This window comes from Salminus brasiliensis, chromosome 5 (genome assembly GCF_030463535.1).
Source record: "Salminus brasiliensis chromosome 5, fSalBra1.hap2, whole genome shotgun sequence".
NCBI lineage: Eukaryota > Metazoa > Chordata > Actinopteri > Characiformes > Bryconidae > Salminus > Salminus brasiliensis.
In genome coordinates, this window is record NC_132882.1 from 20,919,111 (window position 1) to 20,991,199 (window position 72,089).

At 40.7% G+C, this 72,089-nt stretch overlaps 2 protein-coding genes across 2 annotated transcripts; one reads left to right on the top strand and one right to left on the bottom strand.

Moving 5' to 3' along the window:
• Nucleotides 1-6,470: 6,470 nt before the first annotated feature.
• On the bottom strand, nt 6,471-43,311 carry fhl3a (four and a half LIM domains 3a). The gene is made up of 6 exons (XM_072678829.1): nt 43,144-43,311; nt 14,464-14,636; nt 11,743-11,917; nt 10,179-10,348; nt 8,609-8,795; nt 6,471-8,497 (listed from the first exon to the last, which is right to left on the bottom strand). The coding sequence occupies exons 2-6, from the start codon at nt 14,617-14,619 to the stop codon at nt 8,346-8,348; spliced, it is 840 nt and encodes a 279-aa protein (XP_072534930.1). The 5' UTR covers nt 14,620-14,636; nt 43,144-43,311; the 3' UTR covers nt 6,471-8,345.
• Nucleotides 43,312-50,634: 7,323 nt separating this feature from the next.
• Nucleotides 50,635-55,266, top strand: utp11 (UTP11 small subunit processome component). Its single transcript, XM_072678831.1, has 8 exons — nt 50,635-50,784; nt 51,214-51,275; nt 51,564-51,666; nt 52,138-52,251; nt 52,388-52,481; nt 52,779-52,909; nt 54,598-54,708; nt 54,831-55,266. Exons 1-8 carry the CDS (start codon nt 50,725-50,727, stop codon nt 54,912-54,914), a joined length of 759 nt encoding a protein of 252 aa, XP_072534932.1. The 5' UTR covers nt 50,635-50,724; the 3' UTR covers nt 54,915-55,266.
• The last annotated feature ends 16,823 nt before the right edge of the window (nt 55,267-72,089 follow it).

Below are 72,089 nucleotides of genomic sequence, written 5' to 3' on the forward strand. Positions count from 1 at the left end.
TCATTTACCTCCCTGTTGTTGATGAGATGCCTTGGAGCTCATCCACCTCAAGGTTGGACGTGTTGTGCATTCTGGGATTCTTTTCTGCTCATAAATAAAGTGCTTATCTGAGTAACTATAACCTTTCTGTTAGCACAAACCAGTCTAGCCATTCTTTATTGAGCTTTGTCATCTTTCTGTGTGTATGTACAGGTTCCCATATACAGTAAAGCCATTAGTTGCAGTGTTCAATGCTTTTCACTTTTCAGTAGAGCATGCATGAAGGAGTTACCATGAATAATAGACACTACAGCAGTTGAGTGTTAAATATCTATTTTTCTTTTGTATTAATTATGAACAACAACTAAAATGTGTAACAGTTTTAACACTGAAGGTATAACACTAACAGCAGTGTGACTTTTAAGAGTAGGACCATATGCTCCATAGCTGTTTTACCATGATTTCTTTTGGCGGTCATTTAACACTGCAGTTTTTGACTGTGTGTACCACATTTTACTGTGTGCAAAGTTTCTTGGACAGTGCCACCAGTCCCTCAAACTCAATGAGTGAGAAAGCAAAGCACATGTACCAAAAGAACAAAGCAAAATATTTACACAGCACGCTGAGGACAAGTGAACAAAAATTGCAGCTATAAAAGAAAGACTTTCTGTTGATATTGGGTGTCTGACAGTAATGACAAGTACAAACAAAGTAATGAGTTCAGAGTCCTATTGTTTCCCACCACCACTTCACTGATCACTTCACTGTTTAAGAATGCAGAGCTTTGTTTCCCCTTCCATGCAGCATTGTCATGGGAACTCACGGACTGGAAGCACTGAATCAAGTGACTGATAATCAGTCATGTTTTGTTTCAGTCATGTCTAGTGATTTCTGCTTCTCTCTGAATATGTGTGAGAAAACTGTGATTCCTTCAGTGTTTACCTCAGGAAGCTGACCTGCCACTCAAGAACAAGATAAAAAGAGGACAAAGCTTTCTCATGTCCCACTTCTCACCCAGATCAGTTTGATTTGGCAAAGGCAAACAAGGTCTTAAGAACATGGTCAGGTGAATGGCACATAATTGGAGTTTATATGAATCTGATATAAAAGTGCTGCTTTTTCAGACTGCACTTAAAACAAATGAGCTGTAGGTTACTGCAAAGATCGGAGTTCAACCTAACCTGACTCAGACTACCTTGTGACTTGATTTGTTACTTTATTGGGGCTTAAAGTTACATTTCAGCCTGAGTCATATATGAACAAAAATACAGGTTATTTTTTTGAAGCCATCAGGTTTTCAGGTAAAAGGTTAGTGAAAGCTTGTCTTGCTGACCTGGCAGTTTTACACAGTCAGTTACTAAAATGCCATTATCTTCAGCTCACTGCAGTGTCGGTTTCACAATGGCACCAGATAATAAACCTTTTATTAAAACCTTCAGTCTGGTGTTCCACATGCAGAAGTGGAAAAAGTATACAGATATTATATTGAAGTGAAAGTATGAGTCAAAATCGTATTCAGTTGAAAGGGGAAGTGAAGAGGCAAAAATACACTTGAGTAAAAGTTTATATTTATATATAAGTATTTATACATACTTAAGTATATGTATGTTTAAAAGAAATTTGAACAGAAACTAAATTTAGTGGTGTGAGATGTGGTGGTGTGTGATATGGTTACTCATGGGTACCAAGATGGATTAGCAAAATGCAACACTGATGTGCATTTGATTGAATGAACACTTTTAGAATTGATTTAGAAAGGGATTCATTGATAAAAGAAAATGTTCAGTAAAAAGAACAGTTTAAGCAGTGGTCTGATTGATTGGCTGAATGGGGTGAGTTAAGCTTTGGAATAGAGCTGAAACCTGCAGGAAGGAAGCTCTCCAGGTGGAAAGTTGGAGACCACTGCCTAAACATATTTTTAAACATAAACATAATTTTAACTTGGAAAACGTATTGTAACAATGTTCAAGTATTCAATTTCAATAATACTTAAATAAACAAGTTGAGTAATGAAGTGTGTGCGGTGTGATATAAATGCAGCATTGGAAACTGAAATAACTACTTTGAAATGTATGGATTATCCTTTAGTACAGATAGCATGTATGCTGGAGAGCAAGCTGTTAATGTAATGCCATTAGTTGGAAACAGCCACTTAGCAACATGTCTTCCTTTAAGTCACACACAGCAGCTAAATTGTTTCTGTTTGCTAAGTGAAAAATGCATTGGGCTAAACTTTATTAAAAAACTCAATTCACATGTGCAGATTTTAGTACAAAACACACACACAGCCCTAAACAATTTCTTTGTAGTAGGGGTTACTCTTAAACAGTTTTGCAGGCTTAGTAAAAAAAAAGATCTATGCTGCATCTCAGGACAGGAATACCAGGGAACGCTTTGTGTGCTTTCTACAGGTTTAACACTAATTAAGGCCCCAGCTACAACAGACTAAGTGAATCAAAATAACTGTTACACAATAAAGTTAAGCTCTTAAACGAAAACAAACCAATGTTTTTTTTTTATCACGTATAAGGTCTATATCAAGTATAAGGTCAATACAGTTTTAGTGAAGTTTACATCCTAAAATGAAACAAATACACTTGCGATGCTTCTAGAAACAACAGACAATTTAATAGTTTCCTTATTAAAAAGTTCTTAACTAAGTCTTAGCAAAAGGTAAAAACTAATGACGAGACTTGCAACTCATAAACTTAAGAGTTACCTAGAATTTGCATCTGCAGTAATTTTACTATCTTTTTGTTACAGTAACACTGGTTTAGTAACTTATACTAGTCTAATACTGCTTTCACCATCACCACTCCCTCAGCTACCCAGCTAGAAATGCTTGACTAGTAACAAACAAGAACATTCTGAACGTTATGATCTGTCAGGTTTCCTGGAAGTTTCTAGAACGTTTTTAAACCTTTTTCCATGTATTTGTTTACTCTTATAGTTGAATATGAGCTTTTGTTCTTTTGATTATCAGTTAAAAAAATATTCAATTCTATGTTTAATAAATTCTCCTTAAGTTTGGAAAACATTTTATTTACACATTCATTAAACATTATTAACCAACGTGATTATGTATCAGATTTATTCATGTATTTATTATATTTATTTACTGTATTTTTAGTAATGGGAATGTTACTTTAGATGTTTTCATAATTTAGGAAATATTCTAATAACGGTGTGATGCAAAACATTATTAGTTTACACCTTTTCAGAATGTTCCTAGAACATTACTTCCGGCTATCCTTCCTGGAACTAAAAACATTGCTGGATGTTCCTATAACGTTCTCTGCTAGCTGGGGAAAAACTTGTTTGATGGACTTTTAGGCAATTGCTGCTGGATTTTACTGATTATTCTTTCTTATTATACTTCTGTGCTGCTTTTGTGTTTTTGGCATTGCTGTAAGCGGACGTACTCTGAGTTAGCAGTGTAATGTCTCTGCTTTCAGAACATCCAGCAAAAGAAAGTTAGCCTAGCACAGTTGGAAAGCACATTAGAGAAACAGCCTGCTGTCTGACTGAACACTGTGCTGTGCTATGTGGTCACGTAATAAATCTCTCTAATCTAGTGAACATGAAATAAATCAGTGTCACAAGAATGTAATCACATCAGGCAAGAACGGCAACATACCACACAATACGCCACACACAAGTGTCGCAACACACTTTATGGTGAAATACATGCACGGGTGAATGGGTTTCTGGTCGAGGGTCCCATGCGTACACACACTTGAAAGTTATGTCTGACCTGTCAGAAGAAGAATAAGAGGTGTGTGTGTGTATGTTTCCTCTCATGGGAGCTTTTGGGCCTTTGAGGGGCCACAGCCTGACACACACACACACACCTTTTTCAGTCTGCTGAGCTTTCATGGGCGTGGCTGCTTTTGTACCAGAACAATTACGCACTTTTGTATTTTGCAATATTTTAAACATTTTTATATTTAACCATCATGTGATGCCTGTGAACCATTTGGTGCTGAGCAGTCAAACTTTTGATGACACACACACACACACACACACACACACACACACACACACACACACACACGCTCACAGTCTGCTCTAGAGAAGCTTCTCTCCTACACTACTTTGGGTCTACTATGGATTTTCCTTAGTGATGATTCAGCTCCCACTCATATGATCCTCACCAACCTCCTCCTCTTCCTCACAAGCTCAGTCTTTTTCCCATAAACCTCAATGCAATGTGTATGAGTGTGCAACTGACCCCCAGTGGATGTGCCATGGACCAGCTCCAGATGCTTCAAACCCCCCCAACCCCCCCCCCCCCCCCCCCCACACACACACACACCCTTCTTCTATTAAATCCTCTCCCACATGCTTCTGCTACTTCCACCAGAAGGCTGTGTAACCCCCCCCCCTCCTCCTGCTTCTTTTCCATTTCCTTTTTTGGTGAAAACGCCGAAAGAAAGAAGTGGAGGAAGACATCCACCAACGCTGAGACGAGTTAGCGGATCTGGCTGTGTGTTTGTTATGAACTTCTATGTCTCATCAAGGTGATGAAACAGCATACTCAGCAGTCACACAGATCTACATGCACACACACACACTGATTATAAACTGATGAAAAGATATATATTGACTTTACAATAGAAACCTGATACACCACAATGGACTTCCTCTAATTTATAACTGTATTTTTCCACTCTTATAGTTTTACAGTAGGTAATGTGTTTTGAAATACACTATTGTAATAAATAAACTTTTCATGCAGTACTCTTAACCAACATGCAGCTTAGCACAGCATTTAACTTCACATCGAAAATGCACTAAAACCAACAAAGCATTTCTGACACGCCTCAGAATCAACATTATTTTTAGAATACTAATATCCTATAGCATATAACTGTCTCTATTGTCCAGGGAAGGCTTTCTGGATTTTATAGCATTGCTTTATTTGATTATTCAAAGATCAATCAAGAGTGTAAGCGAGCTCAGGATGTTGGATGATCACCACCTCACCTCATCCCCAACTTATCCCAAAGGTTTTTGAAGGAGTGGCATCATTCCAGAGAAGTTCCACAGCTCAATGTTGTGTGTGTGTGTGTGTGGGGGGGGGGGGGGGGGGTGGGGGGAGGGGGGGAGGGGGTACATGTAGGTACATGCTTATCTGCTCCAGAGACTCTCCATTGGCATTATTATATTGGCAATACTTCTCTACAGAAACTAGACAAGCTGTGTGTGTGTGTACCTTTTTACTGTACAAAATATCATGTAGTATGTACTGAGGAATGTAGTATGTATCACAGGAATGATGCGGAAATGCTAAAATATGCTTCAATGTGCTTTACTTTCTGCTATATTTTTGAAGCAACCATGATAATTCTAACAATGCAAAGAAAAAATACAAATCCAAGTATTCGTAAGTAAGTAAGAGGTATTCGCAACTTTCCGCCACCCCGTCTCCTACCTTTAACTTTTGCCATTTGTCTCAGTCCTAGCTGCACTTATAAGAGGGGAGTCTGGCCTTTTACCACAAAACCACCTCAGAGTTCTCCCTCATCTCTTAGAGTCTCCTACCATATAATCATATGCTAGTGGCATGGTCTGAACTCGTATTAACAAATAATTGAACTGCCTTATGGTAATTGTGTTGATGTAATATTATATGAGGAAATGTTGTAAACTTGAATCCAGTACGTTCAGTGCATCACTTTTATTAGTGCAATACTATTCAACCCTGTTTTCTGCAATAGGTCACAAGTTTCCATTCACATTACCCCTTATGTCACCCTTGAACAATATACCTAAGTAAGAATCACTTGGTATGTCTGATCCAACGTGGTAATTATCAAACATCAAACAATAATCAAACAATCAAATCAAACATCCTCAAAATGCAGACCTTACCTGTTGGTATGCTTGAAAATACTGACAATAAATGAAACTATTGAGCTTGGCAGGTTTGGTTCATTTTTTTTTTCACCTGACCAAAATAGTATAACTGAGCAACAGGGTTGTAGTGGAACGCTTTGTCTGTGAAGTACAGATACAACAAAGAACCATCTTTAAGAGGTGTTTTTTGTATTTGAAGAACTATTTCACCAGTGAAAAAACCACTGATGCATTCAAAGGGTTATTTGAGTTGTCATGGGGGTCTATACAGAACCTTTGAACCCTCTATAAGAACCCTTAAAGAACCACCTTTTTTAGACTGTAATAGCAGTTATAAATGCAACATCTTTATTAGTTTAAAAACAAATGTGAGCAAAAGAGGTCATCAGAATGTGCAAAAAAGCAGAAGATATGCAATTGCAATTAACATTATTGGTAACCCTGGTAAAACATTTATTGCTGTTTGTTCTATGAATGAAAATTAATTAACAAAGGGGTTTCCTTTGTCTGAAACAAAATCAGAAAATAAAAACACTCAGAGAATACTCCACTGAGAAAACAATATTCATTCATAAAATATTTATTAACAAATAATATCAACAAACATTTGAATGTATCTGAATAAGCATCATTACCGCACTTCCAATAGTAATGTCTGTAAGACAGTTATCAAAAAAAAAAAATAAAAAAAATAAAAATAAAAAAGCATTAGCTAACTCTGACTAGCCAGCATCAAAGCTCAAAGTGAATACATATACTTATGACATATTCCAAAGGTGAAATTAGTAATAATATCATCAGGCATAGAAAAATAATCATTAGAGCCTGAATAGGAAATGATAAAAAAATTGAGAACAGCATGCATACCATCCTGCCAACATTTTCATTTAAACATATGTTTCTGTGGGACTCGCCCGGTCATTCACTCTTAGCAAATATGGCTCAAAGAAAATAAAAAGAAATGCAAAGCTCATAAAAGACTACAGTAAAAAAAGCTATGCCTGCTGAGCAGTGAGGAAGTGTGTTAGACAAATGAAAAGGGAATCAGCAAGCAGATACACCCCAGTGCTACAAGGTTATTTGAAGAACCATATAAGAACCACTTTTGGATCCAAAAACATCGGATGTGAGGTTTTACCAATGTAAAGTTCTTCACACTCACTCTTTTACATACATGTGTTTTTTAGGAACCAAAAGTGGTTCTTCTATGGCATCATTCAAAAAATACTTTGTCGCACCTTGATTATTGAGTGTAAGGAAAATGGCAGTGGCGCTGCTCTGTTTATTTACAGTATGTGCATGTTGTGTCGATTAATTTCTTTGACTACTGCCTGTGCACAAGATGTCATTTCGAGCCATAGTGCAAATGCATGAACGTTTTCTGGAAAACACAACAACTTCATTTTTCCATGTTTTAGTTCTTTTTCTTTGTTATACAAACAAGTAATTCGAAAACTCCACTCCACAGAGTATGAAATGTCTTTTGGATTGCTAAGTTACAATATGCTCAGTAACAAAACAGTGAAACATACAAATAAACACCGCATCAAAAGTGCTCACACACTACAGCGTTCAATCACTCAACTTTTTTCATATTTATACTCAAATCACCAGTCATATTATCACTTCCTGTGGCCTCTACCAAATATTCCAAAACGTTATTTTGCATTGGACATAAGTAAAGTGATGAATCTCATAACTATTTGTTAGGATAAGCCCTTTGTAGTATTTGATGCTCATGGATCCGTTTTGGTGTTTTACCAATCGTGTGGCAGAAATGCAGAACAAGACAAAAACAAGGAACGGGTGGAACTTTCTCTTCATTGAATTAAAGATGTTAAAACGTATTGCTAGGTCTAATATTTAAAGTTTCAGGGATGAGACTCATGTTGTTCATCTAAAGTGTGGCTTCAGCAGTGCAGTACTGCTTTTACCGTCTGTGAAGTGCCGCCACAATGTCGCTGAATAGAACAAAACCCAATGGGCTTCTTTTTAGCTCACAAAAGCTAGCAATGCACCAGCCAACTAAGGAATCTATGAGGTCATGAAGACAGAGTCTGACACTTTGAAATGTTCTTTGGCTGGTGCTATAAAACAGGGAAGTGGTTATAAATAAATCTAGGAAAGGAAATTGGCAAAAGTTAATACAAAATGCTAAAAAACACCCAGAGGGTGAGCAATAGTCTAGCTCATAAGGCACAAGTCTGCATAGATTTATTTCTTCCAAGCCTGGTCTTGCATAGACTTCAAATAGCGAACTGCCCCCTTTTCTACACAAACAAACATATCAGGGAACTTTGCATGATATCGCACATGCCTCCAATATGTCGTAAATGTTGTATATCTGAGTCCTTCTGGAGTATCAAATGCGAGTAGGACAGCTTGTATATACAGCAGTGTTTACTGAGCAGGATCAGTATGTGTGGAAGCTCTGGGTCTGTAAGTGTGGAGGCATGCAGGCACGTGTTTGTGTGTGTATATGCATGTGTGGAGTGTGGATGGAGGCTCTATAGATTGCTGTTGCAGTCACGACAAAGGATCTCATCTTTCTCAGGGAAGAATCCAGCCCCGACAAGCGACACCGAGCATCTGGTGCAGGTGAAGCATGTCTGGTGCCACTGCCGTTCCTCGAACGAAATGTACTTCCCTCCACCAAAACCTGAAACACACACACACACACACACACACATATATATATATATAAGCATGAGTCAAGGACTGGCATTAACCTGAATCATTCCATATGCAGCTGTAGTCTACTCCACTCTACCTGTGATTGGTTTGCTACACGCCTCACACTTCTTGGCGTAGAGGTTGCCAAAGCACTTGAGGCAGTATGGACTATCATCTCGGGAGGTGAAGTGCTGGCCGGCTAGCTGGACCTTACAGCCTGTACACAAAAAGCACTCCTTATGCCAAGGCTCGTCACGGTAGGTCACTCCACCTTTGGCCAAGACCTGAAACAGAGACTGTGTCACTAACAAACACATGCACTGTGAACTTGTCCACCACAGCTTTATAATGACTACATGTGACTCTTATAACCCTTTAATAGCAGGACAAAAACAGCATGTTTTGCCTGCTGTCTACTCTGTCTCTGTCTGGTGGTGGGTGTAGCATAGTGGATAACAACACATGATTCCCCAGGGCAAACTTGTGTTTGATTCCTGGCCAGATAAGCACACTATGCTACACCAATAAGACAAGACTCTGAACACTACATTCACTAATCTGTACAACAGGATTCAAATGTTTATAAGTCAGTATATTTAGTTCTATATATTTAGTATATTATGGCTACAGAATGATTACCTGAGTCTCACTACAAGCATTTCAATGCATAAATGTTGCACAAATGACAAATAAACCCTGACTTGACATAGTAACAGAAAACACAATGCAGAAACACAAAGAAACATCCAGTCTTGCATTCTAATACTTTTCACTATGCCCCACGTCTACATAACTATTGTGGTGGCAGATATTAATGAGTTTAACCTCTTAAACCGTAGATTAATGATGCAGTTAGTAATCCTAGAGCAAAAGCTATTGAACAGCCATTTAGCTTAACCGATTCCCACAGGGTTCTATTTCATGGCCCATAAAACCGATGTAAATTATGACAGTAGTGAGGTAAGAGCTTACATACAGAGTTTAAATGGTTTAAGGAGTTAAGAAGAGATCTGAATGTTAAGTCGGACCTACTTCACACGTACCACAGTGTGGTAACACTATGAAAACTAATAAAAATGGTATGAATTCCGGCAAAACAGTACATAAAGTACATATAAAGTACAATATATGACCACTATAACACTATAAGATATTAGCAAACATTAAAGCTATTTTTTTATGTCAATGTAAGCTTGCTGTAATAGTGCAAACACTGTTTGAATAGCCAATGTTGGCAAGCGGTAGCAGTCACGCTGCTGTGCTGCTTTATGTCACGCAGAGGTAAGTATGTGTGAAGCTCGCTAATTTAGCACAAAACCTTAAAAGCAAGGTAGGAAACAGTTTTAACATGAAATGTCAACTACAGAAAAGAGGCCTTTAGAAAGAAGCACTACAAATAATATCTTAGGTAAAAGTGAGACAAATGTCTCCTTTTGTATCTTAAGTAGCTTTTGGCAACTGTGATAAAGTGTGTGCCGGAGCAAATTTGAAACTGGCATTTTATATCAAGTGGTGACAAACAGCAAGGACACTGACAGACAGCAGGAAACAGGAATGGCGTCACGGCTACGGCTTTGAGGAGGAATTTGGCTTCTGACTGATTAGGAACACATGGGGGGAACTAGAAGCTAGAAGCCAGGGTTCTGTGTTAAAGACCTGCCACTGACCTGTTTGCATCGAGTGCAGCGTGGGGCAAACTTGTTCTCATAGCACGGCACACAGTAGTGATCATCTTTATCTGGGATAAAGGACTTGGAGCCGATAGGCTGCTCACAGCTGTTACAAATGAAACAACCTTCGTGCCATGTGGAGCCACCATACTCTAGCTTCCTTGTGCCTGGGGGGGGAACAGAGAGAGAGAGTCAGAGACTGTATGAGAGGGAGAGAGAGAGACAGTGACACTGACCCTGAGAAGGAGTTGACACTTAGATGTGCCTAGCTAATTCAAGTGCCCATTACAGTAAACAGTTAGCATAAAACAGCATCATGACCTAGGCCACATCAATCATATATATGAATAAAAATAATTTATAACAACATGCAGCAAGCTTTTTAAGTGATTATCTGACATCATTAAGGTCAACAAGTGTCCTTCAAAGTCCAATAAATGTTCACAAGTTCTACAGATCAAAAGGTCAGCTGAGATCCTCCTCAGGGAGGCCACATTAAAAGGATCAGCGCAGCTTTACTCTGCAACTGGGAGATAGAGATATAATCCTCTGGCCTTTTTGAAGAAATAGTCTGTTACAGCTAGAGGATCTCTTTTAAGTTGGGGACTCCAAGGGGAGACTACAGAAGAAGCCACTTATGCAGTGTAGACAACTTGGGGGTTGAAATTCAAGTAAAAAAAAGGAGCATACTTTTGTATGCAAAGTGTGTACAAGTGAAATTCTGTAGAACTGAGACAGCGAGGTATTGTTTTTGACTTGTCGACTCTACTTCATGATCAGAGGTCCTGACCACTAACTATGTGTTTTTCTCCAAAGTGAAAGCCTGACTGTGAAACGAATGAGACAAAGCCTTGCTCTGTTGGATCAGAGTGAGCTCTTCTGCGTTCACATTGTGGATTATTTCAGTAGAAATATTTAACGCTGAATGACCCGTTTTGTGAGATGCAAAAAACCCCCAACTATTTTCTTTTTTACTGAAGACGTTTGTTTTACATAAATGTGAGAAGAAAAACACATATTTATGCCTGGAATCCTTTACCGTTTTATGACTCTTTTCTTCTGGCTGATACAGGCCTGCTGAAATAGTTTACAGGCTTATCTCCTCCTCTCATCAGACGCTTGGCAGACCGCCACGTACGAGGATTTGGCTGGGAGACAGCTAGGATCGGCAAACTGGCAATTACTCTGTCACATCTAGCCTTGGTGCTGACTGCTTAACTTTCTGTCTCTCTCTCTCTCTCTTTCTCTCTCTGTCTGTCTGTCTCTCTCTCTCTCTTTCTCTCTCTGTCTCTCTCGCTGTCTCTCTCTTCCTTCCTATAGCTGTGTGAGCTTAGTCTTTGTGCTGGCAATTTCAGGTTCTTCACTCCATTCTCCTCTTAGCCATCATACTTTAGTGTTCAGGTTTGTGACAGTAATGTTGCCTGACGAACTGTGGTCTCCTGTGAGCACAGTGTGAGAACTTGTGGTCTTACACTTAATATGTCAACAAAAAGAAGCGACACACACTGTCATGATATGACTCATGTCTGCAGAGGCAGTGCTGAGGCCAGGTCCTGCGTACCAGGCATGACGGTCTTGTCACAGGCCACGCATTTGGAGGAGAACTCGTTGCAGTAGCAGTCGTTGCAGAGCAGGGCGTCATCCTGGCTGGTGAAAGGCTCGTCGGCGAGTGAGCGGTCGCAGCGGAAACACCGGAAGCAGTGCTCGTGGTAGTGCCTGTCTTCATAGAACAGCTCCTAAATATATATACACACACACACACACACAAAAAAAAAACAGGCCTATGAATTGGCTTTTCTCTAGCTCAGAGGCGTCCATGTGCATGTGCACAGTATCTATCGATGAAGTAACTTCATTAAACTGAAATATCTTCTGGATTCTGGTGGATTAGGCAGCATCAGAAAACTGGCTTTTCTGTCTAGCAATAAGACTAATGAGTTCCTCTTGTAACCAAAGACATTTCTAATGAACACATCAGACAATGTGAAAATCAACTCCACATGTCTAACTTTAGTGTGTTTAAGTGTGTTTAGGCATGTGTCAGTATCTGTGTGTATGTGGAGGGGCTTATGTAAAAGTAATAAGACAGAGCAAAAGGAATTTATAGCTTGTGTGTTACACAGCCAAGACAAACATGGTTTATTTATTGTGTGCTGTCCCTCAGTGTCAATAACTCATCATTCTGCCGGGTGCGTGTCCAGAATGTGATCGGAATCTCCGACATGACTCTAGAGTCATTTCCTGGCTTCTGTTTACTATGGCTCAACATGATTTGCTTTTGCTGTTTGTACTTTTCATTTACAGGGGATTAAACTTGCCCTTTAATTGGTTGGGGAGGATTAACGGTTTATTTCGGCGGGTGAAGTGCTGCCGAATGCTTTACTCACATACTTTGCTATTTTGATTATTTCTAATTGAAAACGTCTCAGTGCCCAAAGACACTGCGCTGCTGTGTATTCTCCATGAACCAGACCACTGTTTTCATGTGCTATTTTGATTCATTACACGATGCAATATGATTTTAGAACTGTTGATTCCGCAGACAAGGGTCACTGCAGTAGCGCTATTGTAGCATGCCGAGCACCGTAATGGGAAAGTCGCCGCCATAACAGGGCATTTTTCCATGAAAGAACAGCTAAGTTTAGCACATTTTTACATCGGAAGCAGGAACCACAGTGGTCCTCTGCTGCACTGACAGCACATAGCAAGCTTTTAACATTGAGTGTAGTGTGAGCGATGGTGCGGTCGCTACACTCAAAGCTTTGAGCTTATCGTGAGCTGTGTGTGTGCATCATGTATCACTTGTGTTCAGCTTTGCTGCCATGCCACATGAACTTCTGGTAAAAAAAAAAAAAAAAAACATACTTGCATCGCTTCAGTTGTGCTGTTGATGTTTGCTGTGTAATGACGCGAAGTGTGCAGTAGACTAATGGCCTAATGTCAAGATACTGGCCTATTCTTTATTAATGTCAGTACAGTGTTAAACAAGCATAAGCAAGCAAGTTTTGCATACATGCCACTGTAAGCACTATCTGGGGGAAAATTTGCCACTGCAAAAGCCTGCTGTCGAGTGGTTTAACTGCTTTAAACCTTAGCCATATTACACCATAAGGCTTATTATTCATTAACATTAACAATGACTACAATGCAAATGAGCTGAGAATTTTAAAAGGAAGTCACAGAAGTGCTTAATGCTGGGTCCTGGGATTGTTAACGTGTTAAACACACAGAGACTTAGAGAACCGGTTGAGCAGTTGCTGTGTGGTCTGTTTTACTAAGAGGATTTTTATGTATAAATAATATATACATTTGTTCATATACAGTACTGTGCAGATGTTTTAAGCACTAAAACACATTGAAAATCATTTATCACAGCAATAAGAGAGCTTTTGCTTGTATAAATATCAGACTACATTAGAACAGACGCAGGTAAACAAACACAGTAAGAAGTAACAGGTATTTCTCATTTTCAAGAATGTAGTTGAGATCTTGTGAGCTAGAACAAAGCTTGGTTCCAGATTTCTCCTGGATGCCCCTCAGCCAGCACTCGGATTTGTTAGATTTTATCACCAGCTCACCTGATTTAACATCATTAAGTACTGATTTCCCAAACCAGGTGTTGGATGACAACTACAAATAATACTAGACTACTATGAGGAGAGCTTTGGAGTTTTTTTTTATGAACACAGCAATGTAAAACTATCATTACTTTTTGTATATATTCTGATTTTATTGTTTTACTGAGTAAATGAACACTGTCAGTTAATTATACATTTCCCAGGCGCCCAAAACTTTTATATTTTATTTTTTTACTTTAATATTATAACATTAAGTTTTATTATTTTACTTTACTGAAACTTCACATACATTTGTTTATGTCTGTAATAGCTGTTTATATTCATCCCTGTAATCTCTCAGTTATATCAAATGAAATCACGGCTTTGTTTTCACTAACTAAACTAACGTTAAAGGGTGACAGGGCTTTTGCAGCTTATGTTCCCAGACTGTGGAATGATCTCCCTGCTGACATCAGACCTTCAGCATCAGTTTATGTTTTTAAGAAATGTTTAAAAACCAGTTTTTATTCTCTTGCTTTCAGAAGTGTCTGAACTGTGATGATATCAGTTTTTTGATACCTTTTTTGATGTAGATTATTTTATTTACTTTTATACATGTATTTTTTTTATTATTTTGCTTGTAAAGCACTTTGTGAGTGCTATAAAGTGCTATTTGAATAAAGATTACTTTCAACAATGGGAATTTAAAAGAGTAATGTTCTCACCCTTGCATCATGACCAATGAGCTCCTTGCACTCATCACAGGTGTTGGCGAACAGGCTGTCATAGCAAGGAATGCAGTATGGATTGTCCTCGGCCTGAATGTACTTCCTGCCATACAGGGATTCCTTGCAGTTGTCACAGTCAAAGCGCTCACTCATGATTTCCTGGTCGGTCTCTGTTACACACAAAGTAGGCACACACACAGAGAGACACAGAAGAGAACCGTTAACCACAGATGTGTAAAGAAGCAGGTGGGAGGGAGGGTGAGAGTGACACACATACAAAGAGATAGGTCTTTGATGAGACACTAAACAAAACTCTCATTACGTTTTATAGCTCTCTGATAGCAGGTCAGGATAGAGAGAAAGAGAGAGAGACAGCTGGTGTTAGAGAGATACTGCCACTCACTAAACCACAATGCTCCTTATTATGGTTCTAGAGAGGGCAAGAACCTTCTTATACCATAGATATCACAATACAGGGGTTACAAATATATACTGTGATATATGCTATTGATATTTTTCCTACACCCCTAGTTCCAGAACACATTTGCACCTAAAACTTCAAATGAAAAAATGTTAAAGGGCCCCTGGCTGTGGCAGAAACCCCACAGCTGAATGAAGTTGATGAATGAAATCAGCTGAAAAAAAGGAAGCTGCTGAAAGGGCAAATGTTTGCCTGCTGCACCTGTAAATATTTATGCGAGGACCATTTATGGGGGGGGGGGGGGGGGGGAGATGTACAGACCACCTATGGAGAGGATGAGCAGAAAAGAGCAGGGTGTGTGTATAGTGTCTGTTGTGGTGGGTGAGCAAAGATACTGAGCTCAGCCTTTTTTAAATATAAACCGCCACACCACGCATAATCATTTACACATTACTTACGCCCATAAATGTAACCCATATACTAACATGACCTTTAATACGACACTTGTCCCAAACTATTGTTCCAGCCTCGTCGCAGAATGATCAGATTGCTAAACACCACAAAGGAGGTAAGAGAAAGCTGTACATGAAGTGATATGCTCCTCGAGCGAGGCTAACCCAGCAGATCTATTTCTACCACCCAGTAATAAAAATAATAATTACACATGCAATTGAGCAGTCCTCAAATAATTACACGTGCAATGGAGCAATCCTCCAACTCTGTTTGTGCTGCCTGCATTCCACAGGCCCTGAGGGATAGCGTAATCACTGGCTGCAGGATGAAAGGGGGAAACCACGGCTTCTCCTGTTTCCTAGTGTCTCGTCTCGGTTGACAAAAAGGCCCAAGTGAGTGTGGGTGTGAGGAGTTCAGATAAAAAGTACACCATCCCTTCCCAAGCTTCATAAATAATCAGCTGACATGCTTTTTGCTAGAATGACATGGCTCACCCTTTCCCGAGAGGCTCTCCGAGCGCTCCTTCACAATACATCTGCTCGTAAATTAGTGTTAGCGGCTACTGCGGCCTACTGCGGCCCGAGGCTGCCCCTGTCTTACATCATTAGAGCCCTACTAATGAAGGAATTCAAGTCTTTCCCTGCAGGGCCTTTTAGCTTCTCTTACACGCTACGGCAAGCTCTCAGCACACCTAATATGGCAAACACTAGCGTCATCATCATTACAAACACAGTTGCTCAGAGGCAGCCACTGTAATAACTGTTTGTATGAGATGAGAGGAAACATTCAGAAGAGAGTGGGGTCACTGTTCAGGCCGGGGCAGCTGTGCCGCACCTGGGCTTCGACCAAACAGCCACCTGCTTCACCCATCATGACTCAACAAAGTTGTGTAGTGGTGACTACTTGCCTGTGTGGTATGGTTGGCTTGAAAGCCTCATACTGTCTGATGTACTGTGAGATCAACCTCACACTGCCTAAAGTGGTGAGTAAAGGTGGGCAATTTGGCAAAAATTGTATTATATATTGATATATTTATTGACAACACAATATATATTATGATTTTTTAATGTGAAGTTGAAAACCCACCTGCAAAAGCAGAGCCACATTAAAAATGAAAGCTATGAAAAAAAACAGTTTGCAAAAATAAACCATTTATAAAAAGAAGCAAACATAGGCATGCATAATGGAAATCGACCAATAAACTGGACAATATTTGGTCCTAATTTCATACTGTATATCAAAAAGCATTGCATATGACCAGAGTGACTGACTATGTTAGAATATTTATGATCTCAGAAGCAGATTTACTTTTAAAGATTAGGCAGCCCTGAGTTCCATACATTTCTATGTTTACATTTAAGGCATTTAGCAGACGCTCTCATCCAGAGCGACTTACAAAAGTGCTTTGGTATTTACCCAATGATAACCTCAGTTAGTTTGAATAGGCTAAAAATGATAAAAGATAAATGATAAAGATTTCTACACATACATAGGCCTGAATCAGTCTGTTCTAATTCCAAAGCCTGAGATATAAATATGTATTCTGTCAATGGTTGGCATTGTTATTACTATGCACTATGTTAAGTGTTTAAAACATTGTACAAGAACAGTTAAAGCAACAAGCCCAGCAAGAGTGAGTGGACATGAGAAATGAACCAAAAGCGCTCAAGATTTGTTTCTCAGAAAAGTGGGATGATGTCATCATTGACCCTGGGTCACAACGTGATTGAACCCAGAAGCTGGGAACATGAACTAACCACTCAGCCAGAGTGGCTTGTTTAAAAGCTAAGAGGTGGCAGTAAGACTGAATTAGTCATGGAGTACTTTCTGACTAAGCAATGCTCATACTTTTTTTTTTGTTGTTGTTAAAGTGTACTCAGCTATACGTTTTACTCAGATTTAAGATCAAATGTGAAACTGACAAGACAATGCTTTAAAATACAGATGGAAAATGATGGCCCAAAACCCAATTAAGCAGCTTTTCACCTACTGAAGACAAAACAGAAGGCAGAAAGGCCTACAAACAAGAAGCAACTGAAGGCGGCTGCTGCTGCAGTAAAGGCCTGGTAAAGCTGTCCATGGGTTAGTGATGCCCATAGGTTCCAGACTTCGGGCAGTCATTGACGGCAAAGAATCATTTATGAGCCTGTCTGTAAAATGTAATATTTTTGTTAAACCTCTTGATTTCTTAGCTGATAGTCTATATACTATATATACAAGGATACTATACAAAAGCTTGCTTACATCACCCTATAATCTCTTGTTTTAGAGTGAGTAAATGTACTTCTTCCAAAAAAGAAAGACTTCAAAGAAGTGACTATGATGGATCAGCTTGTGGTTGAATACCAAAACTCTGAGGACAGAAGTCCCCAAGGGCTTGAGCCGTTTAACTTCCTGTGCAAGCTGAAGTTCTTTGGGACAAAATCATCTCACCATGCAACACTGCCCCTTTGAACTGCAATCAAGGAAACAGTACACCGACTGCGGTAAATGAAACTCACATGAGCTTGACTAACATAGCAGCCACTTTCTAAGTCCCTCTCCATAAAGAGAAGTCTGTAAGATCAACATCAAAAGTCAAGGCCTAGACAACATGTTTGTGAAGGTAAAGGGAGGCTAAGCTAAAGGGAGCAGGACAGCTTGTTAGTTTAGCCCCAAGTCTTGCTGCAGTGTAGTCCGACAGACAACAGCACTAATCCCCTGCCCAAACTCGGATCACGCTCTGGTTCACTTTAAACGGGCTGGCTGTGCTTCCCACTGGGAAACAGACTCTTGGCTCTTCCTGTTCCCGAAGCCGACAAGGATTTGGGCTGTCAAACATCTCCTAGGGTAATACGAGACAACGGACTGCCAACATAACCCCAAAACTTCAATAACACAGCTGAGGACGATAGGGCTGATATATAGTGCTGATAAACTTTAATGGCTTCCAGTCTTTTATCATTCAGTATGTTAGAGGTGGGAAATATGATGATATCATGTTATTTTTATTGTGATCACTGTATGCTTTTGTGAGTATACTATGGATATACTATGGATATCCTGAACACTGAACAACTGCATGTTTAATAAAAAAAACATGTTGATGGAAGACAGCATGTAAGTTCATTGTGCCATTATGTCTTATTTTAGTTTGTTTCATTTAGTATTTATATTGTGTTTGCATTTTCACATCCTTTTTACTAAGCCTGTGGCAATTATTGCATGATTGACAACATGCAGTTATTTAAGATGACTGCAATTATTTTCCACCACCATAAGATTTCAGAGTTGTGTTATGTCACAACAAGCAGAATGTAAAATTATACATTTTCTTTAGTTGGTTTGCGCCAACTACAATTGTTAGTGAGGTAGCTAATATTAACATTGTCAGTATGTACACTTGCAGGAAGTATTTCTCCTCATAATTCCTCACTCTCATAACAATATGTAAGCTTTGTTTCACAATGTAACTGTAGACATTTGTATGTGTTCATAAACACAACAGTGCATTATTGAATTGTGTAATTTCATTCATAGTCTCCTCCTATATAATATCTCCGGTACATCATAGAATGCACTACAACGTTAGCCAGACTGAAAGACACCTAATTAGCTAATTTAGTTACTTTAGATGTGTAGTTTAATGGTTGCATAAGTGTTGTGTAATAAGCCTAGTTGTGCTAAAACTATTGACCTACATAACGCACTACAGAAAAGAACTCTCATAGCATGAAAAGCATATCAGTTAAGCCTGAAATGACAGACAGTCATGATACTCGTAGACAAAAAAGCAAATATGCTTGAGACCTTTTCTGTTCTTTCTTAAATGAGACACTGAGACACAACTTACCCATGAACGAAGAACCACAAACAGAAAGAGAGACAAAAGGGTAGAGATAGGAGAAACCATGGCCATGCTTTAAATCAAACACTGGGCAGAGTAAAAGGCTGCATTTGGATAAACACACCAATACGCTGTGATCAGTCTGGAGGACATCCAGGCAGCCCAAAGCTCCCAGTCTGATTTATAGAAAGGAGAAAATACAGCACTGGACACTTTTGTGTATCATTTGAGGGTCGGAAAGCCACAATGAAAATAACATGATACAAGTAAATTGCGGGAAAAAAAAACTTGTGCATCAACATTTTAAGTGTATTGTCCTCACATGTCCTCGGGCAGCTTTAAAACTGTAGGATGAAAAAAGAATAATTGGATGTGGTATACTAACATCTTCCCATTGTTTGGAGTGAACCTTCTTGATTACAATGAAAAGATAATGGTCAATTCATCAAGCCTTTTACATTATATTACATCATTTAGAAGATTACATGCCAACCATATTTTACTATGGCTGTATTAATTTCAATATAAATAAAATTAATCTTATTTGAAACATTTCAATTCAAACTACATCAACAATACAGTCAACTGTTCAAACTGTAGGGTGTTCTATTAATTGAAATGGCATATACTCTTACAAACGACTAACAAAAAAATCTACAAAGGGATCTTTGAGTGATACCACATTTCTGTAAAAGACAAGTGAATGTGAAGAACCTTTAAATTGGTAAAGAACCTTTGTATTGTTTAAACATTTAAAATGTGCTTTACAGAAAGGGGTCTTTATGGAACCAACAATGGCTTCTATGGTATTGTTCTTTTTGTAGCTCCTTAGAGTTTAGAGGTTGTGATTTCTGAGGTTTCTTTCATTCTTTATCACCAATCAGTGTGGTATGAAATTACAGCTCTCTAGAATAACTTTACATATCAGGTTCATCATATCAGACCTGTAAATATGTGCATCGTCATGCCAACGGTGTGCATGTATACATATCAACATTACCATATGGCACATATGGCACATATTCAGATACTCCTATTCAGGCACATTTATTTTGGACGGATCGAGACCCCACCGCATTGAATCATGCACACTCTTATCTTTTAGTGCAACAATGATCTCAGTAACATAAGAACACAAGTGTCTCTGCAAAATACTTTTTATGACCTAATTTTTTCATCTATTGCTTTATTTTAGTGGAGCCTCTGAGTGCAGTAGGTTGAAGGGTTCCTTTTATCAGGTCAAACAAACTCAATAGTATGAAGTGCAGGTGCTAAAGCTAAGGAGATGACAGATTCCAGAGACAAGATCAGGACACTGTCTACCTGTCAAGACTCCTGTGCTGTTTTTTATTTTTTTTGTCCTGAAGTGTCAGTGACTTTATCACTGAAATGCAGGGAGAAAAGTGCATTCAAGGAGCTGTGCGTGTGCACTTGCCGCTGCCTCTGGCTTTGGCTCTCACTTCATCAGATAAGCCCAAACAGCCAAAAGGGAGAGGAAAGTGAGGGAGAGAATGAGTCTTATCAGAGGAAGCGAGGAGGCAACTGAGCAGAAAAAGAGCGATAAAAGCCTAAAAACAGATCCGAACATTCACACTAGCTCACAAAGTAACTGAGCAACTTCTACGGTTCTCTCTCAGCGGGTAACCCCCTGGCTGAGCAATCTGTGCCGTCCGCAGATGATTGCAAAGCCACATCATGGCCATGCATGGAAGCAAAGCAGTCTGGGCCTTGTTTACTCTTCAGGATCTACATGGACCTAGGGCTTGGACACTGTTAGTAAACAATCTCTCTGACTTTGACCTCAGAGCTGACATCTCCCACATTTTTCTTCCCAGCAGAAGACAGGGGGGCAGGCTACCTGGGTACTCTATACACACTCACACAGCCTTGTTCCAACCACACAAGGCTCTGCTTGGACACCATGTTGATTCTCTCTTTGAAGAAGTTGCTTCTATATTTCATTTTTTACTCCCTTGAAGGTGTAAATGATTGTATGTACAATGGTGAGAACACAGCTCAGTAATTGTAAACTGTTTGTGAGAACTAAAAACCACTAGGAAGCCAGATAGTGTTCCAGAACATGCATTTTTAAGTAGATGCTTTGCAAAATGTGTACTTAAGTACAATTGAAGGCTTTCTTCCACTACATTTTTACTCAATTACTGCTTCTATTCAAGCTTAAGTATCTCTTGACAACATCTGGTCGGAGACTGTTACTCTTTAACTTGAACGTCATCGGTGAAAAAGTTGTGACCCTTTACCGAATGATGGATTGACTAAACACTGTGTTCTGGCGTGTGCAACATGAGACTAAACAACATGTAAACAATGCAAATAAAAGCTAAAACATCCCTGTTAAACTGATTGAGGGTTCACTGCCATAAATGATTCCATCACAATAACAGCATGGGCTTCATTAGCTTTGTTGACAGAATGGGTGAAGGTATGCTTGCCTGGCTGAACAGTGTGGGGCCTGTTCTGAGGCCTTGAGTCTATGCTATTTTAGTGTTTGTGGGATCAGGGCTGGGCAGAGGAACAGACGTACACAAGGTCTAACCTGTCATTCCCCTGAGCCATAAAACACACCCTGCTGCTACTGGGGGTGGCACAGTCCACTCCACTGGAGGTACACCTCGTAAACATCAAGGTCCTCAAATGAGCACTTGCCATGGGGGCTGTCATTGACAGCTGTGTAATTTGTCATTTTCCTGGCTTTTAACCAGCAGCAAGGTGTAAAGGTATGCCCCTCATAGTGCCCCACCAAACCGCAGGTCCGTACAGCGGTGCACTGGAGATCCTCCAGGCCATGAGAGATCTGTAAGATCTCGTTCCACAGAGTGGCTTCCACTCCCTGTTCAACAAATAAGGTCTGGAATGATTTCCTCCTGTGCTGTTTTTCCCTTTAACTCCCTCTGACCTTACACTGTCCACTGACCAGAGAGCTCTATTTCAACACAGACAGCAGTTCTTAAAGGCCTATGGTAAATATACTAAAAACAAAATGCACAACCATTAGCCCAGGAACATTATATATATATATATATATATATATATATATATATATATATATATATATATATATATATATATATATATATATATATATATATATATATAGGCATTTGGATTTGTGTGCACATTTAACATAAGCTGCTTTCCTTCCCCTCACACTTTACTGTGATGCCTAATCACTGACCACCCACAGTAGTGTCCATGACAGATGACAAATGAGATACCATTGGAAGAGATGCATATCAGCGATACTGTTACATTTACACCTTAAATATACAGTGATCACTTGTTTACATTTCTGACATTTCTGTTGATACTGTTTCAGAAATATAAAATTTCAGAAAAATATCAAATTTCTGAAACAGCATCAACAGCATTTAAACACATTGTTCCTTCAATCAGACCAGCCTGTGTCCGGATTCTTAAATCGTTAAGCAGGCACTGCACTGAAAGCACTCTCTACCAGTTAAGATGATCTGAACACTGAGGTGTGTTTGGGAAACTGGTCCCAGAGCAGTGAAGGTAAAATCACAGCTACAGGATGTGCTGACAGTGCCCGGAGTCTTCTAGAAAGCATTAGCTGAGCTAACTTGGCATGTTGCAAAAGACATTACTGTCCCTTGGGGGAAAGTGGCTTCACATTTTACAGGAAAATTGATTTACAGATCCTTACACAATGGTTACACTGCATTCCATTTATACATTATGTGTTTAATTAAAAAGTGTACATGTGGAATAAGAAAGACGTAGTAGGCTAGAGGCTTGAAATATGCTTCTTCTAAATAACTTCTGCTACCACCAAGGTCAGTCCTGAAAAGTGAAAATAAGATTTACTTTTATGTTATATTTTTAACTGAAGAGATGGTCAAAAGACATCTTGCCTACATATTTCCCTGAGTAGGGAGAAAACAACTGCCATACATTACAATTTCACATCTGGTTTCCATTGACAAAAGTATGCAGTCGACGCCAGTGTGCCAAAATAGGTTTTGGAGAGTCACTGCCTGGAGAATGCAGGAAAGGCAGTCTTTTCTACACTCTGCTGCGGTATTTGCCGGCAAAGCTTAGCAGGTGAAGGGAATGCAGAATGACTAACGGGATGGAGAGAAAAGAAGGAGTGAGGAAAGAGGACATGAAGCAGACAGTGTACAGAATCCAAAGTGTCAAGAGTAATGCTAAAAAAACTGGAAGAGCTGCAGGAGGTAGTTGGCTGTAGGGTGCCGGACGGAGGGGGAGGAGGGGGGGTGGGTGTTCGGAGGCCACTGTATGACTGTACGAGAGGCCACGAGGATATTATTCCACCCAGAGTAAACAAACGCGAACCAAATCCCATGAGCCCTACATTCTCCTCCCTTTCCCACTGACCATACAAAGCAGATTTATGACCAAACATGGCCATTGTCGTCACTGTCCAGGACAGGCGTGTGCTTTCATCTCGAAGAACTACAGTGTAACCTACAGCCCTGGTGCCTAATGAGGCTGTCCTCAAATCTAAGACTGGTGGTGAGTGATGACTTTGGAGTACAGTTAGTGCCATGCTAAACTGGTGGCTTTTACCTCTCATTACTTGTTAGCAATACTACCTGTGTAGCTCCAGTACAAAATAATAGACATGTCTTGGCTGATTTACTACATTTGGGGTAAGAAAAAAATTGTGTAAGCTCGGTTTGCAGCCAAACCATCACTTGAATTCAGATCAGTATATACACCCCTCATTCAAGATCCACAATACCAACCTTTGAGGTTCTGAGATTAGGCCTAATTACAAGATTAGTCTTGAGAGAATGACAAAAAGAAGGTGTGTTTATAATTGCTTTCTGTTATTACCGAAATAGTTTGTGTGTGTGTGTGTGTGTGTGTGTGTGAGAGAGAGAGAAAGAGAGAGAGAAAAATCCATTATACAATAAAGGTCCAAATGTCTGTGGACACCCCTTTCTAATAAATGCATTCAGCTACTTTCAGCTGCACTCATTCTTGAAAGTAGAATAGGACTTTTTGGAGGGGTACAACCCCCCCCCACCATTGAGCTGTGGAGCAGTGAAACTGTGTTCTCTGGAATGATGAAGCTCCATCAAATATGTTTGAAGGCCTGTCCTGGACAGTAGCGACAGTCACTTCAACAAAAGCATAATAAAGTCTTTTTAATACCCTTAACTTATGAAGAAATTATGAATGAGCAGGTGTCCCAATACTTTTCTCCCTGTAGTGTAGTTCAGTGATGATGTCTTTCTTATTACATAAGGCTGAATGGGTCTACTGGTGACCCGAACAGCCAGCAGATCCGCTGGAAGAGCTACTGGAGTGGGCTGCTACAGCTGCAGCCTCAGAGTTTCCAGTGGAGCCCATTGAACTGAGCACTGCAGGGGTTTGGCAGTGCTACATGTCTGATGTCTGGAGCCGTCCCCCTCCAAAGCAGGGCAGAAAATAAGTACACAGTGTTGTGGTCTGGCAAATGTTAGGGGCATTTGTACACCATTTCCTGAAGCAAAGGGTGGGCTTCAAAATTTGAGTGGTGGTTCCCTATGTAATAATTCAAAGAGATGTTTAAGCTAAGAGCACTTGTCTCGCTGGTGTGTGTGCTAATGTTGCTAGCAGAATTACGCCTGAACAAATATATACATTCAGAGTATTTCAAGAAGCAAGAAAAATAAACAGCAACAAGGAAAATGAATGATTAGTGTAATTGTCCGTGGGAATAGCTGAGCTAAGGCCCAGCTTTCAGGGGTGACAATGACCATAAGCGCAGCATGACAACAGTGGCTTGAATGCATTCCATGTTCAAATTGATAGAACAACAGCCTAATTGCAGGGTCCAAATTTATCCACCCATTTCAGAAATCCTGGGAAGCCCTTCAAGGAAAACATTTCTTGATCTCTGCCTGAAGTCTAGAAGAATACTACCATAATTCAAAGTCAAATGCTTAAATATTAGTGGTGTTAAATCATTATTTTCTCGCTCTTAGCCAGAGCTAAAACTATTCGCTGGTGAGTCCTTCATTTCAGTCAGTGTAACCCATTGAGGTCCACTGATAAACCTGTACTTTTACACCATGTCTGCTTGTTATCATATCGTACTTTTCTACCAGACATAACAGCTTTGCAAGGTGACGGAGAATGAGTCGTTATGTCTAAATCCTCAAGGCCTCTGGTCTGTTGCTTCACAATATCAACCAATGTGAATAAAGAGAGATATATTTATATAAATATGAAGATAAATATGCACTCTGATTTGTCCAGTGAACTAAGGCGCTGACACTATGATCTGAGGATCGCTGCATCGAATTCTGGATCATGCTGCGTGCCATCAGCAGCTAGAGTCCGAGAGAGCACAAATGGCCTTGCTCTCTCGAGGTGGGTTGATGGCACTTGTAGTGTGATGTTGGTTAGCTGTTGCATTGGCAGCCATGCTTTCTTTTAAGAGCACTGGCTGACTAGTGATGCTGCATCAGCGGCAGTTCAACAAGAGACATTGGCTGGCCTCACATGTGCTAGTCTTCAGCATCCTAGGGTTGGGGGCATTGCTAGTGATAAGGGGAGTTCACTTAAATGGGGATTGGGTAATTAGCTTTCCAAACTGGGTAGAAAATGGGGTAAAATTATAAAATGTAAATATCAATTTTCTTTTCATCGAAACGTGTCACTCAGGTATTGTACATTTTTCTTCATTACACTTCACACAAGTCATACTTTTTTATCCCAGCCCTTCAAAAAAATTGCGAGTGGTCACTGTCACACAAAACCCTTATATGTCTAAAATGGTAACTTTACAGGAAAAGACAACAAAATTGCTAGACTGCTTCCACTGCTAGATTAACAAATGATTACATTTCTTAGTAATTCTTACCATTTAGTACCAGGCCTTACATTGGATAAATTCTTATGTAACACCTGACTTGACTAATACACTTTTGCAGACATACTGTATATATATAATACCAGATTTCTTCATTAACCCTAAATTCTTACCTAATAAAATACTAGGCAACTGTAAAGTATAGCAAGACATATTAAAATTACTTGCAAGACATCTCTCTCACCAAAGCTAACTCTTTGATCAACTGTAAAAGTCTTTACACTGCACTCAGAAGAACACCTGGCCTTTGCTAATACTTGTACTTATTCTGAAAGCCTCAGTGCTACGAAAAAGCCACATGAACCAAGAGGATAATTTGGGTTTAAATCAGTGGCCAGTCCCAGATGGGCTAGGTTTGGATTCTGATGTATAAGCACTAAGTAAGGGAGGACTGTTGACCAATCCCAAGCTAGAGGTGCAACAGTTGCTTAGTCAGCGATCTGCCCATTTGATGGTGGCCACACACAATCCCACACCACAACTGCAAGCAATTACTCCTGACACATGGCTGCTGGTAGAGGCTGCGGGTACGGCTATGACTGACCTTTTGGTTAATGCACCAGAACTGTGGTAAACCTGCATATGCTCAACTTCATCATCTATTTTTCCTCTCTCTCGCTCTCTCTCTCTCTCTTTCTCTCTGTCTCTCTCTCTCCCTCTCTCTATCTGTTAATGCATTTATACATTTAAACATTAAGTTCAAGTCCAACCCTGAATGTGTGTGACACTTTTCTCCTCAGGTGTTGTCATATACTGTCTCAACCATTAGAGAGAGATCAGAAGGCAATGTGGCCTCTCCGCCTCGGACTCTCTCTTTCTCTCTCTCTCTCTCTCTCTCTCCTCATTGCTGCTGATGAGCTTCTAGAAAGAAAAACAGATAACATTTGCCAGAAAATGTGAAAGGTCTTTGCCAAATGGGAAGTGACTGGGATGAATAACCATTAGAAGTCATTTCCAGTATTTTCTGCTTCTGCTTTTATGACTACTCTCCTTGGCAACGTGTAAACAGTGCCCAGATCCCAAGTGCAATAAAAAGCTGAGTGGTGACGTCTGCCTTCTCCATCCCAGTTCGGTGAGGTCAGAACAGCGTGTGCGCGCACACACATACGGTAACAGGCTGTCCAATAATAATCTCATATGATTTAAAATAAGCCATAAAAATATCTGAATGTATTTCAGATTAAAGTTAAACTGCATAATAAAATGTTAAGTCAATATATAAGCATAAGAATAAGCAAATACATAAAAAAGGCTACACTCTATAAACTGTAAAATTACAGGTCTTATATATTTACATTTATGACCCAAGGAATCTTTTCTCAAGCAGGAGATTCAAACACTATTCTGCTACAGAAAAGACACTACAGCAGCCATAAAATGTAGATGTATCCCTAGTGTTTACATTTACACTAGTAGTAATTAGTTGACACTCTTATCTAGAGCAACTTATATTAGAATCATGTTACACAGGTAATCGAATGTGGCATTAAGGCTTATTTATGCTTAATGTTAAAATACAAATACGGACAGAGGCGTATGTCTGTGCTGTGTTCATTTAGTCAGAATTTGTGCACATTCTCTAAAAGCTTACGGATACAGACAGAACGGAGCAGTACTACTGGAAATTAAAAGGGTGGTGTAGCCAATATGTTGGACTCTGAACTGCCCTCTAGTGAACATATTGCTTAACAATCCTGCCACCGTGAATGACGCATAGAAGTATGTGGACAGTGTCGGTTACATTTGAAATGGACATGTTCATTGTCATATGGTAAGGGAGTGTAAATAAGGCTTTAAAAGTCTTGACCAAGGACTCTTACTGGTGGTGGTATCTTGTGGTATGCTTGCCTGGCAGGGTAATCAAACCCTGATCTGAAACAGTGGTGTCATTGTTGTGCAAATTAAAGACATATTTAAATGTCAACAGTTAAACGTCCTACTTACAGTATTGTAACAACGTTGTAATAACACTGTGTGAGAACTGTGAGTGAAAGGTAGGTTCAACGGGTTCAGTTTAAAAACAATGTGGGACATGTATGCGGATCTGTAGCAGAATAAGAGATTTAGAGCTTCAGACTTCCTTTAACCTTAGCTAGTTGTATGTCTTTCATCAAATCTTTTTACAGTCCAAAATATTTGGTGGATATTTTCCTTAGTTCAGCTTTTTGAAGTGGGACCAAAAACAGACTGGCTTCCTGCTGGACAGTGACCTGAGGTTATACACCTCAGACATAGACGCTGTTAAATCACACAAGTATTTATCCTAATTGCACATTTATCCTGTGAATGGCATGACAAAACTAGGGCTAGGTCTACTCAAACAGAAAAAAGAATATAGAGAATACTCTAGATATGTCTATCTGGTATATTAAATATACTTTAGCTACTTACAATTGTGTATTTTGTTTTCACAGGGGCTGAATGAAGATATGGACAGTGATAATGAAGATATGGACAGTGACATCTCTGCTAGCTGGCTGCAGTATATTGTGTAGCTCCGCCCATCACTTTGTGTTTTAATTACAGAACAGCTCATTTTCCATCTCATTTTCATCAGCCTTTCCATCTCCAATGACTAATTCCAACACTTTGCTCTGTGCTAGTACTGACACATTTTCCTCAGAAATCAGTTTTAAATTCTGCTTTGCTTCTGCACTGTAAGCTCAGTGAAGGTGGTCTGAGACATGGTGCCAATAGGTTCATGTTATCTGCTCCAGAGAGTCCTATACTACTGGCAATTCTTCTGTACAGAGACAAGCCACGTCAGCAATGGGTTCAAGGAGCTTCAAGGAGCTGAATGCATTCATTAGAAGGGATCTCCAAAAGAATTTGGACGTATTATGTCATATATTTCCATAGTTCCATCAGTAACTTTCAGTACTCTAGCACAAATAGACACACATTAAGGGAAAAAACTGATAACGGACACATACATGTGTTACTGGGCTGAAGGACATCCAAATAAACACAACAGCAGCAGCAGCAGAATATCTGAGGGACAATGGAGGAGTTGTTAAGCTAGAGCAGACACAAGCAGCAGCTGCTTCACCCCCCGCCATGATCCCGTTTGTTTATCTCTCAATAGCTTTCCATTGAGTCATCCTTAAAAGAGCATTCTGATTTAACCTCAGTTAGCTTGATTTCATTCATTCAGGAACACACACAAACATGTCTCAGCATTAGCAATAGCAATGCACCTCCCTCAACTTGACAACCATCTGATGATCATTGTCACACTGAGGAAGGTTCTGGCCAAAACAGCCCATAACTGTTAAAATAATACATTCTTCTTCATTCAAATCAAATCAATACTACCCATCTGTCTTCATGACTAAAGAGGTCATGCTTTTTGTCCTGTGGTTATCACAGAGTCAGACCTCAGAAACCGATACAATCCCACATTATTACAGGCTGCAGCTTGAGAAGTTCTATACGAATAGCTAAACACACAGGGTCTGGACACAGTATATGTGGTATCTGGTATCTGTTTGGGGGTGATCTATATAATAATTTCCATCATTAAAAAAATATATTTGATCCAGGGCAAAGCGTTGCATCCATCAAATGCTCTTTGGTTGGCCTTGCATCCATCAAATGCTCTTCCATTTATTTCACTTAACCAACATGGCTACATTCCTGTACACAGGAATGACAGCTAACCACTATTTCAAACACATTAGTGTTCTACATGAACAAATCAATCAGAGCTTTTTGAAACTACTGAGCAATGGCATTGGATTCTGAGCACACACACCCACACATATACACACACATACCCACCCACACACACCCACATAAGCCACATAAACAAACTTTTCTTTTGAAGGATCACTATAGAAAAGCATGACTGGGGTTCTCTGCCATTGGTTGCTGGTTTGGGCTTGAACATGTTTTATGACTCTCAATGGACCCATCAAAACTAGACCACCTCCCATTTATTCCTTTTTTTTCATGACACATTTTTCTGTGACATTCAAGGAGAGTGTGTGTGTGGGGGGGGGTAAACGTCATGTGCAGAAAAATGAGGAAAGTAAAGACCCTCGCTTCCTGGTTTTATCAGGAGGCGAGATATATCCTGATGAATTGCCACAAACGAAAGAAGTGTACATATGATTTCAGATGGATGTGAGCGTGGGTGACCCGCAGGGGTCTTTTTTCCATCTCTGTACGCTGGGGAGTACACCCAGACACAGAAGGCAGGCCGTGTGGCTGGAATGAGCTCACTTCAAAGGTGTCTATAAATCAAGCTCCCATGCCCCCATCCCCCCTTAAACTCTGTCTGTCGTCCTGCAGTCTAAGACACAGGGCCACGTGTGTGCCAGTGAGGGGGAGAGACATTACCTCATACACACACACACACACACAACTCTGGCTCCTGCTCCCACTGCCTATGGCTGAACTGGCTTTTCCTCCATGCACTGCACTGTGTTCTCCATTGTCTTCTCAGTTCAGCGCTTATGACTTTCTCCTTAAGCAAGAGATTGATGACTCCCCAATGGCAACATCCATTTCTGTGTGTTTACTTTTAGTGAGACCTTCATTTGGTTGAAGAGCAAAATGCTGGTCTACGTTGCATCAGCCTCACCGTTCCAGACTGCAGGGATGCTTGCTAGCTTGTCAAGCTGTCTGAGGTAAGGTCATGAAGGAGAGTCAAATATCAGTGTGTGAAACATCTCCACCATTATAATAATTACAGTTATAATGCGTAATAGGCGGGACAGCTCCTTAGTTAGAGGTTGGAGGTTGGCATAACTCCTGGCTTTCTGAGGTGAAGCGCAAGTTAAGAAACCCGCTTTTGACTTTGCAGTGGAAAAGAAGCTACAATCCATCATGTTGTTATCTCTCTGTGTCACATGGTACACTCTTTATCATGCAGCAATGCAAAACACCATTTGTCTTGGTGCCTAATTCATCGGCGGTGATAAAATGCTAAAGTCTTTTTTCCCTCAGTGTGACTCGTAAACAGAGTGAGGATAGGGGTAGTTTGGTAAACACAGATAACAAGGGTAAATTATGCAGATGCCCAATCAGATGTTCTTATCTTACTGCTAGTCAAACTCAACTCTCCCTCTATAAAGTCACTGCAATGGTACAAAACTGCTTTAAAATGGTCACAAATGCCCTTTTCTTGAAATGTATTCAAAATAAAAATGTTTTGTTAACACATTTTTATGGCTTGTGTGCATCCCTCAGTTTGACTTACCACCCCGTCACACTATCTTGTTTTGTCCATAAATAATGTTGCTTTAAATGACATCACAACAAAGAAGTGACATCATTTATGCCTTTGGAGCGTCTAGAAACAAAAAGGCAAGTCTTTACATTCTTTTAAATTGTTCATTTATTGCTCTTTCATTTTATACAGTGTCTGTTAAGCCATATCTAACCAGATCGCCACACAAAATAGAGAATTTATTTTGAGAATTTGAGACTAATAATGTAAAGAAACCTCAAATCAGTCTGCATGTGTGCTAGGTCACATGAATAACTGTGCCATTTTTAGAATCAAATGTATCCCCCAATTACATACCACCTCGTCACGCTTTATTGTGAAGATCACTCCAATGACTGATTTTAGGCCTGAGGTCGGAATATGTGATTTTTTTTAGATAAACAAATCTTTCTGTAGCTTAAAAAAAACACTTTGCTCCTAATGAACATTTTTACAGCTGCTGTTTTGTAGGATGACTGTCACTGTGACCAAGCTTAATCTAGACAAACCTAGCTGATTTACTTGACATACTGAATTCCGTAGTGCAGTGGTGCATTTTTCAGACAAAGCAGAGCAAGAGTGAGGCAGCTCACCACAGATAAATGAATATGCAGACAGCCAAACACACCATAAGCCAGATGTAAAGACAGTGATCTGAGGCAGAGAGCGGCGCCAGCTTCTTCTAAAGGCTTTTAGAAACTTTCAGCATCCATCATCTAAAAATCTATATTTTGTAACACATGGTTCATGTTGAGCATAGGTTTTGAACCTGCTTCAGTTTCACCTAACCCAGGCTCTCAGCTGGGCCAGGCACAGTAGCCTAAAGTCAATGCACAACCTGGGATGTAAGATACATCATCCCCCTCTAGGCATTAGCCTAATAGGAGAATCTCCATCCGCCACTCTGAAATATTAAAACAACACATTGACATTTTGTTTTAGACCAATTTAATTATCTGCAATTGTCTTCTGCAATCAGTCAAATCATTAATGAACAATTATTGTCTATTCAGTGCATGATAGAAGGAAATCTTGATAAAAGGTGGCCTTAGTGGTTCATCACCCTTGTGTTTGTACTGCTGTAAAGGTGATTAAAGGTAATTCTTAAGTTTTTTGAAGGCACAGCTACATTAGGCAACAGAATGTGATGAAGACTGATGAGCTGAGAAGGACAAAGTGCAGTGTCTTCCTTTTAAAAACCTCCTCAATGTTCATGGCTCTGCTACTCTCCACCACTGAGTCAGTGATAAACATATCATCATGAACTTAAGTGTGGAGCCTCCTCTGCTCTCAGGTCTCAACACATTCTTATTTGTCATTGGCAATGTTTATGGGAATGAAAAAAATGTCAGTGCTGTGTCAAGTGGTACAAAAGCCTCTTCCACCACATTGTGGACATTGGAACCACAAAAATCCTTATATTCCACAAAGATAAAAAAATGTGTATTCTAACAAAAGATGTCCATGACCCACCCATTCTTTCTGGAACTGCTCTATACAGAACTGATGGAAACTTTGTCCTGGTGAGGAGAGGTACAATGAGCTACTTGGCTACTACGAGCACAGCCAACAAAACAGAGTAAAGAAAGTACCTGACTAATGGAGACGAAAAAGAAAAATAACACTGGTGTACGGCTTGTTGGAAGCCACTAGTTATGAGAAATGTCTTGTATTTTAGCATTAAAAAAATAAAAATAAACAACCAAGTACTGTCCATAAAAATGGGCATAAGTTAACAGTGCCCTAGAATTTCAAACTGTATTTTCCATGGCATGAATAATGAGAGTTCCACTGTAAACCTTACACATTGTTGTGTCCTTATTCAAAAGAAAATCCTAACCAAAACCCAAGGAATAGAAAACAGGCCAATTCCAAAACCCAGAAGTCAATTCCAAAGCCCTAGTCAAAGCAGCTGAAATGGTGAAAAGCACCTGCGACTGGTAAAACAAAGAGCGGCACATCACCACCAAACTCAGCCTCAAACTCATATTACCAACACTGGTAATATGAGTTGCTACGTGTACCAGGCCTTGTGACCATGGCTTTTCCTGTCTATAGTCACGGGGAGCAAACGCTAGACTAAAAGCTAACTAACTAGATATTACCAGCTCTTCTCTCAAACAGCTGCTCCCTCAAAAACAAATTGAACTGCCTCAGCTGATCCAAACTGGAGCTAGTATGGGGAAAGCTAAAGGCTAACAGCACATCACGCTGAGAGGACACAACGAAAAGACAGCAACAATATCCAGTAGGACTCAGGAATAGTTACAATATTCGTGTTACAGTGTTAAAACCGTGCTATAATCTGCAGCTTCTGTGAGCTTTCACCAGTGCTGTAAACCAACCACTTAAAGCAGAGCTTATTGACACTCCATAAAAGTAAGATCAGCATGTTTGCCTCTGAGCATTTTTCACCCAAACCCAAGTCATAAGCTAGAATGCATCCTTTCGCAGCAAATGACTATAAACGATAAGAGTATGCAAATATTTTTCTTAAATGGATGAAATTCCCCTTCAACATTGTTGCAGACTGGCCAGTGCAGAAGGACACTGCAGAGTTTAGTGGTCTACCTCCATAAACACACCTCATTCAACTCATCAACTAAACACCAAGGCCTTTATGAGCTGAATTAATGAGAAAAGGAAAAACATTTATCTCTGCAGGACCTCAGTTTGACACCTCTTTTACTGAGCGCAACCCACTGTGGTAAATTCTGCTGTAGCTCACTTGACCACCTGTTGATGAACATGCCTTAAAAACAACAGTGACTGGTTACTTAAGGCAGTCTTGCCAAAAATCAGCCTGACAGCACTTCTCTCCCCTTCAGCCATGCCCTTGCAGCCTCTCCTGTCCTGGCACGGAGATCTGTGAAGCCCTCCACTAAGCACTCATGCAGGCCTTCTGCTCTAAATCAGCTCCATCCACAAGCCACCGTCCTTTTATAGACAGGCCAAAGACACTTTCTCCCATTTATGGGCTCCTGTGTGAAGCCCAGCAAGGGCCTAAGAAACAGAGAGACTCCTGTCAAGGTGTTCCGACAAAGGAGGCGACAATTACCTCCGCTCTATCTCTCCCCTTTAGAGAACACTGCCACCCTCTAAAGCCTCTTGCGACTCTGTGCCAGCTCGTGCCCAGAGGGTGCCAATAAACATTGGGCAGTGTGTATGTTGGAGAAGATGGGTAAGCTTATGCACTGCTGTTTATGGTCTAGCTGCTGGTTCATAGCCGACACCTCATCCCTCATAGCGCAGCTGGCTTGTCTCAGCCCACTGCCTTTGAAGACCACTCTTCGTCTCCTGGGTCAGGCAGCAGAGCACGATTGTTGGATTGCACAATAAGGAGTAACACTGCTGAAGCTTGACCAGTGCTGCACAATGTATTGACAGCACAACGTGTATTCAATACTACAACACTGTAAACGCACTTTACCTTTAATGTAAGTTCATGTAATGAGATACACTATATGGCCAAATGTTTGTGAACACTCCTTCAAGCGAATGCTTTCAGCTACTTGAGTATGAGTTGCACCCATTGCTGATAAAGATGTGCAAATGTGCATACACCGCTTGTCTAGTCCCTCTAATGAACTCCTGCCAATAGAAAACGACTCTCTGGAGCAGATAAATATTAACTTATTGGCTAGAAGGGTATAAAGCCCCCAGCATTGAGCTGTGGAGCAGTGGAATGATGGTGCTTCATCCAATACTATTGGGTGAGATGAGGAATTGGGGATGAGGTGAAGTGGTGACCAAGCTAAATCCTAACCTCACCAACACTCTTGTCACTGAATGCAATTAAATTTTCACAGAAATGCTCCAAGATCTAGTAGTAAGCCTTCCCTGGACAACCAAAGCAGGACATACTCTTTTTAATGTCCTTGATTTCAGAAGAAACAATGAATGAGCAAATGTCCCAATACTTTTATCCATATAATGTATCTTAAGCATTTCCTTTGGTCTACTTCTGAGACAGAATGAGTGTAGTACACAAATACAGGATCAAAAATATACATTCAGCTATGTATAATTCTTGGCAGAATTAGTGGAGTTCAATAAAAGGTGTTGCTTCCCTGGCACAGACCCGACATTTAAACACAGTTCTCATATTTTTAAGAGTTAAGGTCAATACTTTGAGATGACCATTTCAAAAGCTTAATGTCGGCCAGCTTTATCCATTTCACAACCACCTTCGATGTGTGCTTAGGGTCACTGTCCTATTGGAACACCCAATTGTGTTTAATTTTCAACCATCTAGCTAATGGTTTGAGGTTTCACTGAGGAATTCTGAGGAAGTGCTCCTTCTTCATTATTTCATCCACTTTGTACAATGTACCAGTTCCACTGGCAGGGCATGATGCTACTACCACCATGCTTAACAGTTGGCACATTGTTTTTGCGGTCAAATTCATAACCCCTATTCCTGTTCTGGACATCTATTTGCCTCATCTATAAAACATTTTTTCCAACGCCTCCATGTAGTCAGCTGCAGGCATTATGTGAGCGTAAAGGTGTCCATATTAGAGTGGGGCTTCTTTTTTGGATGGCAGCTCTCAGTCCAAGTAAAACTCTCTTTACTGTAGGCAGTGACACTGATGTTCCAGCAGCTTTCCATTCATGGTTGGCTTGTGTCTTGGTGGGCCTTGGGTGGTTCTTGACCAATGACTGTAATAAGCGTGGACGACGTGGTTCAATTCCTTTCACAGAAGCAAAGCGGGTTTTTCCACTGGATACCCAGTTTGTCCATGTATGAGTAATGTTTCAAACAGTACAAGTGGACACAGAGAAACTACCAGCTGTAGTCAATGATGATCACTAACAAGAAGTTAAGAGGCCATGGCCTTGGAAAGTTCAAGGACATTTTGGATCTTTCAGCCATACTGAATTAATAACCTAAGTGGGTGTATGCATATTGTTGTACCTGTAGGTATAACTGTGACCCTTTGTTGATATCAAAATATAGTTATATAAATGACAAATCAGTGGAAGTTCTAATTTTCTCTCCACTGTCTCAAAAGTAGTTTTTTACACCCTTGATATTGGTATTGAATTAAAACTTTTGTTACCATGATCAATCCCAAACCAGTTCAGTGTTCACGATGCAGCACCAGGGTTTAGCAGAGTTTATATAAGAGAAGGAAGAAGAACATGTGCACACAGCTGTGCAGCAAATAAACACTGATATAAATTCAGCAGGAACGAAGAGTCCAAAGCACTAAAGCATCCAAATGAACAACTTGTAATGCGTTCTTTTAAGACAGGCTCGGTGGGTCAGCTGGGGTGAACCGGTCCATTGTGCAAAACTGAGGATTATAACAGGCTGTGCGCTGTTAAAGTCTAGGTTTGTTTGGACCTCCAAAAATAACAAAGCTGAGCCATACGTCAACACATGCAGCCACACACACATACACACACATTCACACACTCTTTCTCTCTCTTATAAAATGGAAACATGTGCATCATTCCCCCGATTACGCCTCATCTCCCATGATGTCACAGTCATTTGCTCTCATGCCATACAGATGTGGAGGCTAATTAAGTGTTGGGAAGTAATCAGTCCTAATAACCTAGTCCTGGCACCCTCTCTAACTGTGCGCATGTGTGTGTGTTGAGGGGGAGGTGAGCAGGCTTCTCATGACACAAGGTAGTGATGGCTGCCCTGTGGAACAAACAGCAGGATCCATGGGAGTGAATTACACTCTCACAAGATGTTGAGACTGTGATTAATGCATGTTAATGCCTTATTACAAAATGACACTGGCACCCTCCACCGACCCCAGGTCCAAAATAAAACGTGCTTGCTCCAGGTTCCCACACAATGCTTGAGAATTAACACTTTACAGAATTGTGTGTCTCAGCAAACTGACCAGAAAGCTGTTGGAAACTGTTCAGTTCTTAATCCTGGAAATATTTAAATTGGTTGTTTGGTACAATTTGGTTTAGCATACCTTTTGGGGCCTATGAAACTGATGTTATTAATGAAAGTAAAGTAATTATGAAAGTGATAAGTGAAGTATGTGCTTAAATATAGGGTCCAAATGGTTAATGTTCTCATCACAGCCAAACACTACTATGCATGATCAGCCAAACAGAAAGGAGAAGCAAATATAGGACACAAAAAATTTATAACTTTTGAAAGAAAAAAAAGTATTTTATTAAATAAAAATAATGTGACCTCAATATATCCTTACTGTCATGCAAAAACCTTGTATCTTCACTTTTGCTGATTTTCGCATTTTAACATAATCTAAATCTGGCAGTACATTGTGCCAAAAGTGCATAATGCGTGGACCAATAGAAATGCTCCAAAATGACTAAATGATAACATACAAAATGCCTAAATGCTGCACATTGTTATTCGTAGTCCCCCTTCACTGTAACGTATTATCAATAGTGCATTGGTAATCCTGAGGCAATTTGTATTGGATCAGTCCCCATGGTTTTCTTACTCCTTTAAACCTCAATTATTATTTGCTTTGGACCAGACTTTTATAGCACACTCAACGGTCACCCACATCTATTTCACCCTGAGACTCTAGGAAAATTTTACAGTCTGCTTGACAGGAGTAACTCTGAGAGTGCCAACCAAGCAAATCTTTTGTGAGTGTTACAAGTTGGGGCCGGCAGGGCATTAGTATCCCAGCACTGTATGCGACGTCACGATCGCGGCTCTAGTCTGCCTCTGTCACAGTAAAATAACACGGCATTTTCCCCTGGCTTAGGAGAACTCCGTTAGTCATGTGAGGTGGGAGAGCAGCAGACAGAACGTGTCTCACTCTGTGTGACTGCATGTCTTATTCTCTAATCAAGTTCTCAGCATTAGGAGTCGTTGGGTGAGTCAGGGCCTGGACGTGGGCTCTGGCTAAGTGTCGGAGATATGAGTGGATAGAACAGGTGTAACGTATGCTCTGTATCACCATCTCATCATTACTTGTAATACAGCCATGCGGTCACTGGTCAGACTATAATATACCTTTAGAAGTCAACTGCCGTGTTGCATTCGGGGGGGTTACATTCGGGTCTAGAGCCTGTTTTTTAAATATAGTCTATATATCTTTCACTACCTGCCAATGTATCACTGAGTGCAATTTACATTTATCCCATGCATGTATTTACTGGAGTGTAACTGATATAATATGTAAAAAATGTTCAAATGAATGTCTGAAAGAGGTATATGCTCCCCAGAGGGTCTTTCATTTACCATCTTACACAGAAACCACTGTCAGTGATAAAACTGGCATTTGCCTGTATGCCATCAGATGATAGTTGGTGGCAAAGGGGTGTGACTCATGCACAGCAGGCCTTTAAAAAGTTGTATTTGAGAAGTGGAGTTCTAAAATAACCGAATTTTGGGAGGATGAACATGCCTGCAGCCCCTCCTCGTCCCAATCCAACGTCCTATAAATTTCATCTCTACCTTGTCCATGTGTTCACAACAGCAATTTCGCAGCCCAACACCACTAAGCCATATCTCTCAGTCTTTGCTCCACTTGTCAGAGGGAGGTTTGGCCTTCCACCACAAAACAGAAGCCATCTGAAGTTCTCCCCCTTCTCCTTTCACATGCTGATGGCATGGTTCCTAACTTTTAGTCAGTTGTATCTCCATTTTAGCTGATTTTCCCTTTTTTTTTTTTTTCACTGAATCTGACCTTCACATTGCGCCAAAAATGCATGATGAATGGACCAATAGAAGTGCTCCAAAATGAGCCACTTTCTCTTGGGGCTTTCTCTTATCATATGTTGATGGCATTGTCCAAACCTTTACTTACCTGATATCTATAGAACCAAGACATTTAAACATATTACACAAATCAGGGGACTGATTGGTCACTCCCTTCATTTTTGGTTTTGGTGTAGGTGGGATGGGCAGTACTAATGCCTTGCCACTGCCGATATCAGAAATACATTCCACAGTTCATGTCATATAATCACGTTGGCTTCATATTTATTTACAAATGTGTCTCATTTGTCATATTCTGTCCAAGCAGCAAGGTCAAGAGTAGACTCTATCAGACACATACAGCATCCAACCACATTCATTCACTCATGTCATCAGGTTTGGAGCAGTCTGAGGTAGGCCTGAAAGACTGAAAGACAAAAACAAGTGAACGCAACAGCAATGCGTTAGGCCAAAAACAAAATAACTAGCTGAAACCAGAAGGGAAGTGGCACGACTCACAACGAGCCAGCGTCCATGTGGACACCACGACTTGCTAGAGGAAGAGAGAAGAAAGAATAAACAAACAGGAGAGCAGTGACTGAGATTGAACAGCACACTGCCTCTCAGGGGGCCCTGCTGAAAAGGATCTGATTTCAGCCATTCATTCTCCCTCAGCCGGGGAGGAAGCCACCAGCCGCTCGGAGCTGCAGCGCAGCACCTGGAGCCCCACGCAGGAAACCTGAGGTCACTTCCCACCATTCACAACTGCACCAGGCCCCCAACCACCAGACACGCGCCCTCTCGTGCTATTTCTGCCGAGTGAAGGGGGATGCAGACGAGGAAATGAAGCGGTGGCTACAAAAGATAAAGCAACCTGTTTTTTATGAGGGTCTAGTCAACGAACTTAATAGCACACTCCACGCTCACACATCCTCTGCAGAATTCCACTAGTTGACAGCATTCAGTGTCTAATGCAAAAACACATAGAAAAGTAATGAACAGCACTTTTGATTTGATTCATTTTTTTGATGATTCCGGGTTTTCTTGTACTTTCATGCTTTAGTAACTGTGGTACAACATATTTTAAGACCACGGTTAATGGTTTAAACATGCACACACATTAGTTGTCATTTAAGCACTGTTTTTTTTTCACAACTGCCTCTGAAGTCTGAGCCAACTTGTTACTCGTGACAGTTTGGGGTTTGCATTGATTTACTGTGGAATTTAGAATAAAGGACAAGCATAGTGCAAGTTAACAGACTAACAACCAGCAACATGTTAAACCCTAGCCCTCTTCTTCAGAAATGGAAAGAGATGCTGACAACACTGTGAAACCCGACTCTTCACCACCTGCCAAGCCTCTTGAATTTAGAGAATTTGTGGGCAAAGCATGGAAAATGATATATATATATATATATATATATATATATATTTATATATAAATATATATATATATATATATATATATATATATATATATATATATATACATACATACATACATATATAAAAAGGAAAAAGCTTGTGTGTTTAACTCTGCCCTCCCTTTAGAGTCACACTACAGATGGCAGCAGTCCAGTGCCGGAGAGAGGCTAACCTTAGAAAAACATGCTGCTCTAAAAGAATCTGACCATGGTCAAGGCTCACCGGAGTCTCACAGCCTTGACGCTGCGCAGAAGAGGGGGAGCGAGAGAGAGAGAAAATGCAAACAAATGCATTTTCAACCTCCCTCAACTTCTGTCAGGACTCGAATACCAGACACTAAAATTACATGGGGGATGGCGGGATGGAGATTTTATAGACTTCTGGACTCATTACCCCAGTGCAGAGACAGTTAGATGAGAAAACAAAAGGTCCATCATTAAAATGATAGAGTGGTAAAAAGCTGGCACCACAGAAACTCTTTTTGTTTTCCTTTGCAAGACGTGCCTGTTCTGACCAGTCAGAAAAAGCAGCACTATCAGAGTTCAAAACCGAAGGCCACTTTATGGACTGATGAGTTACTTACTAGCCAGCCCATTTGTAATGAATCTAAAATTTATGTATGCAGTGATCCTACATCCAATACCCCGCAGAAACTCTCTTACTGCTTGCCCCAGCAAATGGCTAGTCACATGGCTGGCCACATGCCTACAGAATCAGAATAGGAAGTAACTCCATCCTCAGCTCACAGATCGTTGTTCTTCACTACTTGTGTACTTGTGTTCCACGCTTACTACGGTTACTTCATACTCAGCTGAAGATACAGTATTTCACTGAGACGTTTCTACAAGCAGGACTCTGATCCAAATGCCCTAGAAAACACACTGCACTTGTAAACAGCACTTTGGATGGGAATACACACTCTCCAGTTCATTGTGAAGGCAGTAGTTCTGTGTGAAGTACACTGATGGCTCAGGAATTTCATGCCACGTATATGAGAGGGCTAGAACTTGAGTCAGTCTCAAAGGGATGATTTACAGTAGCTTTCCAACAATCACTTTCTGAACTCCCTCTTTTCTGAGCAATGAATGGACTAGAATGAGGTTGGCAAAGGAAAGGAATGCGATCGCTCTTAAGGTTCCTTCGAGTTTTATTGAATACTTCAGTGCACTTAAAACACACCTCTTGGAGGAGGGCTCTGCCACAAACCAGTAAAACCGCCCTTTCGATGTGTTCACGAGAAGGGTTCAGCTAAAACTGTCTGGCCACGTGTGATGTACACAGGATGCCCCTGAATAGCAGCCACACATGGGAGTGTGGCTTGAACTTTAAACAAAGAGGGAAAACAAGCAGAAAGCCTCACACCTGCCTTTCCTTTGCTCGCTCGCTCCATTCGTCCCCAGCTCCAGTTTTACAGGTTTACAGTCACTGGTGAGATCTTCAGGCCCATACAGTTTCCCCTCTGTGTTAGGTATCCCTCAGGGCTAAGGCTGTTACTCTTTTCCTCTGTGTACAGTCACTGAGAGCTTGGTTGAAGTGAAATCATTAGCACTGTCAAATAATTTATGTTATAAGCTCCTAGTGTGAGTTACACTGTAGGCTATTTGATTAACTAAGGTGCAGACTACTGATCTCCGTGACTCACAAGTGAGTCATGAAATGTTCCTGTTCGGTACCAGGTGTGCCCTGATAAATCTGTACGGATGACTTCCGTTTTGTGAGGCTTTGAATCATTCTGAGGTGGAGATAAGTTGCATCATGGAATGTGGTGTGTTTTAGTGGATGGCGATCAAGTTCGGACTTGGATTGTCCTCTGACACAACCCAACAAACACTCTGAAAATGCAATAGCAGGCATCTCCGTATGGTGAAACCTCATAGCATATAGCAGGATCACATGGTTCAAATTGTTCTTTGAGCATTGCCATAAAGCAACCACTTTTGGTCTCATCTGTTAGTAATACAGATGTAAAGGTTCTCAACCAATCGAAAGGTTCTTAGCACTTACATCTTCACATCTCGTTTACAAACATGCTTCTTTATAGACCAGGAATGGATCTTCCATGGCATCACTTCAAGAACTTCTCAAAGTACTGTTATGTTAAAGAGCTGAATAAGTCTGTGGCTTAAGAATGAGTATTAAAAGTCCTAAAGCTGCAATTACAGCAAGGCTAGAGGCTAAATTTGTTATATTGAAAAAAAAAAAAGCTGAAGATACACTAAATGGACAAAAGTATTCGGACACCTGCTCATTCATAGTTTCTTTTGAATTCAAAGGTACTTTAATTCAGGTACTTTTTGTTGGAGTAACTGTCTCTACCGCCCAGGGAAGCTTTCTACTAGATGTTGGAGCATTGCTGAGTTAGTGAGGTCAGGATGTAGGATGATCACCACTCCACCTTATCCTCAACGAACTCCCCAACTCCCCAACCCACCCCAAAAGTACTGGATGGAGCACCATCATTCTAGCTTTCCAACTCAATGGTGGGCGGGAGGGGGGTTTATGCCCCCCCCCCCTATAGACCCTTCTAGATCACAGATATTTGGACATATAGTGCATTAGTCCTGAATTTAAATTTCAGACATGTTTGGTAGATGCCAAAAGAAAAGCAGAAGACGTGTCTCAGTGAAATGAGCTACAACGTTATTACTTGGGTAAGTGGTCTGTCTACCACAGATAGTGTGTGAACGATGCACAGCCCCCCGCTGGTTAGCGAGGGATGAACTGAATAAATGGGCTGTCAGTACACTCCTCACACCGCGAGCAGAGGTGAAGCGATAGAGAGATCTGAGGAAAGAAAAAAAAAAGTCATCGCGCTTACCTCCTAATGTAGCCTGAGATTCTCTGTCGCGACCTCGCAGTTACCGCTGTGCTTTCGGGTATTCAAAAGAAGCCGTGTGTTTTTGTCCGTCAGTGCCTAGTCCTGGTCCTGCTTTCTCGGCCGCAGCCTACAGGAGTGAGCCGCTGTGTTTATGCCCAGACGGAGAGTGATCCGCGTCCTCCAGCTCCACGCGCTCAGCAAGGAAGTTAGTGAGTCACAAGTTCCCGCCCCAGATGAAGGAGGAAAAATGTCTTTCTCCCCCCCTCAGCAACAGTCCCACCATGAGAAGTGTGAGGAGCGGTGTCAGGATGTCGTCACGAACCTTTGTCTTATATACTACAACAGAGAAGTCTGTTATTGGCGCCCTTCACTGGCCGAAGGGCCACTCTTATCGTGGCCTACCTGCAACAGCTCGGGTTAGTGAGGGGTCTTTCTGTGACCGTGTTCTGTCCCTTTAGGAAGGACGGGTTGTTTTATCTGACGGGTATACATTTAACTTTTTCCTTTTTTTTTCTCTCTTTTTGTCCCAGCAAGATACATGGAATTTTAACAAAATATCTTGAAATAAAATATTTATAATATTTATACATGAAAAAATATCTGAATAGAATGATAAAAATTATGTCATTTAATAAATACATACAATATAAAAACCACCTGCCTAACATTCTGTAGGACCTGTCAAGACATTGGCCACCACAAGGCCTCTGAAGGTGTTGTGAGGTATCTGGCACTGAGATGATGGCAGCAGATTGTCAGGTAAGGCCTCAATGGATTGCACTTGTTTGTCAATCACAATCAGATTGAGATCACTCACTTTTTGCTCTGTTCCCCTAACCAACCTTCAAGACCTGCTGTTTTGGAGATGCTCTGGCCGGATCACCCTGCTGTCACAAATTGTCTCTTGTCAGTGTCGCTCAGATCCTTATGCTTGCCCATTTTTCTCTTACACATAAACTTCCAGAACGAACTGGTCACACATATATACTGGATTCCATATTGAGAGAGAGAGAGAGAGTTTTAAAGTGTTAGCTAGTATTAAACTCAATCTATTTATATACAAGGTAGTTTTTTTGCTAACACTAAAGATCACAAGGATGCCAAGTTCACTGTTCTTTCTGTACCTTTGTCGTTAAGGTGAACAAATAAAACGAAAATCATTCAACAAAGTTCAATCATTCAACAAAGTTGATGCATGCTGAAGTATTTGCATGGGGTGCCTGACATGAAAATGTGTATGTGTGTGTGTGTGTGTGTGTGAGAGAGAGAGAGAGAGAGAGAGACAGAGCACGTTTGGCTTAATTTTAATTTTCTCACTCTCTCCCTGCAGTCTCTAAATTATAAACTCTAATTTTACACACTGTGGTGTCAGCCTTATATGCCTGCTAAACAAATTATAGGACATATGCAGCCTTGTTCACCGTGAGATGATGAGGAAAGGACAAGGTCCTCTGCTGCATTCTCAGAACACACCAGTGCCTTTACACTGGCTTCCTGACAATGTACAAAATACATCAGCTTGTGTATACAGCATTCAATCAGGATTTTATTACCAACAGATTTTGAGAATTTATATACAAGGTAGTTTTTTTGCTAACACTAAAGATCACAAGGATGCCAAGTTCACTGTTCTTTCTGTACCTTTGTCGTTAAGGTGAACAAATAAAACGAAAATCATTCACTGCAATTATTCATATAACAATTTAATGTCAGCTAATCTTTTGGCATCATTATAGACTTAGACTAGTGATCATTTTCCACTAGCCCTTAGCATAGCATATCACTCTAAGCAAGAAGGGTTCTATATAGTGACCTTCTGAGAAAGGCTTCAGGTTTAAATGAAAAATGGCCTTTCCCTAAAAAAAACCCTTGAAGAACCTGCCTTTTTGAATAGTGTAGCAGAGAACGAGGAGAGAGGCTGGAATGTCCTGCCTTAGTTCTTTCAGTTCCTAGCAGAACAAAAAAGAGGGCCACTTTGTCCCTACTCTTTAGTAATGAACATTAAGTTCCCACTGCTTGTATTAATAAATAAATATAAAGCTTAATGTTTTATTTCACCCATGAGATCCTAACAAATGATGATGATTTCTCCTAATTCCTAATGGGGCACTTAAAGGCAGTAGTGACATGACTGAGAAGCTACTGCTGAACGATGTTCTCAAGAACTTGAATTGGAAACTTTAAGTATTATATTTTGTAACAAAGTTGATGCATGCTGAAGTATTTGCATGGGGTGCCTGACATGAAAATGTGTATGTGTGTGTGTGTGTGTGTGTGTGTGTGTGAGAGAGAGAGAGAGAGAGAGAGAGACAGAGCACATTTGGCTTAATTTTAATTTTCTCACTCTCTCCCTGCAGTCTCTAAATTATAAACTCTAATTTTACACACTGTGGTGTCAGCCTTATATGCCTGCTAAACAAATTATAGGACATATGCAGCCTTGTTCATCGTGAGATGATGAGGAAAGGACAAGGTCCTCTGCTGCATTCTCAGAACACACCAGTGCCTTTACACTGGCTTCCTGACAATGTACAAAATACATCAGCTTGTGTATACAGCATTCAATCAGGATTTTATTACCAACAGATTTTGAGAATGTTGACTCTAATAAACTGACAGCAGAAACAGTAACATTCATGTAAGGCACATTGTTAGCCACTCCTTATTTTTGCTATATCAAATGGAGTCGTAATGGACAGAAGTATTGGGACACCTGTTCATTCCTTGTTTAATCCTGAATCAGGGTATTTAAAAAGAGGTAATTTGCTTTCATTGTAGTGTCTGTCTATTGTTACTGTCCAGTGAAGGCTTTCTACTACATTTCTAAGAGCATCACTGTGAGGATTTGATTGCATTCAGCGACAAGAGTGTTCATGAGGTCAGGATATTGGATGATTACCACCCCACCTCATCCACAACTCCCCAGCTTATCCCAAAAGTATTGGATGGAGCGCCACAGCTCAATGCTGGGGGGCTTTATACCCCTCTTGCCCCCACTTGACTTTAGGCATGGTGCCAATAGGTTCACGTTTATCTTCTCCAGAGAGTCCTACTCTATTCTAGTACATTTCTATAGGTAGTGGACAAGCTGTGTGTGTGTGTGTGTTTGCACAATTGTGTCAGCAATGGGTGCAACTTACTGTAGCTGAATACATTTAGTAGAAGGGGTGTCCACAAACATTTGGACATATAGTGTATGTATCAACAATGGTATACTAACCAGAATCCAGGCTGTATTTCTGTGGGACAACCTACTATCCTATTGCACTACTTCAAGACCACAACCATTACCCTGATGTTAAAAAACACTACTGCAGAGTAAACAGTTTCCTATTCAATTTCCAATTGTAATGAAATGCCTTGAGAGTTCAAGTTGATGAATGTCGGCAGCACCACACCCACAGAAATGACCACCCTTTAACACATTTTGCTATGGGATACTGAACTTCCTGCTAGCACACCCCAGTGAGTTCCCACCACACACACTGTAATCACTGGAACCCCACAGGGCTGTGTACCCTGCTTTGTGCTATGTTACTCAGTATGACTCAGAACATGTCATAATTTTTGTCTATATATCTGCTGAAGGACTTATCGACAGGAATGATGAAACCCAGTCTACAGCCATGGAGTGAAACTTCTCACTCAATGGAACATGGAAGACCACCTGTCTCTTAGTGTAAACATAAAGAAGTAGGTACCTGTCAACATCAGAGTGTATAGGGGATATGGATACGGTCCTTTATTCATCAATGGGACTTAAGTAGAAACAATAAGTAGCTTTAAATTCTTTGAAGTGTACATCTCTGAAGTCTTCTCATGGACCTCCCACTTCAAAAACATCAAAAAAAGCAGGGAAAATTCCAGAAGATCCTCAATAACGTGAAGGTGAACATCTAGAGAATGCACTGATCAACCGCTGCACTGTCTGGTTTCACAAACTCACTACCATTGACTAACGTGGGTGTTATTGTGGGTGATGAGCTTAATTTCCCACACATACAGAATATTTACAATGATCTGCATCCAGAGTAAAACTCACAGAAAAATATAAGCAATATGAGCTCTTCCACACCACAGCAACCGAGTCTTTGTTCTCCTGCCATCTGGACGTGTCAGGGCCACACTGCCAGACTAAAGACTTACCCTTGACCTGTTGATGACCCCAACAGTGCGATGACTTCATTTCCATTCCCGTTTTAGACCTTCTTCTACAGGCCTCTCCTGCAGTGAGTAATGAGTGCACCCTCTTTTTTAGGGGGGAAGGGTTTTTTTTGTATCTAGTCCTTACCCTGCATTAGGCATCTAGTTATTGCCGGTAGTCCTAGATGCTAGTCAATATATTTAAATTCACATAGTTGAAATTAACCAGCTTGCATCAAAACTGTAACTTTATGTTACGTAAAATGAAGTTTGAGTGAGTTTAAAGCGTTTATGTTTCCACAAAGATATCCTGCAATGGACCGGTACCCTGTCCAGGGAGTATTCCTGCCTAGGCTACGGATCTACAGTGACCCTGACTACGAAGAATAAATGAATTAATGTTTCCACAAAAGCGTCAGTAAGTGACTATACTGAACTGAACTATATCAAATGACAGTTTATGAACTGGATTAAGTCTAATCATTTGAGAACTCCTCCATGACAATCTAATTGAACTGGTGTGGTGAAGAGGATTGACTTATAGGAACCACACATGAGCATAAATCACAGTCTAAGCCAGAATAGACCTTTTTAGATCTGGATGAGACTTTTTAGACTCGTACCAATAGGGGAACTCTTTTTAGTGCTATATTGAACCCATTTTAGAAGGTTCTTGAAAGAATGATATACATGTTGATTTACTCAGAATTTCATCTCTGGCTTAAAGCGGACATTTTAGCATAGATTTCATCAGAGCAGATGCTCTTAAAGCTGGGCTACAAATGAAGCGAAGCAAAGGATACTTTGCAAAGGAATTTTTAAATAGTTCTTTGACTTCTCATGGTTTTACATAGTCATTTACAAGAGTGTACTTTTGCTGGCTGGCTATTGTTCTTTATAATATCACATATTCATGATATGTATCACTTTCTAGAATAGTTATGAAATAAAACTGCATTGGCTAAGATCAGCTACTCTTGCTTTGATATAGTCTAATCTCCATCAATTGGTGTCCCTTCAGTGGCGTCTGAAATCAACTCATAATTGCCTACTTGAGAGATGAGGGATTGCAAGTAGCCCCCGAGGATGAGGACAAAGTGCCTTGGAAAGGGATTGTTTTGAGAGAATGTGGTGTAACCTACACTGCTTCAGAGAAAAGAACACATTTTTATCAGTTAATGGAAACACTGCCTGTTAAAAGGGATAATCCCCTGGAGTCATCTTGTCGGTTAGTGTATGTGACTAGATGGACATCAGAGACTCCTTCAGTTCTTTTCCTTTTTTCACTTAAACATCCTGGACACATGAGTGAAAATAAGCATACGCACCTGAAGAGTCAGAATGATAGCAGCTGATTCATAGGCCAATGGCATGGAGGGGGTGGGGGGAGTGAGGGGGTAGGAGATGGGGCCCATGATGATGATAATGGTCTTACCCTCTGGGTGGGGGGCAGATGGAACATTGCTGTGGCCACAGAAGACATTCCACTACCCTGAGATCAGCTACTGCACAGCAGCATTATGTCACTTGCGTTATTTTCACAGGCTTGTATTAAAGAAACCACACGCTAATATATCTGACCAGTCTCCAAAACCATCATAAACCAGTGACCCCGTGCCCTACAATTTTAGCACTGGCTCCTTGTTAAATACATTGTACAGCCCATCTTTAACAAGCCATTCTCGTCGCTGCTACGAGTAAGAAGGCATCAACCAAATGTAAAACATATTGGTTATGTATATCGCTGCAGTTTGGTTATACTTTAAAAGCCGACAAGATTGCTTGGTTTCATACATCTTGAATGGTATGGCTGATCGTCAGAATGGAAACCCCACAAACCCCAGGTCAATCAGTTAGACGTAATATGGAAAAAGCGACCCCATTCAGGGGTTTCTTCCACCGCAAAACATTCTGCATGCTGTGCAAATCTCACACATACAGTATAAAGCAATTTTCTTGGCAGTTATGAGCATTTGTCTGGAAAACAGAGCGGAAAACTGATAGATGGGATGTATATACTCCTTCTTTTGGGCCCATTTGTTTCTGTCTGGTCTGGTCTTTCTCTATCCATTGGCTGGCGCATTATCAGAGCCATTAAAATGGCAGTAGCTTGTGATAACATGGAGATTATTTCATAATCAAAGCTAATTATTGGTTAAACAGTGTAAGTCCAGAAGACCACATTTTTTAAAATCATTTTTATCATCTTACTGTGTCTGTAACTGTTCACTGCCAGGGCAAAGAGAGGAAGGCTGTTGTATACATTTCTGCTCATGTACTCTGCTCGCATGTTTTGACATCATATGGCCATTTCCCATGATTTTCCACTCCAATCTAGGAAGCAGAGGTGGAATAAATGAGCGTAAAGAAGCCAGCCATTCATACAGGTGTCTGGCGTCACTGGGGTTCATCTGTGAGGTTTCTCACACTGATAGATGCAAGCTGTCCATCTGGAGGAGGATCAGGTTTGGGGTCTGTGGCACGAGACACCCAAAAAAAGGCCATTTTAAAAACACAAAACTTATTATCTGTTAGTGTTAACCAATTTCTTTGGCAGATGTAGGCCTTTATTATTGTGACCAAGTCCATTCAAAGTGTCAACACTGCAGCCAAGGCATATAAACTGAGTGGCTCAACAACTCTGTGTTTGTTATAGAGCTGCTCCCTGAGGTCCAGCTTATGCAACACAGCCCGACAAAGTAGATTCCTGTGATGGATACCACTGATCAGATGGCCATATAAAGTGAATGTGCTGGTGTGCGTGCTCAGTGTCCTGCAGATGCTGGGAGAGAAGAGAAAGTGCAGCAGCACCAGGATTACATCCAAATATGTGTCACAGCGAGAAAACTATATTTTTAAATATAGCGTTTTAATTTCCATAGATGGTAGCTGTGCATCAACTAAGTGAATGTACTGTACACTCCTCTCTTTGCCTAACCATGCAGTATTTATGTATGGAGGACACTGCTGCCCCCTGCTGCTGAAATCATGCAATTAACCTGTGAGTCATAATTATTAATATATTGCAAAATAAACACTTTGTTTCCTTTTTTAATTTATATTTTACCTTTATTTTCCACAATTAACATTTTGTCATTTTAGAAGTAACCAAAATGTAGCATCTTCATAAATAACCTGAAATTAAATATACGTTAATTCGTAAAATAATAATGTTGTGGCTGAAAGAAAGATGGTATACAAATAAATGCGCCTTTAAAATACGAGCAATTTAGCCTTTCTTCACTTTTTAATAATATCAAAAACGACTGTTTTAACGAAACTGTCGAATCTGCTGGAGAGAACCAACAGCTACCCGTCGCAGAGCAGGACCCACGTGAGTGCTGAAGCATGCGAGTGTGAGGCAGTGTGTAGCAGCTGTACAGACACTCATCTGAACCCCTGAAAGTACTGTAAGACTGTCTTTTAACACATATAGCCATGTCTTCGTTTAGGAAGGCTCTGAAATCCAAACAGCGGGATCATAAAGAGCGATCTCAGGTAAGTAAATGCCCGTGTTTGCTCAGTTGCAGTTTGTTAGCTGGCTAGTAGCGAACTAGCCTGTTTCACTAAGAGCCGGTGTGGACAGCAGCTAGCCGAAGCAGTTGTAAACACGGTCATTTTGAGTTGTTTATAAACTGTATTTCGGCAGCTAGGTAATCCAGCAATGTTAGCCAGTACCTATAGCCAGTACTAAGCGTGCGTGTGTAACGAGCTGAAGGTGGCCACTGGAGAGACTGGCTTCCCGTGGCTGGCGAGAGTAACTGTAAAAAGCCTCGTCTTGTTTACTGGGTTTGGGTTGCTAACCTAGCTAGCTAACTGCTTCAGGTTAGACTGTGGGCCAGGATTAAGTTCAGCCATAACCTGAAACTGCTAAACAAACCTCCCAACTTTCACGAGTGCTCACGATTGTGCCCCTTTTCCTCACAGCCTGGATTCAGGAGGCATTTGGGACTCTTGGAGAAGAAGAAGGACTACAAACTTCGCGCAGAGTAAGAGCGTTTTTTTGTGTCATCTTGTGTTTTGGTTCATTTTTAACTAGATAATATATTGTTTACACCTTAGTAGAGCGTGTGTTACACTAGGCTTATTGCACCTCAGGCCACATTTCTCTCTGTGCAGATGTGTGTGACAGAATATCTGATCTGATCTGAACTTAAGCTTAAGGGTAGCTTCAGTTTGTGAGAGAAGTCACTTAATAATGTAGTTGTCTTTTATCCAATTTGTACACAACAACTGTCCAATATTTTTTGCTTGTTGTCTTCAATTTATTCATTTAGTGACTACCACCGTAAAGAGAATACCCTTAATGCCTTACGTAAGAAGGCGATGGACAAGAACCCAGATGAATTCCACTTTAAAATGATACACTCCCAGTTAAAGGTATGTTTTTTCCTATCCAGTCGTCAGTGATCACTGCCATTATACCAGTGATGTTTGCTACATCTCTATAACATATCTGTAGCACACTTTGCCTGTTGAAGTTCTGGCATATAGTGATCTTCAACAGTCTTCAAGAGTTTCTGGAAACAAGCGTAATTTTCTGTGAATGAGAAACTCATTTCTCATGTTTATTTTCTCTCTTCCTATGTCTGAAATGCGTCCCTTCCTGCTAAATGTGAATGTTGGTGTAAGAATGTAAATCTGGTTATTTTCCCCTGAGATTTATTACTAGTATTATTATAACAACAACAATAATTATTATAATACTATTTTGTGGAAAATGTCCAATGTCATTCCTGTTATTTAATGCATGACAATTTATCTTTCAAAATTTGGGAAATGTAATCTCTTTTCTTTTTTTTTTGACTCAATGTGCATTAATAATTTGTCGTTCTTTTTAATTATTGTTAGGATGGAGTGCATGTTATTAAACAGCAAGAGGAAGAGATGACAGAGGAACAGAAAAAAATCATGAGGACTCAGGACATCAGATACGTGGAAATGAAGAGGGTGGCAGAGGCTAAGGTAGAGGAGACTGTCATTAACATGTTTGTGTCAGTACAGTTGAAATCAATGAGTTATTGACCTGTGCTGTATATGCTTATGTTGAGGTTGAAAACATTGGACAAATCTCAAAAGCAATTGTTGTTCTTTTTTTTAGAAAATCGAAAGATTAAAGTCTGAACTGCATCTTCTGGATGCAGATGGAAAACAAAAAAATAAGCACACATTTTTTGTGGACACCAGAAAAGATGGTGAGCTGAAAACATGGGGTCATTTGTACATATCATGGTTGTCACGCAATGATTTGCTGTTTTGCATCTTGGACAGTAAATTGTTGTTTTTCATCATTTGTAATCATTCATTGTGCAGTTTTTTAGAAACACATCACCTCACTGCAGCTTCTATTCTGAATTAACACAGTCCACTTGATACATAATTTAATCCTTGAGTTATTAAGTTGTTAACTCCATTTTTAAACGTAAACCTAATTTTACCACCCTTATCATTTTGGAGAGTTGTTTTAAATATGCTATATGACTCTGCTCCAGTGGAGGATTTTGACCTGGCCACACACCTGAACACAGCGCCTGAATTGGTGGAAAGAGCATATAACAGACCTACACTGGACACACTGGCGAAAAAGAGCATAATGGGGGCAGTGGACCCAAAGTCTGTAAAGGTTAGAAACACTCACTGCATACACAACACACCAGCTTTTAGTGCTTTTTGAATGAGGCACAAAACGGGACATCCAGTCAGACCTGAGCTATTTTATCTTGTATCTGGGCAGCAACAGAAGGCTAAAGAAAAGTTCGAAATTGTAAGGTATAAATATATTTAAAATACTTAAAATCACTGTGAGTTGACCCCACAGAACATACTAAAATATAAAATACAAGACAACAGTGCGATATGGGCTAAATTTTCCAAATATTTATACTTATTACCTGTCACTTCTGGAGCATATCACCACCTTGCTCTGTTAGCATTTACAGGTAGCATTAGCATTTAGTACAGTGTCTATATAGAGCTAGACAGACATCTGTTCACACAAAAGTCTTGATGAACATACAGTGCAAAAAAGTGCAATCTTCATAATGCCCATAATGCAACCACATAGAACTTTGAGCCAATCCTGTCCAATCTAAATCTAACTTTGGGTCTTTAAATCGGAGTGAAGGTTGTCTAATTGGGAACATCATGACATAGCGCAGAGAGATTTAGGCAAAAAGGTGATCAGTCTGGAAAAAGTTGCAAAGCCATTTAAAAAGGATTTAGGGCTCCACTTGAACCACAACCAGAGCCTTAATGTCTAAATGTAAAAGGTTTAAAACAACAGTCAATGTTTCCAGGAGTGGACACCCTCCCAAAATTTCTCAAACTGAGATAAAATCAAAATTGCCACACGCCTCATATTTGTGTTCATGGCTCCATTAGAGACCATTAGGAAAATGCTGGGAAAGAATGGGAAGTGTGGCGGGATAGTGCAGTGGAAACTATTGCCAACTGATGAATGACTGACATTTTAAAGGATCCTCTTGTTATGGACAGATAAGACTAAAGTGGAGCTTTTTGGGCACTGTAGGCCACAGTATGTTGACAAAGTAGGAACCTCATACCAACTGTGAACCATGACGGTAGTAGTTTGTTGATTTGGGGATGCTTTGCTGCATCAGCACACTTAATTTAATTGAAGGAACTATGATTTCTTTCTCTGTATTTGAGAATTCTTCAAGGGAATGTCAGGTCATCTGTCTGTGAGCTGAAATGCAGTTGGTTCATGTGACAATAATCCACAACACACAAGCAAATCTACCTCTACAAATCTCCAATGGTTAAAAAAAAATCTTTGGAACTTTAAAACCCTATGGAGATGTTGTGGCAAGACCTGAAACATGCAGTTCATATATAAGGCCTACACATGCAACTAAGCAACAAAGCAATTTTACAAGGAGGAGTGGGCCAAAATTCTTCCACTGAATTGAGAAACACTAAAGCATTTGGTTGCAGTTTTAGGAGGTGGTTTAACTAGGTACTGAAAGGTCCTGAAAATTTCTTAATAAAAAACTTGGTCTGTCACACTGCGTTTTTAGATGCATGAAACACAGTTTGCTATTACATATTTCTAAATGTTTTTTTTTTAACCATACAATTTCATTTAAGAGTGCCCTGTCAGCATCTCTTATTTCTCATTCAGAGGGATTCTTGCCTCTTTTGAAATCTGCTTTGTGCCCACCTTTAATGACTTGTTGTATATAATTGCATTTTCTCCACCTCTGACTGATAGTGTTGGTTAATTCGTGTGTGTGTGTGTGTGTGTGTGTGTGTGTGTGTGGTGTTGTTTTGTGTATATTCATCACTCTATAGAGACTGGCCAAGCAGCGGAAGCTTCAATATGAGTTACTGTCTCAACGTATTGACAGAGAAAAGAAAATGTTTGTCATGACTCAGAAGATCCAAACCCGCAAAGACCTCCAAGTACGCACACATGTTTTTGGAATTGTGATTTGTGTAATACTTTCTGCTGTTCTGCACACATTCTGTGGTTTGATCTTTTCTCTTAAAGCTATAAGATTCTCTAATGTCTTCATCATTGACAGGACAAGAACAAGAAAGTTAAAGTGCGGAAGGAGACTATCAATCGTGCAGCTGTCTATAAGTTTGAGGCCAAGAGAAAAAGATGAAGATCTTCGTTCCTCTAGAATTGTATTACTTCCAGGAAAGATTTCTACTGGCTCAAAACAACACCCCACACCACTAAGCCCTCGACCAAAGGAGTGACACCAGCTCGGGCTCAAACATGATTTGATGATGTATTGATCATCTTACATATTCATATTGATGACCTGTTCCACACAGTTTTGCATCATGGAAATATTTTGGTTAAGTGGAATGACAGCTGACTGGAGATTTGAAGTAATCCTCGTTTTGGAGATGCTGCTGTTGATTTTGCTTACTCTCTAAATATTTCTTTTATATTTGAGTAGAGTTGTTGCCAATGTTATTTGTTCCAAAATAAATCCTTGTATGATAAAACTGTGTAGTTTGTAAGAATTGCCAGTAGGTGGCGGTAGCATATCTTGCTAGCACAAATAAGACAAATAAGAAGGGTCAGTTTTGTCCCCTCATTGTGTGACCCCCCATGCCCCCCCCCATGTTTTTTGAAATGCCTTTATGCTATTATATGTTTTTCAAACCTAAATCTACAAACTTTCTGATCTTCATAGGTTTGCCTTTAGTGCCATAAACAGTGCGGTCTGGTTTTGGAGTTTCTATGAGTGCGTGGCTTGTTAAAATACAACTCATTGACAATTTGAGTTAAATCTCTTATTTATAAAGCTTACTGTTCTCTTTCCAAGCATGACGGAATTCTGAATGAGGTGTTGGAGCTATAAGAACTGAACTGTTATTGTGTAACAACATATGATAGCTTTGTTAAGTGTGTACACTCACAGGCACTGTTGAATCAATCAAATCACATCACGTTAACATAGGTGTAAAGATGCACAGTCCATCACAGTAGTAAAAACATAAATATATCCAAAATGAAAAAAAAAGAATATATACACATTGCACGACACACTCAATATTTGAACATAATTCACTGCTTAAAATGCACAGGTTTAATACATATTCAAATATATAGAATATATAAAGTCTTTACTATTGCAAATAGACATTGGATAAGATGTGAATTAAAGTGTAGTGGAAGTGAGAGTCTTTTGTGGTTGCAGTCCCAGTGAGTAGGTGAAATGTGTGTTTGTATGGAGGTTCGATAAGGTTTGATGTTTAATAAGTGGAATTTTACATTTAGAATGATGAGTGTGTGTGTGTGTGTGTGTGTATATATATATATATATATATATATATATATATATATATATATGCACACACACACAGAGGTTCATTAAATTTGCACCCTAAAATGTGCATTCCAATGGCCCTTTGGTTTAATAGGTTTAGTGTAAATTATCCATGTTAAAGAGGCTTCATTTTTTTCCCCCTTCTATTTCTCAAAGGAAAAGTGACTGGGTGGCGCCTCAAGTAGTGTCTGAGCCACACAGCTCCAGGGGCCAAGGGTTGTAGGTTTGATCCTTGCTGCCTTGTGTGTGGTACCTTGTGATGGACTGGCGCCCACTGCTCCTGGATAGGCTCTGGACCCCCATGACCCTGACCAGGAAGAAGATTGATGGATAGATGGAACAGATGAACGGTTGTTCTATTTTCAGTCAGGTTACAGAATACCAGCTCTAATGACGTGCTTAATTTGTTCCAGTTTTCTTAAAATGTAAAAATTTCAGTGTAGCTGTCACATCCATACACATTTGTGTGTGAGTGAGTGTTTGTATTAGGATGCTCTTGGGCTTGCTTTGTAGGCCACTCTCCTCAGCAGAGCTTGATTGATCATGCTTCTGCCAGCAGCTTCATAAACGGACCCCATCCATCAGCCTCTCCTGGGATGGAGGGGAGGGGCAAGCAAACGACAGGGAAATGTCACCGTGCTAAGGTGGAGACGAGATGAGTAGGCCAGGGCGCTATCCCTGCCAGAACTGACCACTATAAAGGTATTCTCAAACTATCGACCGACCCCGACGTGTTCCCTGCAGAGCGATTTGGTTCTCATTTTCAGAAGAATAAACAAAAAACATCTTTTAAAAGGTTCTTCAGGGAACCGAAAATTATTCCTCTAAGGTATTTCCCAAGAACCCCTTTTGCCAGCTTTTTTAAAAGACCCTAGCGTGTCTAGTGTTAACAAAAAGTGTGACCCAGTGGTCATAAAGTCATTTGTGTGAAAGGAATAATGAATGTCTGTTGAAAGTACTGTGATTGACAGCCAACATTGTTACAACCACAGTGATATTTAGCACAGAGCCCCTCAGTGACGCATCGATATTGGCCTTGTGTGTTTGCACAGTTTTCTGCCCAGAGATAGCAGGACAGCCCCTGTTGCTCATGGCCATGCCTGTGTGAGTGTGTACGTCAGTGTGGTTGTAGTGCGGGTATGGGAGGGGGGTCAGTCAGCCAGCCTTGTGCGCAGTTCCACAACGCTTCCGCCTGCTGTTACACAGTTGGCTCACTGTTCTGACTGAAGCCTGCCTTTCATTCACGTCAACTCAGAACAGGGAGTCATGAAAGGGGGTCATAGAGCGGGTGTGTTGAGGGTGACCCCCAGATTTTAAAGATATAGGTCAGAATCCTCGCATTGTCCCGTAATGTTCTACTCATTTGCGGCTGTGCAAAAAAAGGCTTCCTGAAGCCCCTCGGGCCCAGTCCAGAGATTTGTTAAGGGCTTTGAGTGCAGCCACAACAGTGGCCTGTGGAAGTAAATTGAAGCTGTGCTTTTTATGATTTGATGAAACTAAAACAAGATATTGCTTTTTAATTTGCCTGATTTAAGAAACATGCTCCACATTATATAACCGGGATTTCAGTTGTTGAAATAATATGCTAATAGACTGAGGGGTGACTTATATCGCCTGCTTAAAGGTGGGACAGGAGGTTGAACCAGAAAGGGAAGTTCCTAAGCAAGCCCCTTGGGTTTGAAGGTGTAGCCAGATTCCACCCCCTCAGTACTTTTCATCTTTTGGGAGACATTCATCCAGAATTCACGCTGATGTGCGAATCGCATGTGTATCCAGAGGGCTGCAGGGTGGAATGTTGAAGAAAGTAGCAGATCAGTAAAGAAGTAGACTGCTGGAAGAAGCAAAGCTAATAGGTCTTGTCACAACTGACAAGCATTAGTTCAAGATGGTGCACGTGTGCAGGCTCAGTTCTCCTTAGGGAAAAGGAAATACTTGATACTTGTCATAATAAATAAAAAAAACTCTTTACCCTAAAGTACATCCTGTGCTGCTAAAATGAGCATGTTCTGGGTATGATTAGGGTAACACTAATCATTGCATATTGCTTTCAGAACATGTTGCTTGATTATAAATATATATAAATAAAATGAAAATACAGTTATGCTTTATGTGTATATCATCACTTTCATTTAATAACCCTGTATCCATTTTTCACTTTTTGACATAATGTGAATCTGGCAGTTGTTTTTTACATTGTAACACAATAACAATGAATCGGCCAATAGAAATGCTCCAAAATCCCTTTTTTTTTCAAAGGAAGGTTTGGTAAAAAGGGTTTTTCTTCTATAAAGGTGTTATTTTGGAGATGCCATATATATATATATATATATATATATATATATATATATATATATATATATATATATATATATATAGGCACCACTGTTATGCCATTGGGAGTGTGCGGTACATCTTTACTATGGCGACTCTAGAACATACCATGAAGATAGCAGTCTAGCGACCACCCTTCTCCCACTGTTACAGTTACATTCTGCACATATGAGTAAGCACGCACACCGGTCAGTTGTGTATATATATATATATATATATATATATATATATATATATATATATATATATATATACATACATTGGATCTTAAGGATTTTACATTATGATCTTAAGGATTTTATTAAACCTGCATTGAAATATGTGAGCTCCCTTTGAAAACTGAGGTAATATCCATAGAAAGTGTACTCATCTACCTGTTCTTAGACTAGATTGCTTGAAACCAGTGATGTACTTATCAAGTCTTCATGAGTGTTGTTCATTAACTGAGTTAGGCTCACCTGTGCTGGAGCAAGGATCCGATATGATAGCAATGTTATGTGATGAGCAATGGAATGAACCACTGCTTATCACTTAACATAGATGTTGAATCAGAACCCTGTACTGCCAAGTGAATCTTTCCTTGCTTTCTTCATTGTTTTTTGACATCCCTCAAGGCCAAAAGCTGCTCTTTGCATTGTGTAAAATTCATGATACATGCACCAATACAAAAAAAATTGTCCAGAATGCTGTTAAACAACATTTCTGATTGGATTTCATTATTTCAGCTGCAAAGAAAGCTGCATGCTACAGTTGTAGTTTGCACCAGATGTGAATCCAAAGCAGTTCAGGGTTGCTTGGTTTTATGATGTAGGCTGTATAAAATGCAAGACTGCCAAGATTAACAGGGAGAAAAAACATCCAGTGTTCATCCCTGGGTCTGTATATATTCCATACATTAAACCAGATAGCTTTATTAATCTGTGATCATAATAATGTCTTTAATATACATCCTTTTGTTCTTTTTTGGTTCTCCTTCATCTCCTCTACATGTTTATTGTATGGATGCGCACAATTCTAAATGAGAAAAAAGAGAACAAAAAACCTGAACATTAATATACATTAAAGTTAAGACCCATCATCTTCCTCTTGTAAAGCTGCCATTTCAGACAGCCTATCTGTCTGTACATGTAGTGAACTACAATCTGTCAGTTTGCTTTACACATTTCTGCAGCACTTAGTCCATGCTAGGCTGGTTTGTTCACAAACATAACCCTCTCCGCCTCTCCGTTCTAACCTTCTCTCTGGCTTGCTGAGGATGAAGGTCTCAGCTGTTGCTCCTGCACCTGAGCCCGCTGCGGCAAAGTGGTTCTACCTTTCTCACCTCGGTTGCACCTCAAAAGACTGCCTTCATCAGAAGGGTTCAGAGCTGTGCTAATCGATTCCTCAATTACAGAGGACAGAGGGTGAAGGAGCATTGGCTCTGAGAGCGAGAACCTCGTATCTGGCCCTTTTAGCCGCTGTGTGGTGTGTCACTCTGCTTTTGAAGTAGAGCGACTGCAGAGAGACCAGGAGGGGGTTTGTCTCTGCGCTAGGGGGGAGATGTTCTGAAGGAAAATCTTTACAACTATGTGTGTGTGTGTGTGTGGAAAGAGAGAGAGAGAGAAAGAGTGAGGTGGGATCATAGAACCCCCTTTAAATTGCCACTAATGAGCCAAGAGGCTGCTTGGAAAGAGGCACTTGAATTGATTAAATTTGCATGGGTGTCTAAATCACAGTGAGGCCTCCTCCCCAGCCATGCTTGTTCCTCCTTCGTTCCCCCTGATGCAGGGGGGGCCCCACCGTGGGTGAGAGGACAGGACGGGACGGGGCGTGGTGCTCACCCATCTGCCCGGGTATTACGGTTAGTCCATCACTCTCCTGTGTGGCAGCCACGCGCCCGGGGGACGTGTTCATTACGCTTTAACTACCGGATCTGTCCTTGTCCCCCCGGCACAGACATTGTCTGTCTCAGCGTCTCACTGTGGCTATACACATACACACACGAACACACACTTGTGTTGGTTCGCAGTTTACAGCACCAACTGTTCTCTCTATAGCCCTGACTGGGCTGGATAAACAGCTGTCTGGAGTTCGTCTGGGTTGATACAAAATTGTTGATTGTTTGCTGGTGTGATTGTTTACTCTATAATTTTGTCTTTTTGCTCTGTACTTTTTTATCTTCCCAGCCTTGTTGTCTCTTTCTCTCTCTTTTGCTCTCTCTCTCGCGCTCTCTCTCTCTCTCTCTATCTCTGGGACTGGTCTTAGCGGCTGTGTGATTGCTGTAATCAGATCGCTCTGTTAATCAGAGTGTGTTCGTCAGTGTCCTGATGAGCGGCTCTCGCTGATTGTGATGTGGTGCCTCTGTCTCCCTCTGTACCCCTCCTCTTCGCACACTCTTCCCTTTCTGCCTGCACACCACTGAATGGTGCCACATCCACACCAGGAACGTTACTATAGGACCTGGAAAAACACAGATAGAGGGCAAGAGTAGGCTCAGGGCAGAGGAAGGGGTAGGGGCACACTTAAATACTGGTCCTGTGGTCTTATGGAAGAAGTCATCTTTTTGAGATTGACAAACAGTCCCCCCCTCCTCAATTCATTACTTGTATTTTTTTTATGAGGAGTCCAAGCACTAATGCTATGATGGCAGCCTCATCAGGCAAGTCCCTACAAGGGCTGATACAAATTAATTAACCTAATTAGAGGCTGTGATTGCGGGCGTGATTGTGGGGGATTTGGGGAGGAAAGGAGGGGGCTGTGCTGGCAGCTACGGCTGAGGCTGGAACAAGCTGGAAGGTGTGGGAGAGAGGCCAGAGCACTCTGCATGGCTAATGAGCGCTACACACACATACCCCCCCCCCTCCCGCCCTCCAGTTTCCCTTTCTACTTCTTTCATAGTCCCAGTAAAGCTCTTGCTTTTCCTCTCACAATTTCCTTCATTTCACAATTGCTTCCTCACTATACCAATTTCTGCTCAATTTCTGTAATCTTAAGACCAGAGCACACCAATCACAAACACACACCAGTATTGCAGGGTTGCAAGTTGTTTTAAAATGTAAACACAAATCCATGAATGAATCACTGTATGACAAAGAGGGCGTTCTAGACCAAAAGTGGGCAATTCTGGTCCCGAAGGGCCAGATTCCTGCACAGCACACCTGATTCAACTCACCTGTTAATTACTAGGTTTAATAGGTCTGTCAGAGCAGTAAAATCAGCAATCTGTGCTGGACTTTAGCCCTGTTGCCCCTCTCGGTTCTAGACACTCCCAACAGAGGCCAGTGGCATCCCAGAGGGATTGCAGTATGCAGTGCTAGCACCATGTATGGCAAATTCAAGCTTGTAACAGACATGTTAGCATATATTTGACCTTAAAAGTATTAGTTAAAGATTTGTAAGTTAAGTTGTAACTTAAATGACCTGAACATTCTGAGGGGATTTCCAGAAATCCTTATTTAGAGAATGCCTATGGATTCTTAGGTTTAGGCCTTAGGTTAGGTTTGTTGTGTCGGGTGCTCTAGCACGTATATCATCTCTCCACCTATCCACGTTTCTGGTGTTGCTGCCTTTTGGCTTTGTCAGTGGTGTTTGAGTGATGAGCTTATGCAGAACAACTTGCAGTGTTAGGAATCTTGCTAAAAACCTCTTCTTGTTATACCTCTCAAGATTCTCTCTCATTGCTTCTCTCTCACCTCCTCTAATGCTCTCTAATGTTAATATTATAGAACCATTCATTCACACTGGGCTCTGCAGTACTTATCTTCTGCCTCTAGTGTGTGTGTGCCACAGAAGGTCTCTCCATCATGTGCTCATGCCCATGCGCACATACGCACATGCACACACATAGGAAGAGCAATATTTTAATTCCCTGCTATTTGTATTGGAAACAGAACAAAGATATTCTGGAGAGCGAAGCAAAGCGCATTTTCTTGCCTGTATCAGCACTTCTAATGATCCTAATGAGTTAGAGGAGAAGGACTGGGAGCGTTATCTACTTAAAAAAGAAAAAAAAAAACACATGAGAAGCACCATTCTCCATACCGGAAGCACCACACCTTCTTGTTGACACACAGGCCTTCACACCAGCTGTACCTACTGTAATATCACGTTAGGGTCCAGCAGTTCGGCTCAAAGGGCACACTCTTAAAAATTCAGGGGCTTCAAAGGGTTCTTATGCCATATAAAAACACTATTGGTTGCATGAAGAATCATGCTTGTAACAGAGATGTGTGAGTGTGAAGAACTCACACTCACACATCTGGATTATAAACATGGTTCATCATGGCATGGGTTGAAGAACCGTTTGAAGCACCTGCATTTTTAAGAGTGTGAAGAACGTGGAAAGCACAAACTACAACATAGTGTGATGTGGAAGCAGGAATTGTAGCAACTGATCATTTGCACATTGCTAATCCCTAGAATTTGCTCTGCAAAATATTTACATTTCATTTGGAAATCATTCGATCACTGGCTTAGTGATCTGGTGCACTGCTTAAGAAAACAGTTAGTTCACTGTTGTTAAACAGTTAAGCACCTTGTGAGGTAACATTTGAGCCCACCAGATCACTTGCTTTTTCAGGGCTGCCAACTGTCTCAATTGGCTGAGGCTCACACAATTAGCTCTAATCTCTATCTGTTATGCCACACTTGCCATTTCTCATGCAGAGGTAGACTAATAGATATTACAACCATAAGCCAGTGGTCTTGTTACTTATTCTTGCTAAACAGTTTGACAGTCTATTTATTTAGGTTTTAATCCTGCAACAGATACCATCCTGCAAATATACGAGACTGCTTGACTGAAGAATCTCAGTAGAAACCCAACAGGTGACTAGGAATTGCTTTTAGACTATTTACCCCATTCTGAAAACGATTCAATTGGTGATCATGATCTCAAAGTCTTTAAACACTGGTTTAAGTGTAACAATTATGGGAGGCCCCTTACAGCTTACGCTCTCTCACTCTCTCTCTCTCTCTCTTGTTCTCGCTCTCTCTCGCCCGCTCTTTCTGAGATAAGCAGTATCCCGTCAGGAAGAAGGCAAATAAAGCTCTTAAGGATTCTTCTCTCATTTGGCGGTCACACTTAGGCTTTAATTAAGCTGAGAGTGATACCCCAGCAATGAGCCGATGCTATCAGGGGGCCGCTAGGGCGCACAGTGAGATGAGGGGGTGAGATCGGGCCTCGGACCAGTAAGTGCTTACGCCAGAGTCTCTGTATGTGTGTGTGTATGTGTGTAAAGGCCCGGCATTGCTCTCAAAGCTAAACAGCTGTAGAGCGGCCGCTATCAGATATTTATAAGAGGCTCATGAATATGGATGGCTGGCGAGATGGGACTGATGTTTGTCCTCTAAGAGGGGATGAAAGGAGAATGCGTTCTTCTCCCAGAGAGATTCAGTCAGGGCCGTTTGGAGAGGCAGGGGGAGGGGAGCATAGGGAGGTGTTCAGGAGGAGGAAGAGCGGAGTAGGATCTGGCAGAGGATGCTACTCCAGAGACGAGACAATACTTATATTTGCGCTCAGAATCAATAACCTTTATTTGTTTTATTGCGTTGCTTAACTACCACTTTCTGCATATCAGAAAATACATCATAGAAAGTTATCTAAGCCATAACCACTTTGTGTAATTTGACCATTCCACACTAACCACTTCTACAAGCCGTGGAAGAAGAGATTCAGCCACAGATTCCCTGATAACATGAGAAAAGTTGTCTCAGACACAACGAAGTATTAAATGTATGCTATGTTGGATAAGATGTTAGTAAATGAAAGGGGAGCAGTCAAATGGCTTGACCGAGCTCAGCATGGTCAGGGTCATTCTTGGTCTGGATAGATGAACCTGAAAATCATGTGAACCGTACCTCTCATCCCTCTGTCATTGGCTAATCCATTATGATTTATTGCCTGGAGCAAAGCTACCTAAACTTGCATTAGGACTTGCCAATTACCATAATTGCAACATATTAATATGGTTAATAGGCTGACATGACCTTGCCCATTCGTTTGGCAGGTACACAGTATGCAAGATTAGAGCCTTGTGGAGTGGGCATATTGAGAACATTAATGGTAGAGCTCATAGATTCATAGTGGAGTGGAAAAGACGGGAACTAGTGTGGGACCGCTACAGAAAAAAACATGCATTTGTGTCCACCAGTGTAAGTGAGCGGAACGTAAAATAGCAGCGCATGGACGTAAACACAAGACAGAGTATCTTCTGTTCAGCTCTAGCCGAGAACAAAGAAAAACAAAATGGCTCTGTGGTTAAGACTGTGACCGTGCAACCTTTGAAATACCTTTGTGCTGACTTTGGCTGCGTAGGAGCACTGAGGGGACTGCAGCAAAGGACGTCAGCGTGGGCACAAGAGTGGCGGAGAAGGGGAACAGAATTTGAAAAATGCACCCCGAAACACTGAAGGGGTCAATGTTTTGGTTTTTGATTCTTTTGTGGAGTGGACAAATGATCCCCAATGCTGGACAATAATGTTTTTATGGGACTCAAAATTTTGAGATGAAGCGACCCATTGTGGCAGTGTAATGGCCAACGCGTGGCAAGGCTTGAACTGTTGTAGCCATGCGTTGTGTTAGAGAGCACAGCAGCAAGATGGGCTTTGGCCTCAGAGCGCTTTGCTCCAACAAGCAGCCACTTTGTTCCTGAGGGACAAGAGCCACTCAGAGAATAAATTACCTAGAGGACAGGGCGGCCTGTGCCAGGCCAGCCTCCCCGCGCCTAGTGCTCTGCCTCTGCTCTGAGAGATAATGTTTCTGCCTCATCTGTGGCTGTCCTCCCACTGTCGGGAACCTTGGGAACAAAGAACTGCTCAGTGAAACCCTTTCTTCTTCTGCTTCTGCTTGTTCTCATCCTTCTTCTATTTGTTCTGTTGCTGTAATGATCCTTTTTCTTCTTCCTCTTCCTCTTCTTCCTCTACTTCTTCCTCTTCTTCTTCTTTTTCTTCTTCTTCTACCATTTGTTCTTTGGCTTCTAATGCTTATGTCTTCCTCCTCTTCTTCCTATTCTTCTTCTCTTTCTTTTGATTTCATTTAAGTAGATTTTTAGCTTAGAATGCTCATACTTCTTCTTCTTCTTCTTCTTCTTCTTTTTCTTTTTCTAATTCCATTTGTTCTTTCTCTTGCAGTGTTCATTCTTCTTCTTTTTCTACATTATTTGGTTGATTATATTGAGGAAACTTATATAAATTGTCAATGATAAAGAAAGAAGGCTGTTCTAATAACAGTAAGAACTCTTATGCAAAGACAATCTTTTATTGGAATTTCTGATTTTATCTTTTTGATTTGCTTTCATTTACATTTATGTTTTTAATCTCTTTAATCTCAACAAGTTCTGTTCCTATCTCCTGTAATATCTTTTCAAAGAAGATGTATGAAAGGACATTGCTAGAGATGAGCAGTCAGTATTCTCTAAAGACCACGTGGCTTTGGACTGTGGTCCCTGTTGGTCTGTAATGCACTAATTAAACCAGTTTCTCATTGAAACATGAGAGAGGGTCTTTGATTTTTTAGGCGTTGAGAACAAAAGTGTGTTTTTAGGCTGTCTTTGCAGCTCAAACCCCAATATGAACAATGCTTTTGTATTTTACAAAAACAAATAGAAGTCATACACATGTTCTATTGGATTTCTTTTTTCTATTATCTTTTTGAACTCTTACATGAGTTACTTTGAGCATCTTTGGTTTGAACCCACTCATTTTTTTAAATTATGAAAATATTGGAAGTGACTGATGGCTCCTCCTTGTTGCCAAGGTGTGCCCTGTTAGATTAATTGTTTAAAAAATAGCTCTGACTGCCTTCTCTGTTTGAACCCTGGATTTCTCCTGTGAACATTGCAGTCTGTTAGAGGAAATCAAGCCATTTTGAAGTTAAAAAGAAAGAAACTGATCTGGTGCATTAACAATCACATATCAAACAGGTTGACCAAGGAAAACAGCAGTTGATGACAAAAACGCTGTGAGTTATGAAGAAACAGAACCAAGCACAACAGTAAGTATTATCACCAACATCCTTACGCAGGTGAAAATACCACAATAGAATTGAATAGAAATATAGAGGGCAAACAAAAAGATGCAAAACACTCTTAATCAGTAAGAACCAGAGGGCCAGATTAGAACTTAACAACAACAACAACAACAACAACAATAATAATAAGCATAATAAGAAATATAGAGGTGATTCACTAAAGTTCACTAAAGGTTTTTGGGCTAAATTAACCCATGGAAATCATGGAGTCTTGGGAAATTTAAAGTTCTGTATATCTGAACTGTTCTGAACGTTGCCATTTCATTAGTTCATAATGGGACTGTACCATTGCATTGAATTAGCAGGAAATCATTTGTTGAATTTGTAGACCACACACAAGACTTGGCTGACTCACTTGCTGCTAGTCTAAAGAAAACACCTTTATTCACCAAAACACAATTTCAGCTTAACATTTACCCACATGTTGAAACTCAATACAGTCTATCAGACAAACTCTACAGCATATGCAACACTTACACTTCTAATCAGCACACATGGCCTGTTCACACTTGCAGGTTGTGCTACATGCTTAATTGCAGTCATCAAATAACTGACACATGAGAAATCAGACTAGTTTGGCACCAGAAAAGTCTATAAATGTATGTATTTGCAAATGACAAGAGAAAGAGTATTATTTTGCTTAGGCCATCTATTAGTCACTTCTAATAAAGCCATATCATTTTATTTGTCCTATTTGTAATTTTCCTGAATTCATTTGTTTTTATTTTACATTAAGAAAATCTGATTCACCTGTGTTTTCCTATAAAAAAACACTTGCTGATTTAAAATGTAGGGGCTTGCCCTAGTACATTTTTCATGGTAAGAACTTGGCTTAGTTTCAAAAATCTATGAAGCAAGTTTGTTCAAAAGTATGTACCAGATGTGGGATGAGAAGACTGTATGCTGTGATCAGAATTTCTTTGATGTGTATCCTTTGCACATTGTACCGGTTTCCATTCTCTTCCTCTCCTGCTGGTTTCCATGGGAGAGGGGCATCATGGACCACTGCCTGCCTGGTTCACGTCCCCTGAGTAAGGCCATATGTGTCCTGTTAACAAGGACAGGCTTGCCAGACACATAATCAATAGATCAATCATAAGATGATGGCCTATAATCAATCATCCCATGCTATTAGTTTTGACTTCTTCTCCGAGTTACACAGAGCACTTCTCTGTCATATTCAAGTTTTCTTTTAAAAATGCAGTGTGTGTTTGACGGTATCTGGAAGAGAGAGGAGTTGCTGGAACAGAGAGTTGGAACAATGCAAAGGAAGATCAGAGCAGGAACAGCACCCTGTTCAGACGTTCTTCATCTCTCCAGTCCCACCAACTTCATCATAAAATATCCATTGCGCCCTATGATTTACAGCACATCTGAAGGTCTCTCAGTAGTAATGAGCTGGAATGGGAATGCCTGATATCCGAGCGTACCAAAGAGCCCAGGATAGGTCTCCGTCACAATGAAAATGCCACATGGGAAGCCAGAGAGCAAAGAGAATGGGGAAGAGAATAATGAAAAGCCAATGTGAGGGATAGAGAGTGAGCGAGTGAGTGAGAGAATAAGAGAGAGAAAGAGAGGGCATTGTTTTGCGCGTGCACGCTCAGCTTGTCCATCCTGCCATCTTGAATTCCATCCATTCAGACGGCAGGCCTGCGTAGGCCAGGCCTCCAACGCGTTTCCCCCGCTGCTCTCACAACAGACGCATTCAAACAGCAATACCGCGGGACATCTGCACCCGATCGCTCGCCACCTCACCCCTCCCTACAACACACACACACAAACACACACTCACACACGTCGTCTTTGTATTTTCCAACAGGCACTCGGGTACTATGACAAACGCTGGGGCTTTAGAGATGCCACTTGCGTGCGTATGCCCAAACCCAGTGTGTTTCAATTGGGTTGAGTTTGAGCAAGGGTGGAGAGCTTTGCAGGCTGCTGATGGGGGCATGGTAGGGCAAGGTTTAGACACTGACCCCCGGCATTCCTCAGACTCTCCTCACTGCATGGTGACGTGGGTGGCCCGCACGGCCTCTGAACCCCAGAGGGGCTCATGTGTGTCCATTGTTCTGGAGGTGCACTATCAGTTTAGGGAATCTGCTGCACCCAAATACTGTGTAACCAATATAATGGCTCTTTGACTTCTGCATACGCACTTAAGCCTGAAATGCGTGTTGTCAGCAAAGGGGCCTAAAACTTGATCTCTGCACTGTGCTTATAGGCAGTAAAATTACAATTCTAGCAAGATAGGGTTTGTTTGGATGAGACGCACAGTGGGTGAATATATAAACTGGCTGTTGAGTTCAGTGTTATTGTTATTAATACTGCCATGGGCAATTGATAAATACATTCTCGTTCAAAAGCTTGGAATTACTGTTCAAATGTTTAATAATATGAATAAGTATAACAAGTATGTATTATTATTGTATATGGTATATTTAATAACAACCTATTAAAATATGTGAATACAAACTGTGAATAGTAGCATTAAGTGTTGTAACAAACTATTTGTCCACTCCTGGTTTCTTTATTATTGTGTATTTCATTACAGTGAATGATTTAAAATCTTTTAATAAAATATAATATTACACAAGTAGAAACTTATTAAACACATTTTTCTAAGGAGCAAAGCTTACCCAACATGAAAATCAATGTGAAAAAGTAAAATCCCTCTTAAAATAAAACTTGTTGCATGACCTTTACCAGATCCACATTGTGGTGGAGGAATTTGAGCCCACTCTTGATACAATTCTTGATAGATTTTTAAGCATGACATGCATGTTCGGGGACTTTCCACATAAAATCTTGAATTTGGTTGGATTGTCTTTAAGGAAAGATAGATTATGATTCTGCTAAAGTTCATTAACATAGAAACAGACTATCCACTTACAAATTCTTTGAAACAGAATTCATAGTTCCTTCATTAACCCATTAATGCAGCAAGGCTGACTACAGGGACATCTGTACAAACAGGTGGGGCTATTCTTTGGCAATATAAGTTTGTAATAACACTTTTGGCCCACCAGCGGCCCATAACACTTTTGGCCCACCAGTGGCCTATAGGCTTTCTAAGGGGCTAATTGCAAGTTGTCCTTACCTAGCAAAAACATTACCATGCATCCCACTACTACCATCAGTTTGAGTGTTATTGGACTATTCTGTCCATAGAACATTACCACATTTAGGGACTGTCCGAGTGCTTTTATACAAATGTGAATTGATCATTCACTTTTCATTTGGTTAGCAATGATTACTGTTGCTAATCTTCCATGAATGTCACCTTTGCCCAGTACTTTTATTATTGTGGACTTTGACCTTGGAGATTTGTTCCTTGGATGCTCTTCTGCAACATCCTGAGAGTTCCGGGATTTATCTTCTTTCTTTATTCTTTGCGTCCTAAATTTGTAGATTGTGGCTATATTTGTGGTGATTTTCAGGCTACTTAGTAAATATTTTGGGAGTCTCAAATAATAAACCTCAATTTGAGTGAGTTTTCCATTCATGTACTGTAAAAATGAAATGATACTCAAAGCAGCTTTTGGGGTTCCTTAGCTTGTTACAGTGGCAGAACCCTTAAGGGAGCCTCCAGGAATCCTTTTGAAAAGTTCTCTGAGAAACCTAAGGCAGAGCATCTTATGGAACTCTTTTTTTTCCAGTGTGGTCTAAAATGGGCTTCAATGAAACATTTATAAGCTTTAGGATGCTTACTCAGCTGAATCTCATTATCAATGCTATACATTTAGTTCATTTGTTACTTGAGTAAGTAAGGGGCAGTTACTCTTTTACATTAACAAGTTGCGTGTTGGACAACTTAACATAAATATGTAAGTAAATAAGTACTTTTTCCCACACATATAATAAACTTGAACTCTACTGAGTAAAGACATACTCTACCCATTTAAAGTAAATACAAGATCATGCCTTAAAAGAACACAATGTTTCATATGCCACCTGCTCTTTCAAAAGGCCATCACCGTTGTCACTTTCTTCTGATTGGTCCCTTTTGGGCTTTCCTGGCCTTTTACATCCTAGTGAAGAGAGGGAGCAGAGGAGGGTGTTGAAAAGCCACTCATCTGTTGAGCGTGGCAGGATTGATGGATGGAGGAGGGGGGTAGCGACGATGGAGAATGGGTGTGTAGTTGGATGACAGGATTTTGCTGGACTGGCCTGAACAAGTGCAATGTGTGTGAGGGCGGGCATCGACAGTCACGTCAGAGCTGAGTTATAGTGCCGGTGTTTCAGCACGGTGGGCGGTTAGGCAGCCACTGTGATGGATGGAGCCCTGTTGGGGACCTCCTCATTCGGCCTGGCCGTCTAGGACGGAGGCGTGGGAGGCAGGGCTGTGTCTGGATCTTCATACCCTGCTTTTTCATGAGCAGTTCTGTGTGAAGCAGCTGCTACGGGTTGAGTCAGTCCACCAGTAAACACTCATAGTAATTACCATGACTGTCATCATCAACAATATCGCTGTGTAATGAGATAACAGTGTATAAAAGCACGCAGAAGATCTTCGTCTTGTTCCTGTGGAGAAGGTCTGTGCTCATTAATTGCCAATTGATAGACAAGAGTTCATATTTTGTGCTGTATCTCCTGAACCTACACTAAGTACTCTCCAGTCCAATTTCTGTTGTTGGATGGCCTCCACTCGATGGCCTTTTGAAGACCACTTGAAGAGCTCTCTGAGAGCGCAAACGCTGGCCCCAAGTCAAGCCCCTCTGGTGTGTTAGCAGGGCTAGGTGGTTGAAAGGGCCTTTAGCCTACCTCCTCCACAATCTGTTTATCCTGGGAGGCACACACAGCCCCCCAGAGAGGACCCACGGATAACCTGGCTGCCGTCTTATCCCAACCTTCAAACGCCGAGCCAGACTGAGGGAGCCAGTGCCACGGCAACAAAGGCACATGTGAGAAAGAGCTGGGCCCTTAGAAGCAAAAGCTCACTAATTGAAGGCTTGAGGGAGTGGGAGCAATATATATATATATATATATATATATATATATATATATATATATATATATATATAGAGAGAGAGAGAGAGAGAGAGAGATAGATAGAGAGAGAGAGAGAGAGGGAGAGAGAGAAAATGTGAAAGCTGTCAACCCACCCCCACAAAACTTTTCCTCCCGGCACATGCACACTTAAAACGCATGCTGTCTTTTTTTTTTATTCAGGGTGTATTTGTTTCTTTTTTCTCCTGCCTAAATAAGTAGACCCAGTAGGCCTCTGAAGCCTGTTTTACTCAGCTGGCCTAGTTCCTCTCCACTGGACCCAGATGTCAGCTTAACCCACTGCGCACACACTGATCCACTGTCACTCACTCACTCCAACCCTCTAACTTCAGTCATATGCATGCTCAGCATATTACCCACATAAGAGCTGCAACCCAATTTGCACAGAGATAGCCATACACTAATGGACACTTGGGGCCTAGGGCCACCATTTAATTGCTGTGGTCAAACGTTCCAAAGAAGAGCCAAAACAGTTACTTCTGTTTGCTGAAGCACGGCTGGTGTTCTGCCCCACTGGGCTGTAGCTGAGGTGTGGTGGTGTCGGAGGGGACAAATGATGCTTCTTGCTTAGGGGCTAGATGGTGACCCCCTACTCACACAGTCTGTTGCATGCATTTGCTTTCATTTGTCACGGTTTACAACATAGCCCT

Bases quoted from the DNA above. Each gene is read 5' to 3' on its own strand.
- fhl3a (XM_072678829.1), bottom strand. From the start codon at position 14,619: ATGAGTGAGCGCTTTGACTGTGACAACTGCAAGGAATCCCTGTATGGC. The intron at 10,349-11,742 runs GTACGCAGGACC...TTCCCCCCCCAG, and splicing joins TGACAAGACCGTCATGCCTG to GCACAAGGAAGCTAGAGTAT. The intron at 8,498-8,608 runs GTAGAGTGGAGT...TGTGTGTTTCAG, and splicing joins GTGTAGCAAACCAATCACAG to GTTTTGGTGGAGGGAAGTAC.
- utp11 (XM_072678831.1), top strand. From the start codon at position 50,725: ATGTCTTCGTTTAGGAAGGCTCTGAAATCCAAACAGCGGGATCATAAA. The intron at 51,276-51,563 runs GTAAGAGCGTTT...TTATTCATTTAG, and splicing joins GACTACAAACTTCGCGCAGA to TGACTACCACCGTAAAGAGA. The intron at 54,709-54,830 runs GTACGCACACAT...CATCATTGACAG, and splicing joins AAACCCGCAAAGACCTCCAA to GACAAGAACAAGAAAGTTAA.